Genomic DNA, 72,089 nt, shown 5'->3' with positions numbered 1-72,089 from the left:
TTCGGCTAGACTCTTTGTTTATACCATGGAGGGTTAAATGCAAATATCAAATTGCATTTATTTTAATGTGGTTCTATGTCTCTTCATCTGCAATTTGTTCAGTACCCAAGTGTTTCATTTCTGCACACTTCCTTTTTTTATGTTAACTCAGTAGCATCATTTCCAGGCGTTATAAAATGCTATTGCATTAGACAGTGTTTTCAAAATTATTGATGCTTGTACTTTTGAATATGTTGTTCCAGATTTGACAAAGGTAATGTGCCGTTTTAATGAAACAAGCCCATGTAACATTGGAAAATAGGATAATGCATAAGCGTTGGCAAGTTAAATGTAAGAAATTGATAAGACAGGCTAAGAGAGAATTTGAAAAGAAGTTGGCCGTAGAGGCAAAAACTCAAAGTAAATTTTTTTTAAAATATGTCCGAAGCAGAAGGCCTGTGAGGGAGTCAGTTGGACTGTTAGATAATCGAGGGGTTAAAGGGGCACTTAGAGAAGATAAGGCCATCACGGAAAGATTAAATGATTTCTTTGCTTCGGTGTTTACTAAAGAGGATGTTGGGGAGATCCCCGTACTGGAGAAAGTTTTCATGGGTAATGATTCAGATGGACTGAACCAAATCAAGGTGAACCTAGAAGATGTGGTAGGCCTGATTAACAAACTGAAGAGTAGTAAATCACCTGGACCAGATGGTATACACCCCAGAGTTCTGAAGGAACTAAAAAATGAAATTTCAGACCTATTAGTAAATATTGGTAACCTATCATTAAAATCATCCATTGTACCCGAAGACTAGAGGATAGCTAATATAACCCCAATAATTAAAAAGGGCTCCAGGGGCGATCCGGGAAACTACAGACCGCTTAGCCTGACTTCAGTGCCAGGAAAAATAGTAGAAAGTGTTCTAAACATCAAAATCACAGAACATATAGAAAGACATGGTTTAATGGAACAAAGTCAGCATGGCTTTACCCAAGGCAAGTCTTGCCTCACAAATCTGCTTCACTTTTTTGAAGGCGTTAATAAACATGTGGATAAAGGTGAACCGGTAGATATAGTGTACTTGGATTTTCAGAAGGCGTTTGACAAAGTTCCTCATTAGAGGCTACTAGGAAAAGTAAAAAGTCATGGGCTAGGTGGTGATGTCCTTTCGTGGATTACAAACTTGCTAAAAGACAGGAAACAGTAGGATTAAATGGACAATTTTCTCAGTGGAAGGGAGTGGGCAGTGGAGTGCCTCAGGGATCTGTATTGGGACCCTTACTTTTCAATATATTTATAAATGATCTGGAAACAAATACGACGAGTGAGGTAATCAAATTTGCAGATGATACAAAATTGTTCAGAGTAGTTAAATCACAAGCAGATTGTGATAAATTGCAGGAAGACCTTGTGAGATTGGAAAATTGGGCATCAAAATGGCAGATGAAATTTAATGTGGATAAGTGCAAGGTGATGCATATTGGGAAAAATAACCCATGCTGTAGTTACATAATGTTAGGTTCCATATTAGGTGCTACCACCCAAGAAAGAGATCTAGGCGTCATAGTGGATAACACATTGAAATTGTCTGTTCAGTGTGCTGCAGCAGTCAAAAAAGCAAACAATGTTGGGAATTATTAGAAAGGGAATGGTGAATAAAATGGAAAATGTCATAATGCCTCTGTATCGCTCCATGGTGAGACCGCACCTTGAATACTGTGTACAATTCTGGTCACCGCAACTCAAAAAAGTTATAATTGCGATGGAGAAGGTACAGAGAAGGGTGACCAAAATGATAAGGGGAATGGAACAGCTCCCCTATGAGGAAAGACTAAAGAGGTTAGGACTTTTCAGCTTGGAGAAGAGACGGCTGAGGGGGGATATAATAGAGGTGTTTAAAATCATGGGAGGTCTAGAACGGGTAGATGTGAATCGGTTATTTACTCTTTCAGATAATAGAAAGACTAGGGGGCACTCCATGAAGTTAGCATGTGGCACATTTAAAACTAATCGGAGAAAGTTCTTTTTTACTCAACGCACAATTTATTTATTTATTTAGTATTTTTATATACCGACATTCTCGATACAAATATCAAATCAGGTCGGTTTCCATAGAACAAAACTGTCGCGGTTAAGGCATTACATTAAACAGAGTTTCTGAACATAAGAACATAAATATTAAATATTTAAATAATAGACTACAATAACTCTTCAAAGATTAATTAAACAATTAATTAATTAAACAATTAAACTCTAGAATTTGTTGCCAGCTTGTAATCCACGAAAGGACATCGCCTCATATCCCATGACTTTTTAGTTTTTGTAGAAGCCTCTCATGAGGGACTTTTTGAAAATTTATTTATTTTATTTATTTATTAACTTTTATTTACCGACATTCGTGAAACACATCATGCCGGTTTACAAAAAACTCAAACGGGGGAAAGTTACAATATAACAATAAAACAGTAAAACAGATAAATAGATAATAAAACAAAAGCACAATAGAGCAATAATACAGGGGAGGGGAGTGGGAAGCGAGGATACCGGAAGGGTGGGAGAGGGGGAGCTAGAGGGGAGGGCAAGGCTGGACTGGAGGAGTGAAAAAAAACACAAATAGATGCAACTATATACAGTTGACGATAAGTACAGTTACAATCAGATTGTAGAGCTAATGAGGAGTTGAGAGACATTTGCTTAACGGTATTCACTTAAATATGAGATAAGAGGGGTTAGAAGGATTTAACGGGCGGCATTGGAGGGAAATGTGGGGTCAAATGTTAGCAAAGGAGGGTAGAGGAGAGGCAGGGTGAGTAGGGCGGGGAAGGGGTACAGAGGCTTAAAATATACAAGGATCTCTTTAACTACGTAGAGATACGGAGGGGTTGAAGGTCGTTGGTCATTGGGAATCACAAGAAAATAAGTTTTTCTTGTGATCCAAGTACACTATATCTACTGGTTCACCTTTATCCACATGTTTATTAACCCCTTCAAAAAAATGAAGCAGATTTGTTAAGCAAGACTTCCCTTGGGTAAATCCATGTTGACTATGTTTCATTAAATCATGTCTTTCTATATGCTCTACGATTTTGATCTTGAGAATAGTTTCCACTATTTTTCCTGGCACTGAGCACCGGTAGATGTAGTGTATTTGGATTTTCAGAAGGCGTTTGACAAAGTCCCTCATGAGAGGCTTCTACGAAAACTAAAAAGGCATGGGATAGGAGGCGATGTCCTTTCGTGGATTACAAGCTGGTTAAAAGACAGGAAACAGAGAGTAGGATTAAATGGTCAATTTTCTCAGTGGAAAAGGGTAAACAGTGAAGTGCCTCAGGGATCTGTACTTGGACCGGTGCTTTTCAAGATATATATATAAATGATCTGGAAAGGAATACGTCGAGTGAGGTTATCAAATTTGCGGATGATACAAAATTATTCAGAGTAGTTAAATCACAAGCAGACTGTGATACATTACAGGAGGACCTTGCAAGACTTGAAGATTGGGCATCCAAATGGCAGATGAAATTTAATGTGGACAAGTGCAAGGTGTTGCAGATAGGGAAAAATGGATGTGGTTAGTGCAGTTAGTATAGCTGTGTTTAAAAAAGGATTGGATAAGTTCTCTTGGAGGAGAAGTCCATTACCTGCTATTAATTAAGTTGACTTAGAAAATAGCCAATGCTATTACTAGCAATGGTAACGTGGAATAGACTTAGATATGGGTACTTGCCAGGTTCTTATGGCCTGGATTGGCCACTTTTGGAAACAGGATGCAGGGCTTGATAGACCCTTGGTCTAACCCAGTATGGCATGTTTTTATGTTCACTGTTGCTGGGCCCGGGGATCGTGCACTGTTGCTGGGCCCGGGGATCGTGCACCAGCACTTGGCCGGCGCACGCAACCTACATGTACCCAGAGGCAGGCGAAAATAAAAAAATTAAGGTGGGGGGGTTTTAGGTAGAGCTGGGGGGCGGGTGGAAGGAAAGTTCCCTCCGAGGCCGCTCCGAAATCGGAGCGGCCTCGGAGGGAATGGGGAAAGCCATCGGGGATCCCCTAGGGCTTGGCACACGCAAGGCTGTACACACGTTATAAAATCGGGCATAGATTTGTGCGTACCGGGTTGTGTGCAGAAATCTACGCCAGCACGTAGGTATAACTTAGAAAATAAGTCGTACCTACGTGCCCTTGATTTATACTGCATTAATATGACCTTTCTAGGCCATACTAATGCGCCTACATTTCTTACTCTTGAAACTTTCACAAACAAAGTGGAAGTTTGATTTACAGACAAGGCCCTTCAAATGGAGACAGGCAGGTAATGAGCCATCCACATTTAATCTAATTCCAGCTGCCCATCCCTACTTTAGATAGCATGTGTGGGCAGTGACTGGATATTTGGTCTCCCTGAAGTGGCATCATTTTTTGGGCATTCTTCCCAATGTAGTTTAGGAAAGAAACGCTGCCTTACTCATGATTCATGTATACACTGAACAGTTCTAGACTGCAAAACTGTCTTTAATGATACCAATTATAAATCCAGCCCTTGTCATAACATATGTTCCTAGAAAGATTAAACTGCTATAGAAAAAGGTTTTGCACACTACTTGAGATGAGCTGGATATCTCTATCTTAACTCTTGGAACCCTATGACTGACCAGCTGAAAAGTGTTCAAGGCCCTCTTAGGAAATTCTAAAGATTTTTAAGACTCCATGCAAGGTCTACAGTGATATCATGTTTTACAGATATTGTTTAAGTGATTAGAGATTATTGTCTAGTGCCTTACAGAAAACATTTTATTTATTCATTACTTTTAGCATGGGAGAGTACGAAGTGGGATTAGAATACAAAATTCCACCCAATAGGAAGAACAGTAGTGGAACCTGTAACAAATTTAATGAGTCAGCACCTTCTCACTTGGCTGTGCCTAACTGCAGCAGCACCTCATCTCCTGTTATACTGACACCCAGTGACCATTGCTGGTATCGCAACCTCTGATTATTTATTTTATTTAAAAATATTTGTCTTCTTTGAAATTGGATTTACTTTGTACCCACTTCTGATATTACATTCTTTTGCCCCCTTCCACAGACACACACACACGATAAGAACACCAAATATACTCAGTTAAAGAAAAACTGCATTTCTATGTAATGTGCAGAACTTCACAAGCACATATAATGTTTCGGCATGCAATTCACGCCTGCTTCAGGGGACTTATCGTTGTTGCTCAGGCTGAGCGCCATCTTTTTCAACCTGTGTGAGGTTAAGCTAGGATCAGCTATAAAGAACAACGATAAGTCCCCTGAAGCAGGCGGGAATTGCACGCCGAAACATTGTCAATGTCGGGCAGGCAACAATGAGAAGCAGCAACGTAGACGGCGACATCAGAGATAGTATAAAAAAAAGAGACAAGTTGTAACAAAATATTGAGAAATTCACTTAAGGGTATTTTAAAGGGTAATATTTAGAATAGCTTTCACTCATGAATAAAAGTAAAAAAAAAACCATATCAAACGGGATGAAGTAAATGACGTTACCGTAAGTGAGTGTATATGAGATGGGCTGTAGCCCTTTGAGGCAAGAGCCCAGGAGATTGCAGCACTGAATACTCTGATACCGATTCCCGATATTTTAATAATTGACCAAGAATTTAATACTGTATTTTACAGTTTCCCTCATATGCTGAAAATATTTTATGGTAATTGCAATTGGAGGGGTATTGCCATTGAATTTTTGTAGACTGTTTATACGAATGCCATGCTATAGGCAGCAGTATTGGTGTTTTAATGGTAAGCCCCCTAGCTAAAAATGAGGCATTTAGGGGACCACTGTGCTGTGTGAGGCGCTAATCTTCTCTTGCGCATAGTATAAGATTCCATTGGCAGCTACTGGACGGGTAGCTATTTGAGGTCCAGTGTCCCAGCCCACAAGTTGCATGGTTTGTCTTACCTAAGATTCACTTAGATAAGACAGCATACTGGCATTTTCTAAAAAATTGCTGAATGAGCAGATTCAACCTATAAATCTAGGGAAAATTTGCATTAAATCTGGTCAACGTTTCCTCATATTCACTGGGGAAATTTCAAATCTGGGGCAAAAAATAATCCTACAATTCTATCGAACCAGCTACGAATTTGATTTCAACTTTTCTGCATGCCTCTATTGCTAAGCATAAGCCTAGGGTAAGATATTGGTGGCTGAAAGCAGTAGATACAGATGTCCTCCTACCTTGGTTGGGAGTAATAAAAAAAAAAAAGTATTTAGAAAACACAATGATAAAATATAGCAAGGCCTTGGTTTTCTTTTTCCCTTCTTCATGAAGGGAGTAGTAGTACTCTAGAATAAAGACATCCTACAGACACCAACATGTCTATGCATACAGGCTTTCTGTACAGTAGTATTTATCCCTCTCATCAAGTCTAGATTGCTATTATTTCTTTACTAAAGCAACCTGAGCGAGATTAACAAATAAACAAAACAATCGGCGGCATTTCTACTACCCCAAACCAAATAAGCCTGATACTTCACTTTCAATGCATATCCAGCATAGCTCTCTGCTTCAACGGCAGGGGAGAAGAAAAACTGATACTTCACGCATATCTATCCAGCATAGCTCTCTGCTTCAACGGCAGGGGAGAAGAAAAACTGATACTTCACGCATATCCAGCATAGCTCTCTGCTTCAACAGCAGGGGAGAAGAAAAAAGGATTTGCACTCACAAAGCGGGGAGTAGCTGGCTTGTTACGGCGGTTACTACCCCAAACCAAATAAGCCTGATACTTCACTTTCAATGCATATCCTGCTTCAACGGCAGGGGAGAAGAAAAACTGATACTTCACGCATATCCAGCATAGCTCTCTGCTTCAACGGCAGGGGAGAAGAAAAACTGATACTACACGCATATCCAGCATAGCTCCCTGCTTCAACGGCAGGGGAGAAGAAAAACAACCAATAAGGGCTGAATAACACAGTCTGGGTAAAACAAATAAGCATGGGTGTAGCTTGCTTATTGCGGCGGTTACTTCCCCTACTACCCATAACTAATCAAGCTTGATATTTCACTTGGTTGCAGCTCCATCACTGCTCTCTACATTAATGGTGGGGGTGGAAGGGAAATAGAACCAAAGAGCTAAGAGAAACAGATAAGTATGAGAAAAAAATGTGAAGCTTGCTGGGCAGACTGGATGGGCCGTTTGGTCTTCTTCTGCCGTCATTTCTATGTTTCTATTTCATAAATACATAGGATTTTTTAAAGTGTCACCAACAGCAAGGAAAAGATTGTGGCAACGAACATATCCACAAAACATTCCTCTAAAGGAGAACAATTTCAAAGGGATTTTTACGGGTAAGAAAAAAAAAGGTGTTTTGCCCACATAAATCAGCCATCTGAGAATTGCTCATCCTGTAGGTAGGTAAAATTATGCACAGGCTTCACAACACGCTCATTTTCACCTGCAATGCAGTGGGAGCGTTCTCAAGACAGGATTAGATCAGGGGAGAAAACTATGAGCATAGTTTGGACTGGAAATAAACAGTAGCAAGAAGAGTACATGCATACCTCGGAGAGTACTTTTTTATTTTTACTTGGGCAAAGTTTAAAAATCCACGCATACTTTTAACTCTGAAAACCAGAAAATTGGTGCAAAGACTGCATACTTTGCAGCGATGTAAGCAGTATAATAAATGCCCCCTAAAAATAATAAAAATAAAATAAACGAGGAGACTAAATGAGGGTAACCATAAACTGAATACCAAATTACTATCTTGCTTTAAGTTATGATTTATTTTTAAGTAGTAGTTAAGCCTATCCAAGGACGGTGAAATACAGTATAAATTGTAAGCCATGCAATGGAGTTGAGGTAATAGTTGTGGTTGCAGAAGTGTCTGCAGGAAAAGATCCTCCTAGGTCAGAGGAGGTGGAAGTGGACCCTCATCTGCATGCTGGCCCATGGTTTTTGCCATGCGTGCATTAAGAAAGTAGGCGCTGAAAAGTCTGTGCCCACTTTCCGCGAAGATTATTGCATCGGCCCCAGAGGGAGGAAAGGAAGAGGGAAACAGAGGATAAAGAAAGTGAATGAGAGGAAGAGAAGGAAAAAGGGATCTGAAATGGGGAGGGGGATGAGTAGATGGGAAGAAAGGGAAGATGGAGAAAGAAGGAAAAACTGGGGATGGAGAATAGAGGGAGGTCCTGAGATCTTGTGCGGGAGGAGGCAGAGATCTTGGGGAGGAGAAGTAAATGTCCCTCCTGTGGCTCCAGCCCTGCTCCCCCTCACATCCCAACTCTTGGGCACTACCCTCTCTCTCTTTCACTCACACACAGCCCTCATCATCTCTCCATTCCTAATTCTTATTTGCCCCATCCCTCCTACCCATAATCCATCTTTTCCCTGCTACTCTCACACCAATCCTGATTCTTCAATACCCAATTACATAACCCATTTCTCCTGTCCTTTACAACGCTTTTCCCTAGTCCATCACACACCCATCTCCCAGCCCCCTTTCCCATCTCTGTATCACAACCCCTCATTACCTCTTTCCCTTATTCCCTCCGGCCTCTCCACTCGCACACACCCCATAACCTCTTTTCTTTATTCCGCCCTCCTCTCCCCCCAGCCTCTCCTTGTGTCACACATTCTACACTATTTTCCCCTTGTCCCCTCCAGCCTCTCCATGTCACTTAACATCCAGACCCCCTGCCTCTTCCTGGTTCCACACAATCACCCCTTCCCATTTTTCCACTATCCCCTGCCTCTCCCTTCTTTTACACAATCACCTCCACCTTTTCTTCTTCTTTCCCCCCAGCCTCGCCCTTTCACAAACTCATCCCCATCCCCTCTTCTCCTTATTCACCCCAGCCTGTAGGTCAGAGATGGTCAACTCTATGCATTGCCTCCACTGTGTGCAAATCTATCTTATGCATATTCCTTGTGGATCCCCTGAAAATCAGGCTTGCTTGTGGCTCTCATGGACCAGAGTTGACCACCCTTTTTTTTTTAAGCTCTATAACTCCTTCCTCTGCCTCCAGCTTCTTTTTATAACTCACTCCTTCCTCTTCCAGCGCTGGTCAGTGCAAGGAGGAGCAGGATAGTGGCAGGACATCAAGCCATGACTTCTTTTTCTGTCAGCCACATCTGACTTCTGCTTTCAACTGTGGGACTGTATAATGTCCCACCGTTAAAAGCAGCAATTGTGGCTGGCCAGCAGCAGGAAAACATAGCATGATGTTCCGACATGACCCTACTCCTCGCATACGCAAGCAAGCATGGATAGGAGGGAGGCCGTGGACCATGGCCCAAGAAGAGGTTTAAGAAGGCATGAATGGGAAGGATTTTTTTTCTGCATTGTTACCCGGCAGGCAACGCTGCAACTGGTTCTCCAGTCTCCGGTTGCGATTCCATAGAGGATTACAAATTCCACAGGAAGGGGCAAATTTTGCAGCCCTTCTCATGCCCATACAATTGCAGAGACCAGGGGTCCTGTCCGGGGCTCGTTCTCTATACTTCAACAGCCTAACTTCTATGTTGCATGCGCCCAGCTGGTACCTGCACAGTTGCATATCAGTAAATCAAGTGGGGCAACTCTCTTTTTTTATTATAGTCAGAGATTTATACCAGCCTGACTTGTAGAATCCCAAAAGGAAATGTTGAATATTTTGGATTTTGTTGATATGGTAAAGATTAATGGTTATTTGCAGAGAGAAAGTCATCCAAAGTGTAAAAGGACAAGTATCAGAATACCCATCTAGATCATGCATTCAATCAATGCATGGGGTATAGTTTGTCAAAAATAAGACTGTAACAAAATCCCAATACAAAAAATTTGGAAAGTCACTAATTTGGGGCAAGAAGGAAGATAAATATTTGCTTGAGCTTTAAAAATGACCAAAAAGTCAACAGCTAAGTCAGCAAATTACAGACTGTCTAAAAAAAAATACATGATTTTATTTTTTTTTGCTTCCTCCGCAGGTACTTGTGGTTCTGCGGTAGACTGTGCACGGTTTCAGTTGTGTTTTTCTAAATTTCTCCTCAGGCCTTAAAAATGTGGCGAATGCACAGACCTATTCCTGTGCTGGTCAGCTCCACTCGTGCAAAGTTACTCCCCTCATCTCCTTCTTGGATAAAGAAAGCTGGAGAAAGCAGAAGGCAAGAGGGACAATGCCACATCATCCAGAGCCCTTGGGACTCATCCAGCTCATGAGCGGAAACTGAACAATGAGCAGGCGGCCAGCAACTCGCGCACATGGGGGGAGGGGGGGATTTTGCAATCTACGTGCGGCGATGCGATCGGGCCTTTATCTCTTCCTGCTCTGCCTCCCTTTTCTCCTCTCCTCCCTGCCCCTATCTTTTTTTTTTTTTGGTTATTTTGGAACTTACTTCACCTGAACAGATGAATGAAGTTCCACGAACCGGCAGCTGGCCGGCGCACGCTTCCCTGGGACAGGACCTAATGGCCACTGTCCTGGCTGGCCTCCGTCCCGCCCAGACCCTGCCCCTTTGATCTAGCCCGGCACTTCTACCCATATCAGGAGATATGCACATGGATGGGCCATTTTTAAAATGCACTCAGCGCACGCAAGGCCCAACCACGCGCATATCCCCCTGATTTTTACGCACCGGGCTTTTAAAATTTGGGCATACATGAATAGTTGGGCACTTAGCTATTCTAGTCAGCATAACTGGGAGGAGTTGAGTTAGCTGGCTAAGTTAACCAGCTAACTCTGATATATTAGCCGGCCAAGTCTGGTCAAGACATAGAGCTGCACTAAAGTTAGCCGGCTAATTCCTCAGGAGCTGGCTGAGCTGCAGCTCTGTTCTTGGTTGTTTGAACATTTATTTCACTTCAAATGAAAGTTATTTTTGTTCTTTTCCGTTAGAACTTAGAAACTACGTGTCTCAGAAACCTTCGGACATAGGTATGCAATTTGGCTATCTACAAAAGCTCACTAGACAAGATTTTGAGAGGAAAAACAGATGTTGGAAACTGATTGTATTCTTGTTCATTGCCTAGACCTTTTTAGAGTTAGGCAATTCACAAATGTCAATAAATGTAAATGTAAATATAGGGAACTCTGGGTAAAACAATGCTGATTTGAGAGTTTAAACAGCATAGGTGGGATCAGAAAATGTTTATGATATATTTTTGTTTCTACAAATCTGGTTAGAGTTGCAAGTGACTTTTTTATGCCTGCCCATTGATTATCACATAGAAATAACTAAGACAACTAGATGTAGGTTGAATTTGAAGTACCTCTTTTTTTCTTTCAACCCAGTTAATTATGAAACTCCTTGACCATTTCTTCTGCTCACTATTGACAAGAGTGTCCCATGGGAGGAAACTTGCCCGGCCAACATATGGTAACGCCCCCACCAGCGATAGCCAGTTGAGCTTGTACTTGGAGGGGAGAATGTGTGCTGACCAGATAAGCTTGAAACATTGTTTATATCAGTGCTTTTCAACCCAGGCCCTGGGGCACATCTAACCAGTCAGGTTTAGGATTAGTCATCCATTTTCCAAATTTGTAAAAGATAAATACGGCAAAAACTTGGAACATTTGCCACAGACAAATAAAGAAGATGGGGTTATTTAATGTTTGAGTGCATGGTGGCATCTGCTGGGTTTTGATCCCTGTATAGAAGCTGAAAGCCAAGACCAACTTGGGGGTGGTGGTGGTAAGTACCGCATGCGAGAAAGGGGCGTGTTTTATGCTAATATAGCATTTATCGCAATTTGCGCTAATTACATGTGCGAAGAGCTAAGTTAGCACAAATTGCGATACCATTTTCAGATTCTGTGATAAGTGCCAGACCTGTTGCATTTCCTTCATTCAACCACCAGGGGACCATTGTTAATGGACCTAGACACACACGGGTGGGGGGGGAGAGAGAGAGAGACTGGCCATAATGTCATGGCTCATAGGTAGGTATTTGTATCCCTATGGTAGGCCCACCTAGTAACTCGAGGTGGGGTTTAGGTAAGAGTGTAGGGGGTTAGGGGCCACTTTGACATTCTACATGACACCTATGAACAGAACAGTGGTTTCTTGTGAAGATTTGCTGGCCTTCGGAGTGAGGAAACTCACTCCAAGATGAGATTTGGGCAAGGTTCTCTCAACCTAGCTTGATGGACTCTCTACCTGGGTAACATCAAGCTAGGTTGAGAGAACATTGCCCAAATCTCTCTCTCTCTCTCTTTCCCCAAGGCTCTGGACCCGTCAATTCACCTGAAATAGGACTTACGGGAGACATCGCAAATGACGATGAAACCTTACCGCATGGTCACGGCAGCTATCGCACAGCCTAACGCAATCCAAAGAGGTGTAGTTAAAATCGGTGTTACGGCTGTGCGATAGCTCTTCACAGACAGGCTAACCCAGCCCACTCTCCGCCCCTAACTCCTATTTTCTGAATTTGCATCGCACCATACGATATGGTGCGATCGCATGCGTTAAACACATTTTTGCATGCGTTAAGGGCCTATCGGATGCGTTAATGGGGCTTTTCGCATGCGATAAGCCCTTAACACATGCGAAAACGTCTTATCGCATTTTGATAAATGACCCCCTTGGTTATTAATGAATAGAGTCAGATATGCTTGAGTTAGGAGATTATCATTGTCAATTTATTTTTCTCTCTTTATTAATTTTTTAATATGTTGTCCCACCCTCTGTCATTACAAATTGTTCCACTAAATTAAATAGGAGCTAAACAAGAGACACTAGCTAACATACTCCAAAGATGTTCTTCTATTTGCCTAATGGAAAATGCTTCTCAGAATAGGGACCCAAGTTTGATTTTATTTTGATACGAAGAATTTGTAGATTGTTGAATGCAGTGGTTATCCCCTGACCATTTTCTGTTGTGCTCAGTCAATGAGGACTCCCACTGCCAGCATTCTAATTCCTAACATTTTAGATTTAAAGAAATGCATCCAAAAATCTGCCACAAACCCTTATTAATACCCAGGACTCTATGTCAAGGTAAAAAAAAATCAGGCTGGAGCTCACATGCAATAAAATACAGTAGCAACCTGACTTGGAGTATTTATTTTTTCATACACAGAGGAGGGTTGTAATTCTAAGACAGATGTGATGGTTTTCCCTCTTCCCAGCAGTGACAAATACATGGCATCCAAACTATTTTTAAAAGTGACTGCTGTAAAGATTGACTTTTTTTTTTTTTTTAAAGGGCACTGCCAGTAAAGACATGTCTATAAGAAATGAGATTTTTCCATGAAAAGGTTCTTTTTCTTACAGCAGGAGGATGAATCATTGCAGAAGGATCTCTCAAAAGTTCACCATTTGGAGAGAGAAGTTTGCAATGCAAGGCCTCCAGCCTCATCAACAGCCACATTACTTGCACGGCACAGTTTTGATAATAGAGTTGTCAGTCATAATCACAAATGATCATGGAAGACTCCCCTTTTTCATTTGGGCCTGTATTTCATTCTTGCGCCGAAAGCAGCTTTGAATGTTTCTGGAGAGTTCTTCCACCCAACTCCTCCCATCATTTACACATCTATGTAAAGTGGGGGATGGATGCTGTCAACGCTGGTCTTTGCCACAATCCGATGCAGGCAGGTTGGAAATCAGAATGCGACAGAGATGACTCCAAATTGTCTTTAAAAAAAAAAGTCATTTTCAAGAGTAGAAACCAGTTTTAGATAAAGGTTAGGAAAAAGGTTTAAAGTAAACAGTTTTATCCTTCCCGAAAACTCCTAAAACTCATTCTTTAATCCTCAACGAGAAGAAAGCTGTACAGATTTTCATCTGTTTTTCCTGTGGATGGAAGACGAGTGGGGTTTCTCTAGAATGCACAAAGACTGACAGCGCCTCATATTTTTATATCATGTCTTGATGCTTAAGAAAAATATTATATTCATTACCCTAAGCATAAAGGAATAGGTTACAGATCAAACTGCTCTAAGTGGAAATTCATAATTTAAAACATGATCTAATCAAAGCTTTCTAACTTACAAGTGTAATCTTAAATTCACATACTGACCAAAAAGAGCCCCATTTTCTAAAGTTTGCTAGATACGAGTGAAAATTCTTTGATAATAGGGCTCTGATTTAAGACAATGGTTGTTTCATTCCATATAACCATTTTACTCTGTATGATGGAATTTGTTTCATTCAGACGTGTAAGGTCAATGTGTAAGGTCAATGCTTGATTATAAAATATTTGCTGATCACGGCAAATCATCAAGAACATGCTCACAATGATAGATAAATCACCTGGACCTGTTACTGAGTTGATAAACATGTTCCCATGGTACACTATTTCGCTATTTCTGCATTTTTCTACAACAGTGGCCGAGTCTGATCATCTTCTTAACTCTGGAGTCCTACGACTATTTCACTCCCAACATTTTTCCCAAATACCTTCTACTTGTCATCTACTTCTGCAGCTCTTCTTGCACTGTTGCACAGACTGACTAGTAGAGGAGCTCCAAAAAAAACCATATCTACTTAACATGTTTCATTTCTAGTGAGGGGGAGAAGTCAAGGACTGCCAAGTCACTTCTATGCCCAGGTATTCCGTAAGATAGTGCCACCAGGTGCAGTAACTTTTCATCCGACAAGTCAGACCACTGCTAGGAGCTCTTCAAAGGCTTACTCCAGCTAGCTCAGCCACTTCTTTAAGCACACATTTGGCCTCTTCTTCATATAGTCTGGATAGCTTCTTGACCTGGTTTAGTTTCTGAAAATTGTCCTCCAGGTTTCCTTCCAGTCGCACTTGGTCCAGATACTCTGGATTTGCCTGCTTTACCCTCTCGCTCATCTGGCTCTTATTCTGAAGTACAGAGTACATCATTTCTTGAAGCTTTGTCTCAGTAGCTATGATCAGTTTGGTAGCCCGGCTCATCTTTTTCACCTGCTCCCTGGCTTGTTCAAGTTTATCAGGTACCTCGTCCTCTTTCTCTTCCTTTATCCAAAGGGAAAAATTATAGCCTTCCATACACACTTTAACATCCCAGTCACCTGCAAGATAGAAAAGCATATATAACTAAATTTTAGTCTGGTTGGATTCCAAGTTTTTGTCTTTTCAGAAACTAGCATCTCACTGCAGTAAAAGGCACTAATACTGACTGGCTGTCAACTGTATTATCAGGAACAAAATTTACACATAAATCAGAGTCCTCCCAACTTTCCCATGTTAATTGTTTTTTGTATATGTCTACTGACACAGGAGAAAAAGAACAAATGCTAACGGCACAGAAGAATCCTATAAGGCTTAAACACTTACCTAAATAATATAGTCTTCCATTTATTAAGTTTTTGAAATATAACTTGGGAGAAACAGGTTCCTCATCCTTTTAATTCCACACACACACACTGATGATTTATTGTCTTTGAAAGTCTCCCCATTTTTAAATGGTCTGCTTTTAAGACCCCTTTTTCATTCTCTCTGTGCAGAGCTGGAGAGATTTATGATTCATATGAAGGTGTAATTGGCTTAAAACAATCTGAAATCCTAATACAAGGATGGCGAAAGACAAAAATAAGAGGAAAGAAAGATTAAGAGGATCCTTGGGACTGACACAGGAAGATTTTTTTTTTTTTTGCCCCCAGTCAATGTGCAAAGAATCTCCTGCTTGGAAAAAAATACATCTCATGACCGGAATTTTGAAACTGGGTCTGAGAATAGAAACCAGGCAGCACACAAGGACATTTTTCTTTTGGTGACATTTTGAGACCATCATAAGTAGACTGTGGTTTCTCTGGCATGAGAAACTCCCCCACTCCTGCCCCATGACCCAGTGACCGACTAATGAGTTCAGGTGATGATATATAATGCCTATATAATATCCAGACTCGCTGGTGCCTTTCATAATATTTAATATTAAAAATTGTGAAATAAACAAAAGGACTGAACTGGTTACACTAAAAGACTCATTTGTACTAGAAATACAAAATATTAAAAAGGATAGCATTTTAATAAGCGAGCATTCAAGAATCCCTACAATTGAATTATATGTGTGCACTAAGACTCAGAGATGAGTCCGATCTCTGGAGGCTAGGGTGGCAGACAAAGGTATATAGGGAAGACCCTTTAGGGACATAGTAAAACAGATCCACCTCCAGTCTGGCAGCCCCTGTTCTGCCATGGAGGAGAAGGGTTATCTGGAAGGAGAGCATCACCTGGCAGGAAGTGATCTTGTAATTATGACCTACCCGCCTGGTGATGGACTAATCTCATACCGAGGATGTGTTTCCAAGGGCATGTGCCTAGGTGGGAAGGGTTAGGATGACCGCCGTTGTAGTTGGTGATGCGATCCTTAGGAATATAGATGGCTAGATGACTGGTGGCTATGAGGATCGCTTGGTAACTAGCCTGCTTGGTGCAAAGGTGGCAGACCTCATGTAAGAACATAAGAAAATGCCATACTGGGTCAGACCAAGGGTCCATCAAGCCCAGCATTCTGCTTCCAACAGTGGCCAATTCAGGTCACAAGAACCTGGCAAGTACCCAAAAACTAAGTCTATTTCATGTTACCATTGCTAATGGCAGTGGCTAGTCTCTAGGTGAACTTAATAGCAGGTAATGGACTTCTCCCTCCATGGAGATAGGATTTTTAGACAGTGCTGGGAAGACGCCGACTGGTTTTACATGTGGGGAAGTTGGTTCTGGAAGCCAGAATTAGGATTTTTAAAAGTAGAAAGCTGAAATCCTGAACCTTCAGGGTAAAAATGCTCCCTGTTCCACACACAGGACCATCAGGCACAGGCCGTGCTCCAGAGTCTCGATGCATGAATGAGGCAATTGTGTAGGGAAGAGGTCTTTAGGTTTGTTAGGAACTGGGCAACATTCTGGGGAAGGGGGAGCCTATCCTAACTGGGGTTCAACTAGGCTGCTGGTGCTAACATTTAAAATAGAGAGAGAGTAGCTTTTAAACTAAATTATGGGGGAAAGCCAGTCGTCACTCAAGAGGATACGGTTTGGAGTGAGGTATTTTCAAAAGGATACTGGCATAATGGGGAAGTTAGAATATCTCAAAAGAGAAATTGTGATAAAGGCAAAAGTATCTCAGGTGCATTTAAATAAAGAGCAGAGAACGAAAAATGATTCTAAACTATCCATTTCAACTATTAGGCAGATTGTGAATACAATTAAAAACTATACTTTAAATGTCGATATGCAAATATCAGAAGTCTAAAGAATAAGATTGGATAATTAGAATATATGTCGCTGAACCAGAGAACTGGTGGCAACTGTGATACAAGGGTACAAACAACACTGAAATGATAAGCCAGGTCAAATTGGTGGCGGGGTAGCACTCTATGTTACAGATGGTATAATATCAAATAGGATAAAAGCCCAACAGACAACAAAATGCAGTGTGGAATCTCTATGCATAGAAACTCTCTATGCGATAGGGAAAAGCATAGCTGTGGGGATATGCTACTGTCTACCTGGCTAAGATGAAGAGAAAACCAGTGAAATGCTAATAGAAATTAGGAAAAGATTAGGCAATAGGGATGTGCATTCAGATAAACTGAATCTGAAAAACAAAACGAATAAGGCCAATTTGTTTCTTTCATGGGGACCCAAAACAAAGTTAAGGGACACCCTGAATTAAAAGAATTCTATTTGTTTCGTTCGTGAAAAACAAACAAAAAGTCTCCATTCGGACTTACATCTAGGTCCGAGGCCAAAGCCTTGTCTAAGCATAGGCCACAGCCCGATGCAGGGGCTGAGGCTTACTCCAAAGCACAAAACTGGGGCCTTGGCTGAGACCCAAGCAAACGCCCAGGCCCAAAACATTTCACCGGGGGTTGGGATATTTCCAGACAGCCACTTACATGATCTGTCAGGGGATCGGATGATGAAGACTGTATCCCGATGCCTGGGTCTCGGCCAAGAGCAGAACCCAGACCCAAGCCAGATACCAGGGTCTGGTCCGGACACCAGGTCCTAATGCCTCAGCCTAGACCAAAACCTGGACCCACACCAGATACAGGGGCCCGGTATGGAGACTTTGTTGTGATGCCTTGGCTCAGGCCCAGGACCAATGCTGGGGCCCAGCCCGGAGGCAGGGTTCTCAACACCTGGGCCTCAGCCTATGCCAGAGACTGGGTCCTGACGCCCAGGCCCTGGCCTAAGAATGGGCCGGACACCTGGGCCCGGCCCCTAACACCTCAGCCCAGGGGCAGGTCCAGGTCCAGAGGTCCCCTGAGTCTTCCTGTTTGTCTTCTTTCTTCTTGAAATGTCACTGTTTGCTGAGGAGGGTGCACCAGAGTTTATTTACGCCGACGCATCCACAGCAGATGACATCATTTGAAGAAAGAAGAAAGGAGGAGGAGGAAGACTCTGAGGCCTGGTCTCTGACCTCTGGGCCTGCACCTGACCCAAGGCCCCGGCATCAGGACCTAGCTTCCAGACCTGGACTGAGGTCCAGGCATTGGGATCCAGCCTCTGGACCAGGCCCTGGCGTCTGGCCTGGGTCTGGGCTATGGCCTAGGCTGAGGCCCAGGCATTGGGACCCTTCCTCGTCCTTGCATAGAGCCTAGTCCTAGCCCTACGCAAGACAAAGGCTTCGGCTTGGGCCTAGATCTTGCTAGTGGATCCCCCCCCCCCCCCCCCAGACCTGGTGAGTGTGGTCAGGGAGGATCCTGGCCCTGACATTTTTCCAGGTGGGAGGAATCGGAGGTTTTGGGAGGCCTTTGTTTTGTCTCTTTAGTTAAAAAAAAAAAAATTAAACAAAATGAAATTTGTGGGGAGAAAATACCCAAAAACACAAAACAAAAAAAGGAAACATTTTTTTACCCTGCACAACACTATGATAAGGAGAGATTTCAATTATCTCAATACACGCCCCCGGACTGCCCCGGGCCGAAACCACGCCCCCAGGCCCGCCCCTGAAACGCCGCGTCCCGCCCCGAAAATGGCACGCCGCTCGGCCCCGCCCCCGACACGCCCCCCTCGGAAAACCCCGGGACTTACGCGAGTCCCGGGGCTCTGCGCGCGCCCCTCCATGGACATGTGGTATAGGACATGATAGGCATGCTCAATATGCAGAGTCAAAGTTCTAGAAACTTTGACATCAGTTTTCTGCATCGGGGCTCCATTTGATGATGTTACCCATGTGTGAGGACTACCATCGTGCTTGTCCTCTGAGAAAAGTACTATCTGCCTAACTTTAGACCTGCTACAGAGCAGGTTTAACTTACTGATTAACTTAACCAGATAGGTCCGAATATCTGCACTTCTCTGGCTAAGTTAACCAGATAAGTGCTCCTCCCCGATCCACCCATTTCCTGCCCACCACTTATCTGGATGCTTATCCAGATAAGTGGTGGCTGCTGAATGGAGCCAGATATTCAGCAACCAGCACTTAGCCGGATAAGTCCTGAATTTCGGCCTTGGAATGATTAGCTAATCCAGTTATTTAGGAGTAGCTGTGTAACATTGTACATAAATTATCTGGCAAATATGCTCTTAAATTACACCAATTTTCAAAGCATGCATAAGCCCACTTTAAAGTTAAGCCAGCAAAACCACATTCACCCAATTAAAACTGCTATTTGGTGTGCATAGTTTTGCCGAGAGAATTTATGCTTTTTAAAAATCAGAAAGTATGCACTTAAGTCCCAGTCCCACCCAGACTCCACCCCCTGCAATACCTCTTCTTTATGGGGGTAATTTTCAAAAAGGATTTACAGGCATAAAAATACCATATATTGTAGCAATTTTCAAAAGCCCATTTACGTGCATAAAACCCAGTCTAAGTGTGTAAATCCTTTTGAAAATTACCCACTATGTGCATAGAAATATGCATATACATTGTACATGCCCATAATTTTAGGTGTGCTATCGGTCACACAGTTATCTGAAGGGCCATTTCTGCAAGTGAAGCACTACTTTTACCTGCCCCCACTGTATGCAAATCTCTTTCACAGCTCTTCATTGTGAATACCTTGAAAAGCAAACTGACCAGGCGGGACCTGAGGAGTGGGATGAGAACCAATGGATTAGATGTAAATTACACCTCATGCTACCTTCTTCTATGACTGCTGAAATATACTCCCCATTCTCCTTCCCCACACCGTCGATCTGCACCCAGCATTGGTGAGACAGCCCCTCGTCAGATGTTCAACAGACACAGCAGGAAACAAAAATTGCCAACCGGGCTAAAAGGTAGTGATTTTGCCAAAAGACATATAGCTGCCATTCTGAAAGACTTCTAGTGGTATATCTCAGGTAGGAGAGCACTGTAAATGCGCTCTGCGTTCTTATTTTCTGTTATTGCTAAGAAAAAAAAAAAGAAAAGAAAATGTTTAAGACATTGCACTGCTGGATGGTGGCCAGAATCAACTTTGGGTCTGTGCCTACTTCTCTTGGTTTAAACAAGAACACTAACAGAAGTGTCTGCCATATCTACGAGGTACAAGCTGTTCAAGTTGTACCGTATGAAATATATAAACACTGTTTAAATGTGTTAAGTTTGCATTGTATCGCAAATTATAGGTTGTGTTGAAGGTCAATATTCAGTAAGAAGCCTTTATCGCTAGGTGTGTAAAGCCCTATGGTCTCTACCAGAGGGTTTCAGGTTCAAATCTGTGCATCCCCACTCCCACCCTGTGACCTACAATCAATGAATCTCTGCTCTGTTTTGAAGGGCTAACACAAAAACAGTGTGGGAAACCAATCTTATAGTCCTATTTTTATAAGAGTGGTACTGGTAGGCCCTTTAGAACATTAAAAGTTTATTAGCAAAAGTAAAAAACTAAATTCTAGGTTTAGAAATCCCCCCCCCCCCCCATATTTAGGAAAACCAGGCAGGAGAGAACAGGGCTGGAGGCCAAGGTGGGCAGTTCTGGTGAAATTTGCCCATTTATCCAGAAGTAATTTTAAATTATTTTTCTAAAACTAAATTGTACTCCTGAAACAATGTCAAACAATGCATTTTTGTCAGAGCAAACAAAAAAAAATACATTAAATGAGCTTCTCATATTAGTATCTATTTATTTTTTTTGGTAATAGAAATGCTTGAAAACTCTGCCTCCTTTGCTCTGATCATCTTGCAGAACCTGCTCTATGAGAAACCTGCCCTATGGCCCCACATTAAGAATGCCATACGAGGAGCCAAAAAGACTTGGAATAACAATGCCATAGTATGCTTGGCCATCGTTACAAAAAAAAAAAAAAAAAATCCTGAGAAATAAACAGCGTTGGATAAAAGCTAAGAAAGAGGGAATACAGAACAAGATCAGTAAGAGGAGAAAATAACCAAAATCTTGGCAGATACTGCAGTAGATGAATTTTTGAGACCCCACAGGCCTCCTTCATAACTCTACTTTAAAGGAGAAGATGAAATTACTTACCTAATAATTTATTTTCCTTAAATACAGTCAGATCAGTCCAGACATGTGGGTTAGACCAGTAGATGGAAACTGAGTTCAGCAGGCTTGATAAGGTCACCTTTTATATACATCCATGATGGTACCAGCCTACCAGTATTCCTGTAACAAGCTAACTGAGATCACTATTAGTTTACACCAACCATATCACCACCTACAATTTTGTTTTTTTACCAGTAGACTTCCAGAAGAATAAGGAAGCAGCCATGAAAGAAGGTTCCAACAAATAACTTGAAAAATTACCACTCACCTGCACCAAAAAATAGAAATACATCTTCTTCAGTTATGTCCCTAATCGAGCTGTAGAATATCAGGAGCAAGGCAGACAGTGAATGAAAAGATACGGATGCTAAGGAAGCAATGGGAGGGTCCTAGCCTGGTCTGACTGTATTCAAGGAAAGGAAATTATCAAGTAAGAAGTAATTTCTCCTTCCTCTTTGTTCAGTCAGACCAGTCCAGAGCTACTCCCTAATAGGGCAGGACACTGCCCCAGCCTCATCACATGCCCAGACATCTACGCAGTCAAGCTAGAAAGAGTATGCAATGAAGTTCAATTTGCTGCCTAACAAATCTCCAAAGAAGATATTAAATGCAATTTTGCCCAGGATGTAACCTGAACTCATGTGGAATGAGCCTGAACCTGTCTAGCAAAGAATACTGGAGCCCACATAAGCTGCTGTAATTACTTCTTTAAACCAAGTGCCACCATAGCTATGGTAGCTGCCTCATCTTTCTGCACTTTATGTACAGAACAAATAACCTGACTTCCTGAAAGAACTAGTGGCCTTAAGATATTGCAAAGGAAGTATCAGGACATTCAAAGGACGAAAAAGTTTGCACTCCTCGCAATCTAGCTACTTACTGAACAAGAGTAAGAAAATCCGAAACCACCTTTGGCAAAATGCTAGCGAAGGGATTTGGACTCTATCCTTCATAATCAAAAAGAAAGGCTTTCTGCAAGACAGCACTAGCAACTCCCAAATCGACCAAACAGAACAATAGACTCTAGGAAGACAGTCTTTAAAGCAAGCAGTCTAAAGAACAGGAACTAACTATATTCTCACCAAGGAGGACAAACCAATTCAGATCCCAAGATGGAGCCAGAAAACCTGAGCGGAGATCTAAGATGCTACATATGCCTCACCAGAATGAGAGACTCAGAATGGGAAGACAATTGTATACAAAACAAGCCCCAATAACTCAGTAGTCTGGGGAAAAAACAAGACTCCATAATACACCACAATATTCCCCAGTAGTACCGTAATTTTTTTCAATTTGCAATTAGGATCACTATAAGGTTTGTTGGACCTTCATGGATACAACTTGGTAAAGTGAACAAGCTGCGTTGTCCTTTTGGTCCACTTTTAATTTTTTAATAATTTCAATACTTCATTTTTTTTATTTTTATAATTTCTTTAAAAAATTAAGTCCCATCACCATGAAGGTCTCCTGTCGGGTTGTTACCACAAATTCTTAATTTCAAGCAACATCAAGAGAGCCAGAAAACTTTCACAACTTATCTCAAGTGTCCATATTGATCACGACCCCGACACGGCCATGTTTCGATCACCACTCTGCTTCAGTGGGTTCTCCAAAAACTTTCAAAAACGCTCTCCAACCCAGGTAACGTCAACTTCCCGAACACATCCTTTTGCTAGTACCTCTTTGATAGACCTTTAAACATGGCGTCTCAGACCCTTCCTTTTAAACGTACAGCAGATGTAATCAGAATATTGAGATTAGATTAGGGAGTACCATTTAATCATCTCATTCAGACCATTAGGGGCTACAGCTTTCAATCGGAAAATCCAAACATGTTCCCGTCTGTTTAAGACTGACTGATGATCTCCACCTCTCGTAGAGACAACAATTGTTTCCAAAATAGTCCACCTAAAATCACAAAATTGATTACCTTTTTCCACACAATGTGTCACCAATGGAACTGTCAATTTCTGAGTCTTGATACAACTTTTGTGTTCAAGCAACAGTGTTCGAATTTTTCGTTTAGTGCGTCCAACATAAATCATATCACATGGGCCCTTACTACTTTGTCTCGTATGTTTGAATTCCTCGCCAATGCTATTAAAGGTGCTCTTTCAAAGTCTGTGTGGAGGGAAAACATATCCCAATGTCTACGTAGGATCTCAATTATGTTCCATAATTTATTACTGTAGTGTAACACATGTCAAATCATTATTTGCACGGGAGGTTTTGTACCCCAACAAAAGATCTCTGTTTGCAAATAGTGCCCGTTTATAGGAATTCAAACATACGAGACAAAGTAGTAAGGGCTTGTTTGAAACCAATAATAGAAGAAGGGTTCCAGGAACAAGTTCCAGGGAACAGCCCTTGTGGCGCCTGTGATATGTGCGAGTTGGGTCTGAGGGGATCGGTCTGGCTGCATCTGGGTTCGAAACAAAGAATTATTTTAAAGAAATTCACAAATTGCAATTCCAGCAATGTAGTATATATGTTTTACAGTGCCCGTGTGATATAATTTACGTTGGACGCACTAAACGAAAAATTCAAACACGGTTGCTTGATACACAAAAGTTGTATCAAGACTCATGGTGACTAGGTGGACTATTTTGGAAACAATTGATGTCTCTACGAGAGGTGGAGCTCATCAGTCGGTCTTAAACAGACGGGAACATTTTTGGATTTTCCGATTGAAAGCTGTAGCCCCTAATGGTCTGAATGAGATGATTAATTGGTACTCCCTAATCTAATTGCAACATTCTGATGACATCATGACGCTGCTGTACGTTTAAAAGGAAGGGTCTGAGACGCCATGTTTAAAGGTCTACCAAAGAGGTACTAGCAAAAGGATGTGTTCGGGAAGCTGACGTTACCTGGGTTGGAGAGCGTTTTGAAAGTTTTTATAGAACCCCCTGAAGCAGAGTGGTGATCGAAACATGGCCGTGTCGGGGTCGTGATCAATATGGACATTTGAGATAAGTTGTGAAAGTTTTCTGGCTCTCTTGATGTAGCTTGAAATTAAGTTTTTGTGGTAACAACCCGACAGGAGACCTTCATGGTGATGGGACTTAATTTTTTAAAGAAATTATAAAAATCAAAAAAATGAAGTTTTGAAATTATTAAAAAATTAAAAGTGGACCAAAAGGACAACACAGCTTGTTCACTTTACCAAGTTGTATCCATGAAGGTTCAACAAACCTTATAGTGATCCTGATTGCAAATTGAAGACAATTGTAAGCCTTTCCAATCCCTAACTGAGTCCTTCACCAGACATCTTAACCACACCATCCAAACTCCGACTGAGACCTACACCCCACATCTCAACCACACTATTTAAAAAAAAATGGTTTTAAACAACAAACTTTGTCATTCGCTGCCATCACCTGCTCAGTGTTAACACTATCATTTACTATTCAAATCACATTTAATCGGATTCAATCTTGTAACCTTGTAAATAATTTTCTGTAAGTTATATCCCCCTCTTCTCACCTCTAACTCCCAGTTATTTATTTCCTTGTTTTATTGTAACTGTCACTCTTCTTACAATGCTCTTGTTTCAGTTGTTTTGAGTTATCACGTTTCTTGCACACTTTGTTAAATGTAAACCGGTTTGATGTGATCCATGTCATGAAAGCCGGTATAGTAAAAATAATAAATAAATAAATAAATAAATAAATAAATAAAATAAATAAATTTGACTTCTAGAGCAAAAGAATTGCACCCTGCACTCAAGGTTGCAGAGCCAAGCCCTTAGAGGACTTCCTGCAAACAATCCAAATCTACGAAAACATTGCCTTATCAGAAACACAGTGATGCCCAGAGCACCAACTCTCAAAAACCCTCCAGACTATCATATAACCTAGTGACGTGGAGAATTTCCTAGCCTTCAAGAGCATAGCTATTACAGTTTGTGAATAAGCCTTTTTCACTAATTGTGATCTCTCAAAGTCCACATAAATGCCAAAGAGGTGGGAATGCAGGTAAATCATCACCAGGCACGAAGGACCGTGATGTTAAAGGCAGTCTTTTAATAATTCAAACATCATAATTGTCAGGCAGACGTACAATCCTTTTATATATCAGTGAAGCAGGTTTTTGCAAATTTCTTAGTCCCCCCGACACGGCCGTGTTTTGCTTGGGCTGCATCGGGAGGGACAAGTCGGGAGCAAATCTTAACCAAAATATCTTACAAAGAATCTTATTGACAAATGTACAGTGCTAAAGGAGTCGTGAAAAGGCAAGGCAGGAGCATAATCTCATGTGAAGATTTGCTCTTGACTTGTCCCTCCCGATTCAGCCCAAGTAAAACACGGCCGTATTGGGGGACTAAGAAATTTGCAAAAACCTGCTTCACTGATATATGAAAGGATAGTACATCTGCCAGACAATTATGATGTTTGAATTATTAAGAACATAAGAAAATGCCATACTGGGTCAGAGCAAGGGTCCATCAAGCCCAGCATCCTGTTTCCAACAGTGGCCAATCCAGGCTATAAGAACCTGGCAAGTACCCAAAAACTAAGTCTATTCCATGTTACCATTGCTAATGGCAGTGGCTATTCTCTAAGTGAACTTAATAGCAGGTAATGGACTTCTCCTCCAAGAACTTATCCAATCCTTTTTTAAACACAGCTATACTAACTGCACTAACCACATCCTCTGGCAACAAATTCCAGAGTTTAATTGTGCGTTGAGTGAAAAAGAAAACTTTCTCTGATTAGTTTTAAATGTGCCACATGCTAACTTCATGGAGTGCCCCCTAGTCTTTCTACTATCTGAACGAGTAAATAATCGATTCACATCTACCCATTCTAGACCTCTTATGATTTTAAACACCTCTATCATATCCCCCCTCAACCGTTTCTTCTCCAAGCTGAAAAGCCCTAACCTCTTTAGTCTTTCCTCATAGGGGAGCTGTTCCATTCCCCTTATCATTTTGGTCACCCTTCTAGAGCAAAGGCAGTCTTTTTTATATTAAAAGACTGCCTTTAACCTATCTCGGTCCTTTGAGCCTGGTGATGATTTACCTGCATTGACACACTTTTGCATTTATTTGGACTTTCCATTGGTGTGTTCTTGTTCTCCATTTATTTTGTGGGGTGTATCTCAAGGTACACGCCAGAAGAAAAAAATCAATCCAGATCTTTGTGTAACACCAGACTCTGCAAGAGCAACTCCTTGAAACAGATAGACTCAAAGGACTGTCTAGATGACTGAGATCCACATAATAAGGCTGACACGGTCAATCCAGAGCTTCGAGCACCACTAGATTTGGGTGTCCCATGAACTATGCACCCTGCCTCTATCATGGGCCAAGGAGGAAACATGTATAGTACTACCTTCGTTGCCCAGACCTGAACCACAGCATTGTCCTTGGAGAAAGGAGAATCCCTCTTCTATCTAAAAAGTCTGCAAAATTCTGCCTTCTTGCTGGACAGCATAAGATCCCAGCATAGCAGTCCACACTTGCAACAGTTCGATCGAAAGCCACCTGAAAGAAAGAACATTCTCCCATGTCAACCGCATTGTAACTACACTCATTTTGTGGAATGCTGAGATATCAATAGGACCTACTTGAGGACTTTTGGTTCCTCATTGATGTTTTATGTATGTTATCACTATGACTTTTGTCAGACATTACTCTATCTGCATGACCTATTGTTTGAGACTTAAACTGCTCCGATCTCCAGTTTGTTGATAGACCAACACACTTCATCGGGAATCAAATGCCCCATGAGCTTCCCAATTTGTTAAGGCTGGCAACCAACTCCACTACCCAGGTGGAGTCTCCAGGTCCACTCTCCATTCCAAGTAATTGGAATCCAACCATTATTGCCAGAGGGGGAGGAGAGTGGGGCTCAACAACTAAAGAACTACCTGCTTGAAGGCGCTTGTGAGTGATGAAATTGGTTCCCGGCCAAAGAGGTGACCATTGAGCTATTTCCTGACTGTGATGTCATCAGTGGAGCGACGCTACAAACTATAAAAATCGGACCTCCTTGTGGTGCACCGTTGACGCTGGCGAGCCACCAAAGGGGCGCACGGCTTTGCCCCAGATTTATTGCCTGTTAATAATCTTTGGGAAAAGCAGAAAAGTGAGTAATACTTTTTCTTTATATTTTTATAACTCTCCTCCAAAGCCTCCACCCAGGAAGGTCCAAATAGAAATTGAGATTTGGATCTGAAAAGAGCAATCAGAGATTTTTCAATTACTTTAAGGAACATGCCTCATAGCAAATGGAAGGCTAGGGTCAGGGAGATGGCAGCATCTTCTCCTTTGTCCGAAACTTCCCAAACTCGGATTTTGACTTTTTTCGCTCCCACAACTGAAAAAAGTCCGGTAGAGCTGGCCACTGAAGGATTTGGAACAGAGCGGGTCCCGACCTTCCAGGCTGAAATATCTCTAAGTCCCAAAGCCCTGATTTTTTACAATTGCAAGTAAATAATGAGGAGAAAGGAGATAGAAGCCAGTTAACAGAGGAAGTATTGGAAGCCGGATTATTGGGCAATAGATTTACACTCACTGATAAGCCAACTGAAAATCACTTTGGATTCTCTCTGGCAGGCAATAAAGGCTTTAGAGTTAGCAACCATCATTGCCAGCTCATCTTCACTGACTCCAGTAGTGTAAGCCACATTGAATAGCCTTAAGATTGGGAATTGTATCTGGAAAAAGCTGTTTGGACACATTTGAGTCCAGTTTTCTCTCTCTCTTTTCCTTTTTTTTTTTTTTTAGAAGGCGGCTTCCTACTTTAACCCTGCATGAAGATACCATGCACGCAGGGAATAAAAAAATAAGATTGTGAACTCCTCCTTAAAAGGAAGAGATATGCTACAAGCCCTACTCACCAAAGATATAAAATTGCAGGCAGGGTCCTGAGGCACTGCTTGCAAAACCAAAAGACCAGCCTGCGTAAAGCAAACTTGCAAGTGCCACACAAGCCCAAAACCAATCCAGCACTACATACATCAAGCAATGCTATAGAACTGCCGAACAGTACAGGTAGCAGCAGGAACAAAAGCTAGCAATAAACTAGCAATAAACAATTTCTACTTTAAAGTAGCTCAAACACTCAACCCCGCAATTCCTTGGCATCCTACCCCCTTCTCCATAGGAATGGCAGCCCGTATGGCCACAGAGTCCAGAGCTTGCCATTAGCTAATCCCAGCTGCATCAAATGATAAAAACAGGACCCCCACTCCTGGACACTCTCACTCAGGGAGAAACAGAGGCCAAAAAGCTAAGTGCTGAGGCTAAGGGTTCCAAAAATAAATTACTACCACCGAAGACCAGTGGTAAGAACCAAAAGGAGCGTGTACTCAGAGGAAGCAGGACTCCCAGGGTATGAGAGCATGGTTTTAGTCTGTCTGAACTTGGGGTTTGTTATTTATTCACAGAGCCACCGACTGGCTTCAATTGTACTAGCCTTCAAGTAGCCCCCAGGCGCATGCCATCAAGAAGGAAAAACCCAGCGCAGAGCATGGGAATGAACTACAGCCCCAAGGAAAACACCGAACACTCCCCTTTTTCTTTTCTTTTTTTTTTTTAAGTGACAGAACAGACCCCAATTCTTTAAAAAACTGTTGCCGTAAGCTGACAAACTAGACTCCTGCGGCGCAGGCTAAAAGAGAAACTCTGGTTCCTTATCAGCTCCTGTGCTCACAAAATAGCCACTGCGGGCATCTTCAGCGGGAACCATGTCTGTGTAACCTGTTCACAGAGAAACACCCCCCCCCCCCCTAGTATAGAGCCACTTAAAGTGTGCCTTTCAAGACTCAGAGGAGGAAAAATGTGTTCCCTTGCACGTCTTCTTGGCCAAAACATGTCTGCATCTCTCATTCCAGAAGCCGTGACTGAAGCAGGAGGTGGGGCAGGAACAAACGATCCCGCTATGTGGACTCCACCCTTTCCAGAGGCTCCCAATTGCCTCTTGGCACGAAGCTGGTTCAGCCCGTGATCGTTGCAGAGTGTGATTTCATTGCCCTGCACTCTGCCAACACCATTATGGCTCCCCCTCACATTGCTTCCAGCATGATCGCTGCTGTGACCAGGAAAAAGGGAAGATAAGGCCTCACCGTTGCTACCAAAAAACAGGGCTGCCCATTCACTGCACTGCTCGATCTCCTGGTCTGTGCTGTATATTTAGGGGGGGGGTTTCCAACTTTATTCCTCAGGACTATAAATAAGTAAAATAAAAAGTGGGTCCTCTAACAGCTGAATAACAGAGAGAGATTTGGGGTAAGGAGGGAAGGGGAAACAGGAGGGAGACAGCAAAAAAAAAAAAAAAAAAGACTTCCCAACAAAAATACTTCTGGAAGCCTCCCATGACCTACATACTGCTCAACTTGACGGAGGGAGTTGCTACTGTCACCTCAGGATCTACTCCCAAAACAACAGGGCTATATGTCCTAAGGGACTGCTCAAATGGGAGAATGAGAACATATCCTTCACTGCAAGAGCTGCCCATCCACAATTCCTCTTCATCCAGCCTAACCAGTCCTTAATTTACAGCACAGCATGCTCGCTTGTCATCTGCTGGAGACAGAATTCTGACAGACTGACGTCAGCATGGCTGCAAATGAAGGGTGACATTATCGAGCCTGCTGATCTCGGTCTCCATTTGCTGGTCAGGATGCATAACGCACTTGTCTGGACTGTTCTGACTGGATGAAGAGAATTAAGAAATTAAGAATTTCATGTCTGGAGAGCAATAGATGGTGCTTTAGATTAAAAAAAAATAAAATAAAAATTCTTTTAGGTCCAGCCCCATAGCTTAGTCCATGTAGAAGATCCCCAGTTCAATTTCTAGGTCAGCTCGGGCTGGGGATGCCATGGAAACACATTTTCGTGTGGGAGGGTGGGGACGGGGGCAAGAGAGGAAGCCATGGTCATCAAATTGGTTGACAGACAGGAGACAATGTGCAAAGGTAAACGGCACCTCCTCTGAAGAGAGAACAGTGTTAAGGATTGGTTTAGGGACCAGTTCTGTTCAATACCTTCGTGAGAGACATTGCAGAAGGGTTAGAACGAAGAGTTTGTCTTTTTTCAAATGGTACTAAGATCCGTAAGAGTGGACATACCTGAAACCGCAGTGAGATTCAATGCCGAGAAGTGCAAAGTCATGCACCTGAGGTGCCATAATCCAAAACAGCTGTATGTGATAGAGGTGGGGGGGGGGGGGGGGGGGGGCAAAAAGACTACTGTGCACGGACCAGGAGAGGGACCTTGGGGTGATTGTGTTTGGCGATCTGAAGGCAGCAAAGCAACGTGACAAGGCAGTAGCTAAAGCCAGAAGGATGCTGGGCTGCATAGAGAGAGAGGAAAAACCAACAGCAAAAAGGTGATTTTGGCCTTGTACAGGTCCTTGGTGAGGCCTCACCTGAAGTTCTGTGTTCAGTTCTGGAGACCGTATCTCAAAGGGGATAGAGACAGGATGGAAAAGGTCCAGAGGAAGGCGACCAAAATGGTGTGCGGTCTGTATCAGAAGACCAAGAAAAGGCTGAAGGACTTAACTATATATGGAGGAGAGGAGATGCAGGGGAGATAATACAGACATTCAGACACCTGAAAGGTAATAATGTGCACAAACATCAAATGTTTTCTGTTGGAAAGGAAATTGTACATCTAGGGGTCACAATATGAAACTCCAGGGGGACGACTTGGAACCAGCATCAGGAAATATTTTTTCACAGAGAGGATAGTGGATGTCTGGAATGCCCTCCCAAAAGAGGTGGTGAGGATGAGAACAGTAAATGAATTTAAAAGGGCTTTGCATATTCCTAAAAGCTTGAGGTTGGTAATGAAGAAAAGGGGTAACCTATGATAAGTTCAGGTATAACATTTCTGCATGGGGGTAACCTGCACAGAATGGCAGATGCTACCTTTAACAGAACGCATGGCACAGCAGTTACTACCATAAGCAAATTGCTGGGCAGACTGGATGGACACTTTGCTTTGTATCTGCCGTCATTGCTATTTTACTATGTATGTGTTACTATGTTATCAATAAGGCAATACCTGCTGGCTGTATATACAGCCCATAGCATAGGGTTCCAGTGTCCTGGCGCCTGACTCCCAGTCTCAGGTATGTTCCTGCAATGAGCAGTGGAAGGGTGGGGGTCTATCAAAATAGAGGAAAAATCCCTGGGTTGAAGTGAATGAAGACTTATGACTTCAGATCCCAGCTGGAAGACAAATTAGAAGGGAAGAGCTACTGGGCAATTTTTTTTTTTTTAAACCTTCTGGGCTGTACTACCAAGGTGCAATACTACCAGTCAATAATATCTGTCCTCTCTCTTTCTCAAAGAGTAGGAAAGCACCATGGAAGCAGAGGACAATTCAAGAGATGCCTACTGGGGTCTACCCTTGCACTGGTGCGACAAAGTGTGATGTTTAACAGCACAGCGGAAGAATTGCTCCCATGTTAACATCCCCATTCAATTACCTACTGTTATTTTTTCACACCTTTATTTATAGAAAGAGAAAGTTTAAAAAAAGGATTAGCCTCTTGAAGACTTACATTCAGCCATTTGAGTAAATTCTTATGTGATGCTCTGGACCTGCTTATTGATAAGAAATTATGGGCCACCAGCAGAACTATGAAAATTCACCGTGCGGGCAGAACTTGATGATTAAATGAGGGGACACCATAACATGACCATACACTTCGGATTTTCAGACCATTTTCCCCAATATTTCTTATTAGTAGCATTTTCACCTTTGAGCCAGATCAGGGATTTAAATCTTTTAACAGAAGCTGGCTCTAAGTTTAGTGCTGACACAGTACTGGGTGGCAGAGTAAGAGAAGAATGAGGCAAGCCAGTTGCATGGTTCGATTATCCAGGCCTAAAGATGAATGCTCCTATGGATAAGCAGTATGTCTGGCCAACATCGCCATGGCAAGTTCTCAGATAGTTATTTATCCAACATTGCTAATTTCACAATGGCCTTGTGGTTTGTCTGTTCATAGTAACTGCTCTCCTAAATATCTCATTATTTCCAAATATGAACCTATCATAGGGTATTTATAGGCCAGAAATAAGTAAGTAGGCTAAAGTGCTTTATGTATCATACTACTGCAGTCTAGTAGAGCAGTCAGTTCATTTAGCTTGCTGGTATAGGCTTCGGTTTAAATATGAGAACAGTTCTCAACTCTGTTCTATTGACACACTGAACATGCATGAGATATAGCTGCATACACTGGAGCAGAGTTTCCCCAACCCTCTCCTGGAGGTACATCTAACTGTTCAGGTTTTCAGGATATCCATAATAAATGTGCAAGAGATAGATCTGCATGCCTTGGAGACCCAGGGTATGCAAATCTTATGTCTATTCATTGCGGTAATCCTGAAAACCTGACCAGCCAGGTGTGCTTCCAGGAGAGGGTTGGGAAACAATGCACTGGAGACCCAGCACATACAGGTTTCTCTTATTCATATTCCATGTGGAAATAATACAATTAAAAAAAACCCAAAAAACCCTAAAGGCTATCAATAGCACAGGTTTGGGAACTACTGGAATAGGCGATGGGAAGTAGATTTCTTGAGATTATGTTACCAGATGGCTCCAAATCCTCAGCAGTCACCTGAGCCAGTCATTTTTTAATCACTGCCATTCGCATTTCTGAGACATACGAATAAATCTTAGTACAGTGGAGCTACCTCTTCTTCTACTGTTCAATAGGATGAGCATTTAAAAAAAAAAAAAAGCACAACCAACTCAGCCTGTCCCTTTCACCCCAGACTCACATGAGTATTGGGTAGCTTTTGCCTTTATGGTCTACATCAGTGGCTCTCAACTCAGTCCTTGGGGACCACTTGGCCAGGTTTTCCAGTCAACCACAATGAATATGCGTAACGTACATTTGCATGCTCTGCCTCCATTGCATGCAAATCTCTCTCAAGCATATTCATTGTGGATATCATGAAAATCTGGCTGGTTGGATATTGTGTTTAAAATGACATGAAAAACAGCATCAACATTTTCATGGTTCTTTTTTTTGAAAATACAATCTAAAATGACAGAAAAAAAAAAAGTTTTGTTTCGGTTTTGCATTTTAGCAGAAACGAAACAAATATGGCAAAGAAACAAAGCGAAACAAACTTTTATCCCATGCAAACTTATAGCTGGGTGGTCCCTGAGAACCAGGTTTAGGGGGGTGGGGGGGGGCCTTTTTTTCTTTCGACTCACCATGCTCTTCCTTTATGGCTTCTATGCAGCCCACAAGACTGCAGGTGGAGGCACAGCCATAGGCTGCCTTCAGCTGTCGGATAGACTCCTCCATTGTTAAATGATGTTCTCGCTGCCCATTGAAAGCATCAGCGATATCGGACAACTGCTTGTCGATGGTAGGCACATTCACCAGTCTCATGCTGATCTCCCCATCCTTCTTTACATCTCCTGGGGAGGGAATACAGGACAGACCAGCATTACACCTGGATGGGCGTCGGAGGGCAAGTAAGACTCACTTCTGCTTCAAATCACAGAAACCTGCAACGCTGGGACGTGAGAACAACCTACGAAAAGGCACCAAACACATTATACGGCTATCTAGCTGCCGCTGAATATCTGGTTATGTTCATCGGCTGCTAGATAGCTGGCTAAATCACTTCACCGGCTATTTGGTTAGCTGGATAAGTTGTCGGCTAAGTAGCGACATTCAGCATTAGGCGGATAACTTATCCGGCAAGTTAGACCTGCTCAATAGGAGTGATCCAGTAAATAACTTGGTTTTATATTTACTCCATGGTTTGTAATTCCCAGGGTATAAGAAGAAAAAGGTTTATATTACAAGTTCAGCATCTGTATACAACCCAAAACCAGGTGATACTATCCAGAAAATTACATACAGGTACAATTCCAGTGCCAGAGAACTTACAGTCTAAGTGGGCATCTGAGGCAATGGGAGATAAAGCGACTTGCTCAAGCTCAGAGCCAGTGTCAAAAGCAGTATTTGAACCTATCTGACTACTTGTAGAGGAAGAGGTTTGAGCAATGGACTGCAAACAGAGAAACCAGTATTCAGAACCTACTTCTTCCATAAGCATTCCCCTGTGACCTTGGGCAAGTATCCTCTTAGACTATAAGCTCTTTGGGGAAAAATAAATATATTATTCTAACCACCACGCCACCCATTTTCTTTTTGTGAAAGCACTATAGTCCTAAAGCAGAAAACTCCTCTGGTCACAGAGCTTACAAATTAACAGGCCTATAAGCTAGATATGTTTTCTCCACAGACACAAAATGGGGAAAACCCTTTAGTACATCAGGTACCAAGTTTGAGCAAAGGTAGGTGATCTGGTCAAAGTTATGCAGCGAATGGATAAATGAATCAAATCAGATTCTCAAGGATTCACTGTTTACAAGTTTAAAATTACTCCTCCACAAGCCTTGCTCTCTTTGGTAGATTTACCAATTGGCTTTGTGCTAGTGGATTGGCATAACCTGGTTTGATTTTACCCCACTGCATCTACAGGCTTGTAGGCCTGTTTTTCTCAGGAAAAATAAAAAAGAAATACCACATTCACAGACACAGTAGGACATGGAATCAGCTAATAATCTTACGCTACTGCAATCCTACAACGTCCCAAACCTTTCTGTGGGACCCCATAACCAGTTGAGTTTTCAGGATTTCCACAATAAATATGCATAACCTATATTCATATACAGTGAAGGCTGTGCTGCAAATACATCTCATGTATATCCATTGCTGAAATCCTGAAAACCAAGACAGGTTTGCAGCTCTGGAGGCCTGGGTGTGGAGACTCTTGCCCTAGAGCCCACCAGAGAGCTCCATTGTCTTGTGATAACTCTCTAGTTGGTAGAATCAGTGGCAATGGTGTTTGTAAGAAATTAAAATGGCAGGACTTGGGCCCTAATCCTGAAATAATATTTCTATACTGGATTATTTCTTTCTTAAAAACGGAAGCAAGTTTAAAATGTTATTGATGGCAGATTAGCTTCCTTGTTTTCGTTGTAACTAGCTTAGGCGACATCTCCATTTTGTTTTGCTTTGAAAAGTTGTATACAGGATAACAATTTACCAATCTAATCAAATCTTGCTCTTAAAATGGTTCCAAGTAACTAAAAAGATAACAGTAGCCAGTTGCAGAAATATGGAAGGACAATTAGCGGAATTAAATTATCAAGGCAAATTCAAAAGAATACTTTTGAAAATTTTGACTTCTTAAATTATAACAACTTTAACAGAAGCTTTGGTCAGAAAGTAGCTTTTGGAGGGAGAATCTTACCGTGGTCAAGGTTCTGCTGTTGCAGTGTCGTATTTGGCCTGGCAAAAGGCTGTCTCTGTGAAGTGAAAAGCAGATAATTTCCTTCATTACTGGGACACAATGAAAGGGAGAAGAGAAAACAGTGTGGTAAACATTCTCTTCCAGGTGGCCTAGGAAACGGAAGAAAAGCTCTCTGGTCTGACACTAGAGATGCTCAGCGATGGAAAATATTTTCACATCCCTTCATGGAATGCGTACACCAGGATCTAAAGCTAGGCATACACATGACTGAACAGGTGAATCAAGTCCTGTTATTTTTCCCCCTCACCCCAATTTCTCTTACAAAGCATTCCAGGGAATCATGTGGAAAATCTTTAAAACAAGGATGGGAAAAATCCAGGTCAACCAACCTGTTTTTTATCACTTGGAATCGGATGGTCTTCTCAATTGCATTTCGCATCACTAAGCCTTGACGAGGACAATCCTTTGCATTATTAAACCACTAAAAAATCCAATATCAGTATTTTCAAATAGAAGCAAGCTGAGTTAGTCAACTGTCTTGCAATTGGAGAAAAGGTGTGAAGCATGACCAATGTTTCTTTCCTGCCCTGAAAATAAACATTCATCCTGTCCACAGAGTTTTCAATGGGCCTTGACAAAATGGTCATCGCTCCCACCCCAGGGCCCAAAATATCTTTGGAAAGTTAAGTTACTCATCAGTATAGAAGCAGAGAATATTAAAAGCCTGAAAAATCATAACAAGGGACATGCCAATCTGTTTGACCTCAAACCCAGGCTGTTCCGGGCCTTTTTAAGTTTGAAGAAAGTTCTACAGATTTCCCCATGATACACATGGGAAATCCTTGGCTTTATTTTTTTTTCTTTTAAGTGTAGATACCATTACAATCCGCCAGCAATATGCAAAAATCATCAGCGGTATCTACATATCAGCAGAGTTTTTATGCAGCCACATTTTATAAGACAAAATCCCTCCACTCACAAACTCCAAAAAACCCCCAAACCCCATAATAAATGAATTTACAAAAAAGCTTGTTTTCAAACTTCCTTTGGGACAGTCCCACATCCCTATTAATAACCAATTTAATTTCCCCTGCAGCACATGAGGACCAAAATGACACTACAGTTGAGTTATAAACTGCTGCAAAGATAAGACTGTATCTGTAATATGTACCATAGTTTGCTGATCCTAGCAGACACCACCAGACCTCCATGTCAAAAGATTGAAGGAAGGGGAGGCGTGGCCTACTGGTTAGAGCAATGGGCCGAGAATTAGGAAAACCCGGGCTCAAATCGTACTTCCCCGCACCTGACTCTCCCTGTAACTTCAAGGAAGTTATTTTATTTCCTGTTGTCTCAGATACACACACTTGTGACTGTAAGCTCTACTGGGCAGGAACTTATTGAACCTACTAATGCTTTAAACGGCCTGGAACTTTTATTTTTAATCACCACCTTTGCAGAAGGGCAAGTTGGTGTTAAAAAGAAGTTTTTCGATAAACTTTATTTTGCCTTCAAGACGCCAATCATGTTACACTTAATCATTAACTAAAGCAGAGCTGAAATGGCGCAACACAAGAAAGCTTAAGTTACAGATCTGTGAAACACGGTGAATTCCTCGCAGAAATACACTTTCCCCGGGAAGCACTTTTACCCTCGCCTCTAAACATTCCCTCCCACTCCGAGCCCTTTTAACTGGGCACTTGCACGCAAAAGTATCTGTCGGCTCCAAACCAGTTCTCGGGATCTCCAACCTGACCCCCCACCTCCAGAACACAACAGCCACGCCCTCTCTCTATCGAACCCCCCCCTTTTTTTTTTTCCTTCCTTCATTTCACTGCCTGCGTCCTCTCTACCCTGGGGCTGCGTGCTGTTCTGGGCTTATCATGACCCTTACCTCTTCTGCGCTGGAAGCCGTGAAACAGTGACAGCAGCAAGTGAAACACGACATCACGGCTTCAAGGAAACTCCAGGCACAGACACACAGAGAACTCTTTTTCTCTGAATCTTCAGAACTAAGCAAGGAAAAAGGAACCTTGCAGGGCCACTAATGAGGCTTTTAAAACTGCCACTGCTTTCCTGGCTATAAGCTGATATTATTCGTTCTTCAAAGAAAAAAAAAATCCAGACAGGAAAGGCCTCTGCTAGGAACAATCAACTTTATCTTTACTAACAAATCAACCAACACTTTGCATTCGAACAGTTACTTCCTGCTTGCGGTCACCTCTAGAATGTACCATTTTTCCCTGGTGCATGGGGTGGGGAGGGGCAGTGGGAAGGGGGGAATGGTGGAAGGAAATGGTATAAGCCAGCAAAGAAAAGGCAGTCGAGAGCAAACAGTTGAAAACGCTGCAGCTTCTGACGCAGGAATCTCTCCACTTTTACTCATACATAAACCCTTCAAACTAGCACAGTTCTTGAAAGACGGTTTGCTTATCAGGGAAAAGATATTTGTCTCGGGGAAGTTTCCTAATGACTGCGAATAAAAATCTCAGATTAATTCCATAAAAACACATAGGAATAAGAACTTTACTCCCCCCCCCCCCTCGATGTAATACAATATATATGACACCTCTCATACTAAATCACAGGTAATAATTTTTGCCTGAGGAATTTTTTGGTGGTGTTTTATTGAAGGAGGGGCTTTGTAACATACTCATTTCTCCTTCACACTTCTCCCTCTGCATCAATAGGCTAACACAAGGGTGAACAAACCTTTTGAGCCTTGGCTGCCCTTCCATACATACAATTTTTTGGGCCCCCTACCCACTAAAGTTAGGTTACATCACTTATATAATATATTTATGTGTGTATATATACATATATATCCAATCAGGTGTTGAACCATTTGCCAAATAATCACACTGCCAGCCAGAAGCTCAAAATTCCAGTTCTGATTCTCTTCAGGTTGCTGATAGTTGCAATCAGATATACACAAACACAAAGAGAAGCAGATACCACAGCACATCCAGACAGTCACCTCATAATAACAGCAGCACAAACTCCTTCCACTGCCAGACACATTGTAAAAAAGACACTCAAAATCTATACTGCAAACTTATCATAACGTACAGTAGTAACACCAAAATATCAAACATGAAGCCTACCTGTGAAAAAGCATCAATGATTATATTACACTGAGTCCCAGAATACCAATGCAGCACCTACTTGGGAAAAGAAACAAACCCAATTGCTATAGATCCCTACACAGACACTGCACGCTAGCAAAATCTCTCCCCTGGTCCCACGCACAGAGCAGAGACAGATCTTGACCAAATATAGAAAAAAGGATAACAAATTAGAACCAGCAATATGCAGACAAAAACTGAAATGGAAACTCCATCTACAGTGTAACAATATGAGAACTCAGAACCACCATTCCTCATAAAAGAAATCATGAAACAAAGCATCAATTATAATAGTCGAATCATTCTAATAAAAAAATAAATATTTCAAAACTACTAACAAATAGAACATCTATTAGTCATATACATTTATTTTAAATGTAGTGCAGGAGATTGCTCCTGGACCCCCGCTGGACCACCAGGGGCTTTTGGCAAGTCTTGGGGGACCCTCCTGACCCCCACAAGACTTGCCAAAAGTCCAGCAGGGGTCCGGGAGCGACCTCCTGCATGCGGACCGTCGGCTGCCAGTATTCAAAATGGTGCCGATAGCCTTTGCCCTTACTATGTCACAGGGGCTACCATTGCCATTGGTCAGCCCCTGTCACATGGTAGGAGCACAAGATGGCGCGGGCCATCCAGTGCTCCTACCATGTGACAGGGTCCGGCCAATGGCACGGATACCCTGTCACATGGTAAGGGCAAAGGGCCATCGGCGTCATTTTGATTAGTGGCAGCCAATGGCCCGGGAGCGGGAGATCGCTCCAGGGACCCCCACTGGACCACCAGGTACCTGTAAAAAGTTTTTTGGGGGGGTTGGGAGGGTGGGAGAAGCTAAGGGATTTGTTTTAAAGGGTCGGGGTGGGTTTAGGGGTTATTTTTGTGTGCTGTTTTTCCCGCCCTCCCCCAAAATGATAAGAGAACCCCATGATCAATATCGTGGGGTTTTCATATCGTTTTGGGGGAGCCCCGATTTCTGACGATTTTGAAAATATCGTCCGATATTTTCAATCGTCCGAAGCCCGATTCACATCCCTATTATCTAATATTTGCATAGTCCTTTTCAATGTTTTAGAGTTGGATGTTAAAAGGATAGACCATATGACCTCTAAGGGGTTATTTTCAGATAGCCCATGTTTTTGCAAAATACAGGGGCACTGTCCTTTATGCTCCCAGGTCATTTCTCTTTGACAATTAGCATAAAGTGCAGATGCAGGAAGTCTGGAGTACGTTTTACTTGCTATTTTGTATGGGCATCCAAAGAGGGTGAAAAAGCATCCATACTTTTGAAAATTTCACATACCCAGACTGTTTTCCTCCCAGACCCAAATGTGACTGCAGGAATGCCTCCTCACAAACCGGCTCAATGTACATTCACTGTGGAAGCCCATGTGTCCTAGCTAGGTTAAGCTGGGCCATTTTCCGACAGGGATAATGTAGGGGTGTTGATTTGTTTCAGTGTGGCTAGATTGCCTTGGAGATGGTCCTCCCTATCAACAATTCAAATCCAGAATGGTATCACATGAATGCAATGTTGAAGATTAAGACCCTCTGGATGATACATTTCTTGTTGACGCATGGGTTTTAAATTTAAAACATAGACAATCGATGGTCTTGGTTTCTTGGTTTTCTTAACCAGTAGCAAAAGAATGGATTCCAGATTAGGCCTGTGAAAATATCTCACACTTCGTTGTTTCAAACTATTCTCTAGATTTAAAAAAATGTGAACATCTTGCTGATGGGCTAGTAATGCATCCCACCCACCCAGAAGGTCTGGCATTGTTCAGAATTTCTGAGTCACAAACAACACTCGTCTGACATGGCTTGGACTGAATCTCAACCATCTTGGTTGGGGCTCACCAAAGTGAGTGAACTCTTAGCTGTGATTCCCACTTTTTACCCAGCTTGCTGGAGCAATATTGGGATGGCTCACAATGTTGATGCTCTTATAATAAATCAGCTAGTTTATTAAATACAGACTATATTGAACTGGAAAAAATCCAAAATGGTCTAGAAAATTCTGATTTCAATTCAAGCCTGGTTGGAGTCAGCTTGGACATTTATTTATTTATTTTTAGTTTTTATATACCGACATTCTTGTAAAATATACAAATCATAGGCAACAAATAGAACCATCACAGTCTAGACGAACTAAAATCCAAGCACTTTCTCATCCAAATTTTGACGAGCGAGAATGCACGTGATCCCTAGTTATAATAAAAAGAACTGGGAGTCAGAAAATCTGGAATATGACTTTTGCAAACCATAGCAATATTTATTTGAATGAGTTTGCATTTGTACGGTTTGCACAGTACTGTAGAACAGCTTCAGACATGAATATTTTTCTGAGTCTGCAGGAACAAACTGTTACGGTAGTATACAGAAGACATTTACATAAAATAAGGCTGCAAAACCAGCACTGGGCTCATAGCTTGTTAAAAATTGGCAGTAGTGTGCAGATCATAAAAAGATGCAGATTTCTGTGGGAAGCTGGGAATAATCTGGGGATGGCTATGGCTGGCCAATCTTGTGGCATTGACAAAGGATGCCTGTGGGTCCCTATGGATTCCCTTTAGGAATCGGTGCTTTGTGTAACATGACACTGCATCTGGCAAGACCTTTCTCTTCTAGCTAGTTTATCCAGATTACTGTCTAGCTTGATTGAAACATTGCAAACAGTTTACGGGAATCAAACTGAATAACAATCGATTATATCCAGGAAGACAGGCTCAAATATGCTGGACAAATATACAGTACTATATCTTTACTTATCCCAAGAGAGAGATTCATTACCCAGCTTTTAGGAATCCAATTTGCGTCAAGTAGAAGAAAAGGATGCAGGAGGTCTGCCTGATTAAGCGAACCAGTTCTGTTAATGTTTGTGGTAGACCCTTGGTAGGAATGAGGTTTATTATTTGCCAGACCCTTTGCATGACTTTGAACAATTGAAGTGTATAGATTGACTGCAGTTTATTTTTGTGGTTTTACTCTGAATTGATATCATCTGGGTAATGGCTTAGGTTAGCAGTTCCCTCTCTAGTGTTGGCGTTGAAGTGAATTGACTGGGCATTGTGCCAGTGTGTCAAACATGGTACATCTTTACCAAACCCATACTATAGAGGGTTGTAGTGATGCATATTCCTCTGATATACAGTTAGTTTCCTCTTTCCTCTATATTCTTGTTGTATAGAAAGAGCACATGCTTGATAAACTGACTTGTACAGGGCTGGATTTCCCATTAGGCAGAGTAGGCATGTGCCTATGGGCACCTGTCCTGTGGTGGGTGCTGCCATTCTGAAGGCCCGCTGCCAAACTGATGTGGCTCCTGTTGCTCCTCTACAGCCCTCTGTCCACTGCTGCTAGTCTATTCCTCCTTGTACATTTTCTGAAATTCGGACACTCTTCTCCTCCTCCTCCCCCACCAGCATATACTCTGAAGTTCCGACCTAGAGACAGGTGACTTGTAAATACTGTCTTGGAGTTAGGAGATTATTATAACTTTCAGTACTCTACTTGTAGGTAAAGACCAACTATATATGTTAAAAAAATTACAGACAAATAGGTATTCTGTGAATTTTGAATCTGAAAAGGTAACTTAATGGTCTGCCAAACCATAAGGCATGAACAACTTGCACACAGGTTATAACACAAAATAAAACATCATTAAACATATTTAAATAAGAAAGTCAAGTAAACAATAGAGCACAGCCATACTGCATTTTAATGGTGTGGTTTAGTATGATAATGAAATATTTTGGCTGTCTTCTTCTGTAATCATTATATAATCTTTACCAGCTCAAGCCTAGCTGAACCTTTTATTTGGCCCCACCAGAGGGTTTTTTTATACAAATGTTTTGTCCCTACAAGGTGTCTGCATTCTTTGCCTTCCAAGTAAAACCTGAAGAATAATGTAATTTGAAAAATATTGTCAGCCCTTTTTTAATTTCTCAACATTGTGTAATATGTATATATATCTATATACACATATTTGTGAGCACATAATTCCTGTAACTTTTAAAATGTTTTCTCCCTTATTAATTTATTATGGTAATTAACTAATCAGGGCTGAAACACATTGAGAAGTAACATATATCCAATTTCAATCCATAGGGTTTTTTTTACATTAGAAACAACGGATGAAGTTTTGACAAAAACGCCAAAGCTGGTTCCGTGGCTTCCGAAGAAGGCAGAAAGTATGCGTACTTTCACACGTAGGACCTTAGAAGGCCTTTACTGCCTACTGACTGTTCACCAGTTATGGAACAGCAGTTGCAACTGGAACTTCACAGCCCTAGCGTCTGCCAATCGGTGTGTCCAAGACTAATATGATCATGCCATCAGTACCATATTTGGCAATAATTCTTCTTAAAATGATTCTGAAGTATTGGAAATGATGACTGATTAATGAAAGAAATGTCATGTCTGTCATGACCACTGTCCTAAAGACTGTTCCAGGTATAAGGTAAGCATGCTGGTTAAACCTTGTGTATTGAAAAGCAGCTTTTATTTTAATTTCTGGCCTGCTGTACTCTAATTTTTTGGTCATTTGGTATGTTGAAACCACTATATGTCGTCTCACCAATAGCTGTGTAGTCTAGAGTATAGATACAAACCTGGACTGTCCCACCGGTATTAATTGCCTATGAAAAAATACCATCACTTTCCCAGACTCTCATAAAAATATAGCTTACTAGTAAAGTGCCACAGCCCAAAAGTGTGCAATTTGCCAGTAGATGTTGAATATGTGCCCTTCTGGCACTGTTCTTATTTACCACAATGGCATTGACTTAATGCGTTGAAGCATATTATGTTTAGGTTGTACCTGCCAAGGTCATCATTGCATCAAGCAGGAGCCCACAAATAGCATTTCGTGCTATTACAGTGGAGAATTACCAGTCTGTGTGCACATCAGAGGAGGAGAGAAGGAATTCCTCCTTCGTTTGAGACGTGGCAGGTTAGTGTTAGTCAGAGTTTCTTGGATGGGAAAGCTGTAAGAAATCAGCAAAAAGATGAGTCATCATTGAATGAAAACGTTCTCTGTACCTTCCAGTAGAAGTCACACGTTATTAAAACAAAGAATAATTGCCGTGTGGCGTACAGAATAATATCTTGGTCAATTGAGCTTTTCAAAGGGGTCTCACTTAATTTCAAGTATATGTCGCGTGCCACATTATGTTGTAGTAATCGTATTTCTTTCCCCCCGCCCCCCCTAATGTTTTTCAGAGTATGTGGTGAATCTGAGAGCATAAAGAATTAGCTGAATGTTCTGGTTTGAATGAGGAGCAGGTAGGAACACATGTTTAGAATAAATGTCCTCATACAGATCTACCAGTGCCCTCTAATCCTATCGCTGGCTCCTCCTCTGATAGTATTCAACCATTCTTGAGTAGGAGATTGTGCTAATCACCTTCGTAGGAGATAGATATATAATCTCGGCAGGTCTGGAGGTTAAGACTTTCAAACTCGTTTAAATGAAGGTCCTATGCAGATTTGAACCCGATTATCTAACATAGAGTAGTTGGAACCTACGTTGGTAAAAAAAAGTTACACGTGTAGATTAGCACTTAAGAGGAATTTTTCAGCCACCTAGAAACTACACCTGTAAATTCATCCCTCACATAAATTTGGTTGCATAAAAAGAAGGATTGCGGGGATGTGAAAAATACATTCATGAATAATCGGCATGCCAGTAATGCACATAAATTCTGAAATGTTTTTTTGAAACAAGTACATCTACTTATGCACATTTAGCCACTTAACTCAAGATTCAAACCCAATTTATGTGGGTACCTTGTGTTTTAAAATTGAGTTGATTTGTGTGTGCTTAAAAGTTTGCACTTTACTATTCGAATAGGCGTGCTACTGAAAATGTATCTATGATGGCAATAGTGTTCTGCTTAGTCTTTGATTAAATCAGCAGGGATGTTTGGATTAGATTTAAATGCTTTGTGCCTGAATGTGGCAAGGGAATTTGTTTCAGCTCAGCAGAACCAAACCAGTATAGTTATAATCAGAACTTCTTCAGTCCAAAATACAGCTCAACCCATTACAATACCCAGCTTCTAAGAGGAGTCTGGATTTGCTTCTGAATATGTGTATCTGTCTCCTAGTAGATTTATTTTATTTTAATAAACTTTCTAAGCATACTGGGGAAAATTTTGGCTCAAGTGGCTACAAAGTCACTTTTGGATCTTGTAGCTAAAGTGAAACTATCTGGTTAGTTTACCTGTAAAAATTGTCCATATCCACATAATGCACACCTGCAGATTCAGTGGACAGTGCAACAGAGGCAAGATCCCACACATAGATCTGAAAATTTAATTCTATGCATGATTTTTTTTTCCCCATCATGGTTAAACCACACCCCTGGGAACACCTCTTTCTAATCTGGCTAAATGTGCACACACTGTGAAGGCACTTGTGGAAATTTTATCCACTGCGAGGGGCAAAATTTTCCTGCTTAGTTATCTGGATAAAACCCTTTGAAAATTCTCTTCATAATATAACTTCAGTTATCCCATAATAGGAATATGCACAAAAAAGAAATGTAGGCCTAGATTCATCAAGATGCTATAAACTTCGCATGAATAACGCCTGCGCTAAGGAAAAGGGGTGTGTATCTCTGATAATTTTAGAGTTACCACACCATTTGGACTGGGAGAGAAAACACTGAAGAAATCTCATCTTTGTGTATCTTTCCTCATTCCAAATCACATCCAAACTTCACTGATGTGTACTGTGCTGTTCGTACGTCTGGCTGCGCATATAAAACTGGCCCCAATACCCTAGTCCACCACCAAAACCTCATCTCGAGTTACTAGATGACCCTCCTATAGTGGTATAAATAGATGACAGTTATGCGTGCCACCCCAGAGTCTCTCTCTCTCACACAGCATTCATGCAAACTCTTCCTTTTTGACAAAAATTTGAATTGCCCTAATGGTCTTAGCGCATTTTGATTAATGAACCTGTTAGTTTGTTTTGGGGTTTTTTCAAGGGGGGGGGGGGGGTTATTCAGATTTTGGTTTATTTAATGGTTATTCAAGTTTTCTTTGTTTGCTGAACCAAAATAAAGATTACATTAAAAAAAAAAAAGAAATGAAAGAAATAGTTCCACCCCTGCCCACCTCATGGACTATGCTTACCCATTCTGTCTCTGATTTAGAAAGAGGCAGTGCTGGTTTGAAAATAGCACCAGCTGACCCTGGGATTGGTACCATTTTGTTTTGCAGCCATATAGCGCACAGCCATACAACAAAATGGTGTTGACCTGAGGTTTGACCAGAGCCATTTTGAAAATGGCAACCAGTGAAGCATAAGCAGCTGAGAATTGCTTCTGCCCCTTTCTATATCAGACCTCTGAGGAAGGGGCAAGCATGGTCTGGAGAAATGGGGAGGATTAGGAAGTGCTGGGGGCAGGGGGAATTCTGTGTGTGCGCTAATTTTATTTTGCATTGACTTTCTTAAAGGAAAGTCAACAAAAAACCCCACAATTTTTTTTTTTTTTTTGGGGGGGGAGGGTTTTGTTTTAAACAAAAAATGCAAATGTTTTGTTGTGCTTTTTATTCTGTTTAAGCACACCCCTCTCTCATAATGCTTGTTCTGGGATATGACACAAAAGGTTGTTAAGCTACAGATAACCTATTGTTACCTGCTATTACTCTTATGTTTTCCCAATAGTTTATGTAGAATTTTCCATGAATTTCCTGCATCTGTCCCCCAATTGCACAGCTATCTGCAGCAGTTGACTTCTGATACCTTCTTGCATTTCGGCAGTTATTTGTTGCAAGTTGGTGAACAGTTGATTGGCATACAGGTTGGTAACATGAGGACAAATTTGTATCCTGCCAAAGAAAATTTAATTTTCATGAATTACTTTGACGGTAGTGAACAGAGTACCATTCAGTTGACTGTAGGGCATATAAGTCAGCCTAGAATTACATACTCTATGATTTGTATTCACATTAAAAAAAAACTGAGCTTGTGGAGGGCAAGTAAGTACCCATTTGTTTCTGAAGATCTAGAAAAGGGATGAGGTCTATGGTATTGCACCAAGAATGAAAGTGGCCATACAAGATGGGTCTTACGGTCCCTGTCTGCCATCATATTCTGTTTCTATGGATTGTAAACTCCAGTCCTCTGGTTTTTCCACAGTTAGTATTTCTGAGGTTTATTTGCACATGGTTGGTCCAATAATCAAGTTAATGTGCATAATTTGGCTACGCTGAAAAATCAGACATGCTTGTGGCACTTGAGAAACAGAATCTGTCACCCCTGATCTAGAATTAAGACCAGCCAGAGTCATATGTGAAGCATACTGTTTCCTGGTCAGAACTGGCAGAACTGTGTGTGGGAACCCTGAACCAGAACAAGGAGACACTCAGGTCAAGAGAAGAGCATTGGAGGGGGCTGCATAGAGGCTAGGGGCTGTATAGAGGGGCTGTATAGAGGCTGCATAGAGGCTAGGGACTGTATAGAGGCTAGGAATGTGGCTAGGGGCTGTATAGGGGCTAGGAATGTGCATTCATTTTTAAATGAGAAAAATGCAAGGAAATACTCCTCTTTTGCTTTATTTAAAAATGAAATAAAAATAGCATCCCCATTTTTTTTCCATCGACTTTCATTTGATAAAAGTCAATTAAAAAAAAATGAAGGCACAAAATGTCTTTCCCCAACCCCACTCCAAACCACAATTACCGTATTTCCACGACAATAACCCGCCCACGTATATAACCCGCCCACACACATAACCCGCAGGTTTTCAAGATTTATGAAAAAAAGTTTTAATATACCCCGCCTCCTCATATAACCCGCAATTCAAAAAAAAAATAAATTTTTAAATACCTGTCGGAGGGCCGCGTGGGTCCAGGCGGGCGGCGGGAGCCGGGTGGTCGCGTGTTAAATCTAGGCCGCGGGCGGGTGGGCGCTTGTTCCAGGCGGGGGCGGGTGGACGCGCGTTAGTTCGAGACGGCCGGCGGGTGGTCGCGTGTTAAATCTAGGCCGGGTCGCACAGGCGCGCATTCATTCACTGCCGGTGGGGGCAGCCCCCACCGGCAGTGAATGAATGCGCGCCGAAAGCAGCTTGTTCCAGGCGGCGGTGGCGGGTGGACGCGCGTTAGTTCGAGGCGGGTGGTCGCGTGTTAAATCTAGGCCGGGTCGCTCAAGGCAATCTAGGCCGGGTCGCTCAAGGCAGTCACATGCCGTGACGTCACGGCATGTGACTGCCTTGAGCATCGAATCGCAGGGGTCGCATTCATTCATCCAGGCGGAGGAGCCGGCTGCTTTCGCCGCTACTGCCTTGAGCGCCGAAAGCAGCCGGCAGCGGCAGCTGAAAGCAGCCGGCTCCTCCGCCTGGATGAATGAATTCATTCACTGCCGGTGGGGGCTGCCCCAGCCCCCACCGGCAGTGAATGAATGCGACCCCTGCGATTCGATGCTCAAGGCAGTCACATGCCGTGACGTCACGGCATGTGACTGCCTTGAGCGACCCGGCCTAGATTGCCTTGAGCGACCCGGCCTAGATTTAACACGCGACCACCCGCCTCGAACTAACGCGCGTCCACCCGCCACCGCCGCCTGGAACAAGCTGCTTTCGGCGCGCATTCATTCACTGCCGGTGGGGGCTGCCCCCACCGGCAGTGAATGAATGCGCGCCTGTGCGACCCGGCCTAGATTTAACACGCGACCACCCGCCGGCCGTCTCGAACTAACGCGCGTCCACCCGCCCCCGCCGCCGCCTGGAACAAGCGCCCACCCGCCTGCGGCCTAGATTTAACACGCGACCAATCAGGAAGCGGCCGGGCGCAGGGATAGGACGGACTCCTCTCAGCTGCAGCCTATTCAGAGTCGGGAAACTTTATTGGTTGTAAAATTTTTTCTGGATAACCCGCCCACGTTTATACCCCGCGGGGGGCATGCGGGGTAGGTAAAAACGCACATTACCCGCGGGTTATATGCGTGGAAATACGGTACTCCTTCCGCGAAGTTTCTGTGATATAGAAAGGATCAAGAATGATCCTCCCTCCTCCCGCCCTGCCAGCTCCAGTACGATAATGGTGCTGCTGACTGGTCCCAAAACCACGTTATTTTGTTTTATGGCCAAACAGCATATGACCAGCTGGTAAAACTGGCACTGGCCAGGGCCTGCCTCGTACCATTTTGCACAGCAAAAATTAGCAACGGCACTGGCCTAAGTCTGCCAGTGCCAGCTTCAATAGCAGTAGGAGCGACTGGGGATCGCTTCTGCCCCACGAAGACATTTTCAACAAAAGTTTAAGAGGGATCTGGGATGAGGGGTGGGGCTGGGGAGCAGCAATGACATCCTTTTTTTTTTTTTTAAACAAAAACATTTTTATTTTTCTTTCATTTTGTTTCTCTGTTTGTGTTACCCTGTCTATTATAGACTTAAGTGATCATGGCCCACCCTATGAGAGTGAGATTCTTGGCAGAAAATTTGTAGTGATTTGCTATCACCATCTGTCACCCCAGGACCCAGTATTTCCTGGTAGTCTCCACGTATGAACCAGGCCTGATACTGCTTGACAGTCAAGATCTGCCAGGTTGTATTTTCTTTGAGCGATCTATCAAATACAATAAATAATAATCATAGTAATTCGACTTGGGCAGTGTTGGCAGGGTCTTTGTTGTGCAGAAGTGTAAAAAGCTGCTGGTAGCCCAGTTTTCTGATGCCAATCCAGTGTAATCAAGGGTGTGCCGCCACATCTATGGCAGCTCCAGTTTAGTTTTGCAATCGCCCTCTCCCTTGCGTCTTTACAGTTATATCCATGTTTTGAGACATGACAAAACAGTGCAGAAGCACCCGGATCAGGCAGCTCCATAATTTGATGAAAGTGCCGTTTTGGAGGAGCTCTCACATACTAGATCTGTTTCAGAAATAAAATAAATCAGAAAGAAACTTGGAAATTTTTAGTGCTTATATTTATTCTACCAAATGAATGAGTTATCTAAAATAATGCAACAATGCTTGTGCTGCTTTCAAAGGGGTTTGTTTGGTCTTTGGTATCTTAATATTATAAAACCAAAAGTTCGCATCTTGGAAACATAGACCCTCAAGCATATAAATGATGTACTGTTTTTTAGAGAGACAAATAATCATGATTTTGTTACAGAATTTAAAGAATAGAACATTTTCAAATATAAAATAAGAGCCAGACAATACTATATACATATATATTGGCCAAGGAAATATAAGAGTTAAGCTAAAAGATGATCTATGATAACAGCTGGGTTTTTAGTTGTTGGGTTATATTTTGTACTGTTTAATGTCAGACAAATTATTGTCCAAGGGAACAGTGTATATTTGTAGAGAATGAGTACATGTATACTCTCATAATCCCTGATAAAATATCTGATCAATTAAGCCTTCTATGCATTACCCTTCTGAAAGCTCTGTGGACTTTAATGTGGATTCTGGCTGACTGCCTTGGACTGGATGGGATTTCCATTTAGGGCAGGTTCAGTCATTTCAAATTATATTTCTTGTTTGGTCTCAAATAATTGTTATAGCTATTTCTGTTGGGTATGATCTAATTCATACATTTTTTAATCTTTTATTCTATTTTTGGGGGGAGAATGGGGGATGTTAAACATTTGTCCCCTTCCTGAACTAAAAAAGTAAAACTCTGTAATTTTAAGACAGCATTAAAATGATAGGACACAATTCCATTATCTTAATCAACTCTACCCAGGTGTTGTGTTCCGCGCCTGTGGACGGCCATGGGCGCGGCCCCCTACCTCTACTGCGGCGGCGAACTGCCACGGTAACTCCTGATTAATTCCCCTGGGCCGGTGCCCGTCACTCCAGTGCTGGTCCACAGTCTGGCCGCCGGGTAGGGAGCCGTCCCTGCTCCTCCCTCGTGGCATTCTGCTGGCTTTCCTCCGCGGAGGAAATCCAAGATGGCCGCCGCCATCTTTAGGTGCGAGGCTGCACCCCCTTGCTTGATTTAAAGGGACCTGATCCCTTTAATGATACTCACCTGCTTCCAATGATCCAGAGCAGAGGAAGTATTTAAGGAGGCTTCCTCTGCTCATTCCTTGACTTGGCAATGTCCTACGTTGGTCAGGTCTGCTTGCTTCGGTGAGTTCCAGTGTCTTGATTCCTTGTTCCTGTTTCATCTTGGTTTTCCTGCTTCCTGACTTCAGATTGGCTAGCGGTGATTCCTGGTATTGACCGGATTGGCTAGCGGTGATTCCTGGTATTGACTTCGGATTGGCAAGTGGTGATTCTCTGGTGTGTGACTTCGGACTGGCAAGTGGTGATCCCTCGGTGTGTGACCTCGGACTGGTAAGCGACGATCCTCTGGCACTTGACTTTGGACTTCTTCCTCATCATCGCCTCCAAGGGCCCACCTAAGTCCCAGCAGCCCGGGTCCCTACGGGCTCCTCCCGGGGGGGACCGCGGGCTTCCAGGGGTGAAGCATCAGCTAGCCCTTGCACCGAATGTCTGTGTCCTTGACATCTCAAAGGTCCACCTAAGTCCCAGCGGTCTGGGTCCCTACAGGCTCCACCTGGGGGGACCCCGGACTTCCAGTGGCGAAGACACACTTCTGCTCCTTGACGTCACAACTCTTCGTCCGCCTCCACAGACGTCTCTGTCTACAGTGCTGAGGGTCAGCTGGTCACACTTTCTGTTCCTGCCTCGCCTCCAGACGGGAGAACCTACAGATCTTTCTCCAAAGGTATACCATCCTCCCATCGGCCCATGGGTTCACAAGCCTGAGCATAACAGATTGCCAAGTCCATGGACCCAGTGGAGGCATCCGCCCACCAGGCCATTCCGGGAATGGCCCAGCGCATGGTGGAGCAGCAAAAGACCCTGGACGCCCTTATCTCTGCTGTGGAGAGTCTGAACCAGCACCTCGAGGCGTAAGGGCCCTCGAACCCCACGCTGCCATCTCCGTCCGTAGCTCAAGGAGGCCGCCCTACTCAGCAAGGCGCTGTCCAGGCCTCCATGGGCGACTTTGGACATGGAGTTCCCCCGCAACTCCCGGCACCCTCTCGATATGCCGGAGATGCAAAGTTCTGTTGGGGGATTCCTTAGTCAGTGCCAGGTCCGTTTTTCCTTGCTGCCTGCGCAGTTCCCCAGCGACCTGGTTAAAACCAGTTACATTATGTCCTTGCTCAACGGGAAGCCCCTGATCTGGGCCTCTCATCTATGGGAAAGAAGAGACCCGGTGTTTGAAAACTTGAATCAGTTTCTAGCCGCTTTCAGACAGATATTTGATGAGCCGGTCCGTAAACCCACTGCCGTTTCGGAATTGCTTCAGTTGCGACAAGGTACTCGGACAGTGGCCGAATACGCTACAGAATTCCGCACTCTAGCCGCAGAGCTAAATTGGAGAGAAGATTGCCTCCACGGGATCTTCTTGGAAGGGCTATCCTCACGCCTGCAAAATGAACTAGCTGCGAAGGAACTGCTGGACGACCTCAACGGCATAATAGAATTAGCCAACCGAGTGGACCGTCGCATGCGGTTTCGCCTTCCCGAGGTAAAGGCAGCGAGAAGGCCCTCGTCCTCCCCTAGGAGCGCTTCAAGCGTCCTGCGAGCACCCGCCGAGGAACCCATGGAGTTGGGTCACGGGAGAGTCTCTTCACAGGAGCACCGACGGCGAATGAGGGAGGGACTCTGTTTTTACTGTGGAGCAGCGGGCCATCAGATTGCCATTTGCCCCACGCGGTTGGGAAACTCTCGGGCCTAGGACCTGAAGGAGGTCTCTTCCTGGGCCGTACCTCTCCTGCACCTCCACTAATGCTGCCAGTGGTGTTAACCGCGGCGGATGGGGAGTTCCACACGCTAGCCCTGGTGGACTCCGGCGCCGGCGGTAATTTTATCATGAAAGGCCAGGTAGAACACTTAAAAATTCCTCAAGTTCCGCTGTCTCGCCCCTTGGTCATCTCCTAAATCCAAGGGAAGCCTCTTCCGGAACGGGTGACACACACACCACTATTCCTGTCCAGCTGAGGGCTGGGGTCCTGCATCAAGAACAGATGTCATTCTATGTCCTGGAGTACTCCATCCATCCAATCGTCCTAGGTCTTCCCTGGCTCCAGGAGCACGAGCCCCAGTTCGATTGGAAGACCTTGCAGCTGGCTCGTTGGGGGCTGAATTGCCACGGCAATTGCCTCCAATCTGTGGTTCCAGTAAACAGCCCCATAGCTTCCACCAGCCTTCCAGGCCTGCCAGCTCCATATGCCTCATACGCGGATATGTTCTCGAAACAAAAGGCCGAAATACTTCCACCGCATCGATCCTTCGATTGTGCCATCAATCTTCTCCCAGGGACGGAGCCTCCTCGAGGGCGTACCTATGCCCTCTCTCCGGCCGAGATGCAGGCCATGAAAGAATATATCGAGGAAATCCTGGAGAGAGGATTCATCCGGAAATCAAAGTCCCCCGCAGGGGCTGGGTTCTTCTTCGTCGCAAAGAAGGACGGAAGCCTCTGCCCTTGCATTGACTACAGGGGCCTGAATGCTATAACAATCAAGGACCGTTATCCTTTGCCCCTCATCTCCGAGCTCTTCGACCGGTTTCAAGGAGCACAGATCTTCTCCAACTTGGATCTCCGAGGAGCTTACAACTTGATCCGTATCAAGGAGGGTGATGAGTGGAAGACGGCCTTCAATACCCGAGACGGCCACTACGAGTATCTAGTAATGCCGTTCGGGCTCTGTAGTGCCCCCGCGGTGTTCCAGAACACCATGAATGAAATACTCTGCGACCTCCTGTATCAGTGCGTGGTCGTTTACTTGGACGATATACTGATATTTTCAGATACCCTAACCGCTCACCACCAGCACATCATCCAAGTGTTACAGCGCCTCAGAGAGCACAAAGAATATGCGAAGCTTGAAAAATGCCTTTTTGAGCAGGAGTTCCTTCCCTTCCTGGGATACATAGTGTCCAGAGAAGGTTTTCGTATGGACCCCCAGAAGCTGAAAGCCATTCGGGAATGGCCGCAGCCATCAGGACTAAAGGCACTCCAGAGGTTTCTGGGTTTTGCAAACTACTATCGATCTTTTATCCCTCATTATGCGTCCATCGTTGCCCTGATGACAGCCCTGACCCGGAAAGGCACGGACCCCAAGAAGTGGCCTCCTGGAGCAGAGGCTGCCTTCCGTCGTCTCAAGGAGGCGTTCCTGTTACAGCTGTGCCTTTGGCATCCGGGTCCACAGTGGCCGTTTGTCATCGAAGTGGATGCGTCCTCAGAAGGCGTAGGCGCCGTTCTGAGCCAAACCTCCGAAAGTCACAAGCTACGACCGTGTGCCTTCCTCTCAGGTCAGTTCTCCCCGGCAGAACGGAACTACGAAATAGGTGATAAGGAACTCTTGGCTATAAAGATAGCCTTAGAAGAGTGGCATCTGTGGCTAGAGGGGGCACAACACCAGTTTACGGTCTACACAGACCATAAAAACTTAGAGTACCTGCAGTGGGCACAACGACTCAATCCACAGCAGGCATGTTGGGCCCTATTCTTCACCAGGTTGAACTTCGTCCTTCGTTACAGACCCGCCGGGAAGAATATCAAGGCAGACGCCCTATCATGTGTCTTTGAGTCTACAGAAGGTACTGAGGAACCACGGTTCATCATTGAGCCATCCCGCATCCTCCTCTCTGCTACCACGACCATCCCTCCCGGGAAAACCCTGGTTCCGCCGCACTTGCGGAAACAGGTCCTGGCCTGGGCTCACGACTCCCGCTGTTCTGGGCACCCTGGACAATCCTGGACCTTACAAACCCTGTGCCGATATTATTGGTGGCGCCAGTCATGTGCCCACCACAAGAGAATCCCTGGTTCGACCCCAGGCTTACTCCAGCCTTTACCAGCACCTGCAGAACCTTGGACTCATGTGGCAACTGACGTTGTGGTCGACCTGCCACTATCTAATGGCAACACGATCATATGGGTGGTCGTTGACCGGTTTAGTAAAATGGCACACTTCGTGCCACTCCCAGGGTTGCCATCTGCTCCCCAGCTTGCCTAGCTGTTCGTTCAGCAAATCTTTCACCTGCATGGCCTACCTAGAAGCATCCTTTCCGATAGAGAGCCTCAAATTACCGCCAAGTTTTGGAGGGCCCTCTGCCAAAAGTTTGATGTTACCTTAGACTATACGTTGGCGTACCATCCCCAGTCTAATGATCTTGCGGAAAGAACAAACCAGACGCTGAAACAATTCCTCCGACTCTACGTCAACGAGAAACAGGATGATTGGGCCAGCCTGCTCCCCTGGGCAGAGTTCGCACATAATTCACACCTCTCCAATGCTACCGGGTCCTCGCCGTTTCAGATAGTGTATGGGAAGCAGCCACGCCCACCGCTGCCAGTTCCCATCTCAGTTACGTCCCCGGTACCTCAACTCTCGGCAGACGAGTTACACCGCCTGTGGACCTCCACACGATGTGCACTGGTCCAGGCCAATCAAGCCGCTAAAAAGTACGCAGACCGGAGAAGAAGGCCTTATCCTCCGTTCAGGCCAGGCCAAAAGTTATGGCTAACTACTCAATTCATCCGCCTGAAACTGCCATCAGCACGACTGGCCCCACATTTTATTGGACCTTTTCCTATCATTCGTCAGGTTGGTGCCTTCGTATCAGCTTCGTCTGCCGCCTTCCCTCAAGATACACATCACGTTCCATGTGTCCCTCCTGAAGCCCTTGGTGTTGTCATGGCCCTCCAGCATGCCTCCGACTCCCCAACCTATTGCCTCCGAGGATGACCTCACTTATCAAGTCCGCGAGGTCTTGGACATAAGAAAGCATGGGAAGAAATGGGAGTACCTGCCAGCGTGGGAGTGGTTCGGCCCCGAGGAAAACACCTGGGAGCCGTTGGCCAACATCCTGGACCGGGGCTTGCTTGAGCAATTCCACAGAGACCACCCATCTAAGCCAAGGCCTCCGGGAAGGCGCCCTAAAGAGGGGGGTACTGTTGTGTTCCGCGCCCGTGGCCAGCCACGGGCGCAGCCCCCTACCTCCACCTCAGCGGCGACCCACTGCAGTAACTCCTGATTAATTCCCCTGGGCCGGTGCCCGTCACTCCGGTGCTGGTCCGCAGTCTGGCCGCCGTATAGGGAGCCGTCCCTGCTCCTCCCTCGTGGCGTTCTGCTGGCTTTCCTCCGCAGAGGAAATCCAAGATGGCCACCACCATCTTTAGGCATGAGGCCACGCCCCCTTGCTTGATTTAAAGGGACCTGATCCCTTTAATGATACTCACCTGCTTCCAATGATCCAGACCAGAGGAAGTATTTAAGGAGGCTTCCTCTACTCATTCCTTGACTTGGCAACGTCCTACGTTGGTCAGGTCTGCTTGCTTCGGTGAGTTCCAGTGTCTTGATTCCTTGTTCCTGTTTCGTCTTGGTGTTCCTGGTTCCTGACTTCAGATTGGCAAGCAGTGATTCTCTGATGTGTGACTTCGGACTGGCAAGTGGTGATCCCTCGGTGTGTGACCTCAGACTGGTAAGCGACGATCCTCTGGTACTTGACCTTGGACTTCTTCCTCACCATCGTCTCCAAGGGCCCACCTAAGTCCCAGTGGCCCGGGTCCCTATGGGCTCCTCCCGGGGGGGACCACGGGCTTCCAGGGGTGAAGCTCCAGCCAGCCCTTGCACCGAATGTCTGTGTCCTTGACCTCTCAAAGGTCCACCTAAGTCCCAGTGGTCTGGGTCCCTACGGGCTCCTCCTGGGGGGACCGCGGACTTCCAGTGGCGAAGACACACTTCCGCTCCTCGACGTCACGACTCTTCATCCACCTCCACAGTCGTCTCTGTCTACAGTGCAGAGGGTCAGCTGGTCACACCTTCTGTTCCTGCCTCGCCTCTTGACGGGAGAACCTACGGATCTTTCTCCAAAGTTATACCATCCTCCCGTCGGCCCAAGGGTTCACAAGCCTGAGCATAACACCAGGTGGATATGATCTCTGAATCTGGGACGTTACTATACTACAGTGTTGGCAATGAGCAGAGCTCTAGGAGTCATGCTGGAGCTGGAAATATCTTGAATTTTAGTAGACAGTTAGTGGCGCAGCTAGAAGTGAATGGACTCCTGGCAGAAAAATAATACCATGTTGCCCTGAAAACACAACAGTATGTAATGCTGTTAGTTTCCCTGGGGTCAGTGCTGATTGGACAGAACATTGTAGTGAGTATGATAAGACATGAATAAAATGTACACCGAGCATCAGTATACATTAGGCCGAATTTTAAAATGGCCACGCACGTAAAAATCGGTACTTGTGCGCGTGGCTGGACCCTGTGCATGCCGCACGCATTTTCAAAAGGGCTCGGCCACGCGCCTAAGTGCTGATACTCGCACAAGTGCCGAGCCCTGAAAAAGGGGTGGGCCGAGGGGCGTAGTCTGGAGGGGAGGGTTGAGGTGGGACCTAGGCCAGCTAATGGCCGCTGTCCCAGGGAAGCATGTGACCGCAGCTGGCCGGCGAGCACAAACTACTTCTGCTCTGGAGGAGCAGTAAGTCGTAAAATAAAACATTTTCGGGTAGGTAGGTAGGAGTTAGGGGTCGCGGTGGAGAGGGGAAAGGGAAAGGGAAAGAAGGTTAGGCAAGGGGGTAGGGAAGTTCCCTCCCAGTCTTTAATGGGAGCGGACTGGGAGGGAATTGGGGAAGGCCCAATTGCATCGCCCTGCATAATTTAGTAAAATCCGGCTTGCATGTGCGTACAGCCAATGGATTTTATAAAATCGGCGTGTCCGTGTACACTCAACGGGAACCACGCATGCATGGACGCGCGCACGCGGTCCTTTTAAAATCTAACCCATTTTCTTTACTCGCGTTAAAAAAAGCTAAATCCCAATTCAGTAAGCTAATGGCACACTAACCCAAAACTACACATAGAAAAATATGCTTAGTATGCATAAAACATGATTTATGCTTTAAAACTATTGCAGATAGTGCGCACTAAATGGAAATAGTGCCCACTAAAATCAATAGTGTGGTCTAAAATGTTACAGTCAATCAGCTTAAAATAAAAGCAATGGGTGAAGCGGTTTGTTTGCTTCTCCATCCCCACCAACTCTCTTTATACTGTAACATTTTGTGGCTGTCAAGGTTTCAAGGTGGACTGTGAGAAAAGATGCCACCTGGTAACTAAGCAAGTGCATATTTTGAATTTCCCAATCCATGTTTTTTTTTGGGAAGGTGCCTGGCATTTTGGGATAGGCATAGTTTGAGTCTTCTAATCCTGCTTTCTTTTCTTATAAGTGTCATGGTAAGTGGCAAAAGTATACTTGGAATCTACCATTCATGTCATGGTTGTTTTTTTCAAATATTTTCAATAATTTGAGACCATATATATATGTATTTAATTTGAATTCATATTGTCTGCATTTTGTAATGTTTTAGGTTTAGGTTTGCTTTTATTATGCATGTAATGATGTAATCCACTCTGAATGCAATGTAGGAAGAAGTGGAATATAAGAACAGTTAAATAAAAAAGTAATTATCTGGGGCTCTGGCTTTCTGCTACTTTGGAGGAATTGAGGAGTTGATAGCATTATTGCGTCGTTCTTTTGAGAGAGAGTTTTTATGATTTCAAATTAATCATTGCATTCATTGGTGATTGATTTGATGCTGTGTCAGTCTTGTAAGACACCAGGACATGTTGGGCGGTGCGCATTTAGGGGTAGATTTTAAGACCTGCGCGCGCCTGTGTTTGCGTAGGTGGACACTTGAATTTTGCATAGCGTGTGCATTTGTGCGCGCGCTATGCAATATCCGAGTAAGTTTCGGCCCAAAGATGTTCGCGTGGCACCAGTACCTACGCGTGCAAATACACTTGCGCGCCCCATGCAATGGGCGCGGCCGCCCTGTGCGTACGTTACCGTATGGGTGCGCCAGAACGTGCGAAACACTCGATAACATGGCGGTCAGGGGAAGCAGGCAGCCCAACTTCACCACCAGGGACATCGAGCTGTTGGGGTCCCTGGTGGTGGCTCGGGAACAGCGCCTTTCCCCCAAAGGGGGCAACGGACAAACTTCCCAGTGCTGCGGAGGGCCTGGAGGAAATTCCAGGCCATATATAATGGCAGGGCCTCCCACCCACGTGGGGTAAGTGTTACCCACTGTACTACAGCACTTTGGGACAGGGAGGAGGGAACAAACTGACAAACAGAGTGTAGCAGGAGAATGTTTTGGGGTGGAGGGTGCAAAGGAAAATCTAACGGGCCATTGAGTAGGACCTCTATCTCATTCAATACTCTTCTATGGTCCAAAATGTTTATCTAACAGTCATTGTCACGTTCATGAGTGCTGGACCTGCACAGTCAGATCATGGTATTCTCTCCATTTATTGTCAGAGGATCTGAAGAAGAAGGCCTGCGCCTCAAGAAGAGGAGGTGGCTGGAGCGGCTGCGTGCGGCGGGTGCTGGGGCTGGTGGTAAGTAGACATCCCTTATACTGTACGATGGGTGACCTACCTGGCACAGACAGGGACACATGCATGTGCCTATTATGAAATGCTGGGGTATGGAACAGCTCCCATATATGAGTAGCCTCTGAGGTAATGTCCTACCCCTCCAAACCACCTTCCCCTAACTTCATGGCACCCCCAGGCCTAAACTTAAGTCAGCAACTATAGTTACCACCAGCTGTGGCTGCTGGCTCCCAGCAAGCAAACCATTTCCACCACAGCACCAACTGGGTGGCATGGTAGGAGCCATTGAGCTGTCTCCAGGTCCTAGAGCACCCTGTGCCCAGTCCATTCCCACACCGCCGCTACACAGCGTGTGTAGAAAAGGTGGGCCATGCAGCACCCATAGAAGATCATGTCCTAAAGACATGTGCTTGGAGTTACATGCTTAGTCTGAACAGTTTGTTTCTTTTCCAGCACATGAGGAAGAGGAGGTGGGACCAGCTCCAGCACCCCGACCAGCAGCAGCAGCTGCTCCAGGGTGGGGGGAGTGGCATTCTCCCCCCCCCCCCCGGCGCCAGATGACACCGCAGGAGCCTTCCCAAACCCCCTCCCCCCCGTAGGTTCTCCTCCCCATTCTGGCTGGGAAGTTAGGGACACGGGGGCACCCCGGGGCCAGCCTTTCATGGCCCTGGTAGGCCGTGGTGGTCCTCTGGTTTCTCTACGGCCCCCCTCACATGGGCCGGGCAGAGGGAGTTCCGGGCCTATGTGAGGGGTGGTGCGTGGGGCACTAGGGACCCTCACGGCCCACCTGGAGAGGTTGGAGCGCCGGACAGACCAGATCCTCAGGGCGATACAGTTGCTGGGCGCAGCTGTATCGATCCTGGGGAATCTGGTCCTTCAGGCATGACCATCCTCTCCTGTCCCTGCCTCCCTAACTTTCCGGGGTTTTTTATTTTTGTAAATATGTTTAGTCCCTAGCAGTTCCCATCCCCTCAATTTTTTTTTTTTACAATATCTGTACATAGGTTTTATAATTGCAAATACAAACTTATTTCCCTAACAACCTGGTGTGTTCATTCTAAGTGAGGGCATGCTGTAGGGAGTGAGGGGGGAGGGAGGGTGTATGGCCGTATGGGCAAGGCAAATGAATGCCCAACCTTGAAGGAGCAGCAAAACTGGTGTGAGAGAAGGACCTCGGGCACCGTCACCATCATGGAGGAAGACTCACACCCTGTACAGCTATACATACATACAACAAATATAGAAAGGCAGCAGAATAGCAGAACCCCATGCTGTCTACTCATTTCTGAACAGCTGGGGGAAGCAGGGAGGCACCGATGCTAGTGAAGATGCAGCACTGCCTCCCAAGTTTGTATAACAAGGGAAAAATATGTATTTAGGTCATATAGGTTAGGTACCGATGTGAAGAGCTTACCACATACCACAAAGTAAGCTGCCTTCTGGATGGGTGATGATCTGCAGAGGCCAGACAGTGCCAATACAAAGAAGTTTACTACTACCAACCCTTGATGTCCACACTTACATAGGCAGGTGAAAAGCAGAGGATAAACACAGGAAAATTCAAGGATTGCAGGTAGGCCCTTAAAAGACACACACCAGCTACACAGAGGAACCTACTTTTCATACATGCTCTCCAGCCCAAAAATAAAACATGCCACCTTTCAGTAGGTGATTCTCCATTCTTACCTACACAGTTCAATTAGCTTTCTCTATTAGCAGCATTCAACACACCAGTATGTGGACATAGGTCTGAGCATAGCAGGAGCTTGATTGCAGGGTCATACAGAATGGCAGCGCAATCCAGGCCAGGTGCTAATCAGCACCCTTCCCACACCCAACAGCCAAATCAACCCCTCTCCATGGCTTTAAACTGCAGGGCTAACTGATTAACTCTCTAGGTGAATTGTCCTAATTACCCAAGTGGAAGTGTAACATTGAGGAGACTTGTGAAGCCCAAGCAGGTCAGGTGCCTTGCAGAGTGAGAACGAAGCCACATCACCTTCTCTCCCTCGGAGCTGCTGATACTTGGGACCATCTCTGAGGCAGCTGTGGGTGGAGTTGGCTAGCTTGACCCCATGCGCCGTGTAGGGCAGGAAGGTAAGCAGAACTACAACTTTTTCTACCCCCCCTCCCCCCTGTAATCCTATCCATGTAGCTTCTCATATTATAGCAGCATATGTCTTCATATATCTCTACTACCTGTGCTGATGTACTGTTTGAGACCTAACATACCTTACTTCTCTGACTATATGTAAGTACAGATTACTGTTAACCCGTATAACCAACACAGTGGCCTTTGTATGTAGAGTAATCAGTATCCAGGTTTCCAGGCGGGGCTGATATACAGATGTATGTACCAAGCCAGCACAGAAGGTTGCACTGCTCCAGCTTTGCTAATAGATGTGCACTGCTCTTGTAGGTGTGTATAAGGCAAGACTTTATATATGTGGTCATACAGCAGGCCAAATAAGGCATTACAGTATAGGAACTGTCTTACAATCTCTTGGGGATGTTATTTCTTAGGGGCAAGGTAGGCTGTCTGAGTATCTGCTGGTCCACATGGGACAGCAGTGACATAATGCTAGCTTTCCACGCTGTCTGCAATGACAGTGTCCAGTTTTTGTAAGGGAAATGATGAGAGTATTAAGAACAGTTTGTCCCTTACAGTTGGTAGTGTCACCTGCTCATTATTGGATGTTCCACCTTGCTAAGGAGTGCTTTGCTCTCCTTCCCCTTCCCCTATGATTTCCCTTCCCCCTTCCTCTAGCAGGCATGCCCAATTCACTGGTCATGTGTCCCTGCAATGCAGACAACATTGGGGCTTGATAAGGTTTTTGGTTAAGGTGCTGTTCCTACGACAGGGCTTTTGGTCCTAACTCGGCCTGGTAACTGACCACATTCCATGCAGCACACTGACAACCCTCTGTGTCCAGAAGGTGTTGTCAGGCACTTGCTGGATGGTGTGGATGAAAGCCTCACTATGTCACACATGATATCCCCAGGAGTGTAAAGCAGGATGCGGGCCTACTTAGAATGCAGAGTCCTTTGTTATTACCACTGGATTAGTAGTCTGGCTACTGTACCATGTATTGCATATGGAGCCAACTACATAACACCCCTATTGCCAGTGGGCTAACTTCTATATGCTATTTTTTTAGGGGAGCCAGATGATGAGCAACCTGGACCTGCTCATCAAAGGTTCTACCAGCGTCTGCAGGTGATCTCTGACTCTTCGGAAGAGGAAGTGGGAGCCCATGAACACATGGAACAGCCTGTGGAGGAGGAGCAGCAGTGGCAGGGAGAGAAGCCGGAGGACCCACTGCCTGAACTGCTATGTGATCAGCGGCAGGGCAGCAGTGCAGCGGACCAGCCCGAACCCGACCTGGATGCCAGTCAAGCTGAGAGACTGTTGTTTCAGCAGAGCGCCAGCCTCTTGGACGCTATCTCTGGCCTGTCTGATGTGGTGCGGCAGGAAGCGAGCTCCCTCCGTGATACCATCAGGGAGGAGTTTCAGGGGATTGAGGCGTGCCTCCGAGACCTTTGCCGGGCTACTGAGGAAAAAACTGAGGTGTTGAGGGAGATGCTGCAGCGGCTGCCTCCTGTGCAGCCACAGCCACCAGCAGCTCCATGGGCTTTCATGGGGCCCTGGATGCATAACCCTCCACCTTATGGGCCTCCATACCCATGGATGGCACCGCCACCTGTGCCTCAGCCTGTTCCAGGCTATCCATGGATGGCACCACCACCCCTGCCTGCGCCTGCTGTGATGCTTCCCCCCCCACCACCAGAACCGCTGTTGCCCCTGGCTGCACCTTCCTGCAGCCATGACCTGGAACTGCCCCAACCTCCTCTGCACTCTGACGGTAGCGTGAGCAGTGGGAGGCGTCCACTGTGCCGGAGCGCCCGCTTGAGGCACTCTAAGCTTCCTAACGGCCGAAAGAGAGGACGGCCAAGGAAGTGAACTGTTGGTATATTTATTTCTGTTATTATTTTTTTTACTTTTCTTTTATTTGCACTTTTTGTGACACACTTGTAAGTAAATGCACTATCACCTACTGAAATGGCTTTCTACGAGAGCGTTCCTTTGTTGTACTGCCCGCCTTTGACTCAAGCGATGGATTTCTGCCAATTCCTCCTGAGTCAACTACACGGCCTCATCCTTCTCATTCTCTTCAGGGGCCTCCTCTGGTAAAGGGATGTCTTTTTTTTAAATTATTTCTTTATTTCTCTATTAATTTTTTCAAAACTTTACAAAGTATCCCCTTTGAAACAGAAATATGGTATTTATCATACACAGACAGAAATAAATTAAAATCCAAGAAATTTTTCTTTAGGAAATAAACTCTTTCCCATGATGGTAATACCCATTAGACCCATATACATGAGGGGGGGAGAGTATCTGCACATTAAGGAGATTACAAGGAAACATCAAAACTTATTTAGAAACAAATCATATACAATCTATGAATCAGACATATTATTGCTCAGGTGTAACAGAGCTTTCTTCCCCTCTGCAAAGCTCATTAGGTGTTCTGGCTGGTAAAAAAAAATTGTGTTTATACTTTAGGAGACACTTACATGGGAAGCGTAAAAAAAAAAAAAAAAGACACTCCCAGTGCTGGTACCTCTTAAATCAAGGAATGCCTTTTGAGTTATCTGCTTTTTGTGAGCTTTTCGTATTGGGAGAAAGTATACTTTATCCAGAGGTGGAGTTTTTTCAGAAGCAATTTCAAGTACTTCAGTGAAGTATCTTTTTATAGTTAAATGAGGTAATTCTCCTACTACTCTGGGAAAGTTTAAGATTCTCAGATTTAAGTGTCTCATTGCATTCTCCAGATTTTCTATTTATAACTCCATAGTTCTGTACCATAGTTGACTGCACCATCTTAACTTGCTTTATTTCTTTTATTTGTTGACATTTTCCCACTGTTTCCTTTTTAGATTTTTCAAAGTTCTTATTCAGCAGGCACATCTGAGAAGATAGTATCAGATTGTACTGCAAATATAAGTATACTAACTTCTACCCTTGCAAAGGCAAAGACCACAGAGATTCTAAAGTAATTATCTCTGGTTTTATCAAACTTATAAGCTTCACCATGTTTAATAGGGGTAATGGAATCTAGGTTCTCACCACATCCACTCGCTTGACCCTCTATGATTTCCAGCTCAAGGCCTCTGGCAGCAGTGTTTCTTTCTGGCACGGCCCCCTCTACCCAAACAGTTCAAAGGTCCACATCTGAGCTTCCTGTCGGGCATGACGTCTAAGTTCTCCGTTCAGACGGAGGTAGCCTCTGATCCAAGGGGCTGAGGGAAAACACTTCAGAGGTTGGGTCGAGGTCTCCTTACAACGGCGCGACAGCCGGACTACTCAAGCCCAAGGGATGTGTCTGTTAAGTGCAAGATTATGTAGCATACAGAAGGCTAGGAAGATCTCACACACACTTTAGGGGGGAGTACAAAAGGCATCCTCCAGATCTTTCCAGACAGCGGAAGCGGGATTTCAGAATGCCAAATGTTCTCTCTGACAGCCCTGGTCTTACGGTGTGCCCTGTTGTAGCGAATCTCAGCTGCAGTGTTGGGGATGGCCATGGGAATCATGAGCCAGGTTTTCAGTGGATAGTAGGGATGTGAATCGTGTCCTCGATCGTCTTAACGATCGATTTCGGCTGGGAGGGGGAGGGAATCGTATTGTTGCCGTTTGGGGGGGTAAAATATCGTGAAAAATCGTTAAAAATCGAAAAACCGGCACATTAAAATCCCCCACCCTCCCGAACCCCCCCCCAAATAACTTAAATAACCTGCGGGTCCAGCGGTGGTCCGGAACGGCAGCGGTCCGGAACGGGCTCCTGCTCTGAATCTTGTCGTCTTCAGCCGGCGCCATTTTCCAAAATGGCGCCGAAAAATGGCGGCGGCCATAGACGAAAAAGATTGGACGGCAGGAGGTCCTTCCGGACCCCCGCTGGACTTTTGGCAAGTCTCGTGGGGGTCAGGAGGCCCCCCACAAGCTGGCCAAAAGTTCCTGGAGGTCCAGCGGGGGTCAGGGAGCGATTTCCCGCCGCGAATCGTTTTCGTACGGAAAATGGCGCCGGCAGGAGATCGACTGCAGGAGGTCGTTCAGCGAGGGTTCCGGCGCCTCGTATTGTAATCCGGAAGTGGATCCTTGGGCCGACCGACGATGGAGGACGGTCGGGAGGCAGACACACGCTGCTGGAGCTGAATCTTCACCTGGAAACCCGTGACACCCCCCCCCCCAGAGGAGCTGTTGGGGTCCGGATCGCAAGGACTTAGGCGGCTTCGCCCTGGAAGTCCACGGTCCCCCCAGGAGGAGCCTGTAGGGACCCGGACCGCTGGGACTTAGGAGATAAGGCGCTGTGGAAGAAGACCAGGAGCGGAGTAGAAGCTGGACGGGCCACCAGAGGCAGCGAAGACAGACGGACCGAGGTCTGGGCAGGCAGCAGAATACAGAGCGATGAGACAAGTCGGAGTCAGTTCAGGTAAGCAGGCAGGCTGGCAGGCAGGCAGGCAAACTGGCAGGCAGGCAGGTAGACTGGCAGGCAGGCAGACTGAGCAGGAACAGCAACTTTCTAGGTGACCGCGTTGCAAGGCAAGGGAACCTAGCAGATGCCGATTTACAACCCCCTAGCATCTGAGGTAACAGAAGGGGTCTGACGTCACAGAAGGAGGCGTGTCCGGCTGACGTCACAACAGCTGGTGCCACAAGGATTAACTGTGCCCCATCCTGCATGCACCTTTGTAACATCTTTGTGATGGGGGGAATTGGAGGAAATGCATACATTAGTGGTTCCGTCCATGGAATGAGAAAAGCATCCTGGGTGACTCTGTGTGGGGTCGGCCATATGGAGCAGAAGTGAGTCACCTTCCTGTTGAATTCTGTGGCGAAATGGTCTATGGATGGCCATCCCCACCGTTGGAAGATGGCCTCTGCTATGTAGTGGTTGAGGGACTATTCGTGGGGATGGAATATCCGACTTAGTTTGTTTGAGTATTGGCGATGCCCGGCAGGTAAGTGGCTTGCAACTGAATGGAGTGGCAGTTTTCCCACTGCAGAAAAGTGAGGGTTTTGTGACACAGACTCCATGAGCCCGAGCCCCCTTGTTTGTTGATATAAAACCTGGCCACTTGGTTGTCCGTGTAAACCATGACCCAGAGACCTTGAAGGTGAGATACAAAAGTTCGCAGCACGTAACGGATTGCTCTCAATTCTAGGAAATTGATGTGCAGGAACTGCTCTCGCCGGGTCCGGAGGCCTTGCGTCTGGAGGTGATTGAGATGCGCCCCCCCCCCCCCCCCATCCTTTGCGGAAGGCATCTGTGGTAAGGACTGCATTGTGTGGCAGAAGAGTAAAAGGAGCTCCCTTGGTGAGTGTCTGTTTGCGTAACCACCAATCTAAGTCTGCCATATGGTCTTTGTCAAGGACACTCTCCATTGTAGTGGTTGAGAATGTTGCTTCCATTGTCGCTTGAGACCCCATTGTATGTGTCTTATGTGAAGCCTTGTATTGGAGACCGTGTGAATTGAGGCCACCATATGTCCCAACATTGTCAAGATTTGATGTGCTGATGGCGATATGGTCGATTTTTAGTTGTCTGAAGAGGAGCCTCATGGTGTGTCTCCGGTCTGTCGGCAGAAAAACCCTGCATCTGATGGTATCCAGATGAGCTCCTATCAACTGTAACGTTTGTGTAGGATGTAAGTTGGACTTTGGATAATTGATGATCAACCCCAATTTGCCGAGGCAATTGATTGTATCCAGGAGATGTTGTTGCAGAGTGTCCGGACTAGATGCCACAAACAGCCAGTCTTTGAGGTAGGGAAAAATCATGATCCCTCGCTGACGGAGGATTGCCACCACCACTGTCATATACTTGGTGAAAACCCTGGGCGCTGTTGACAGGCCGAAGGGAAGGACTTTGTATTGAAAGTGTTGGCCATGCACTTGAAAAGACAGGTATTGACAGGAGGAAGGATGCATAGGAATGTGAGTGTAGGTATCCTTGAGATCTATGGAGCACATCCAAGCTTTGGGCTGGATCAGGGGTAGCAGAGATTTGAGAGAGATCATTTTGAATTTCTCCTTGACTATGAATTTGTTCAGATCTAAGACTGGACGAAGATCCCCCGACTTCTTGGGAATGGGGGAGTAGAACCCCGTAAGACGGTCGGTTGGGAGGATGCGGCAAATCACTTGTTGTTTATTTATTTGTTTATTTTTTATTTTTATATACCGATCTTCTTGCATTGGATACAAATCAAACCGGTTTACAGTGAAACAATAAAACTTGCCTGAGAGCATTACATAGAACAAGAAACATCTAAAAAAATTTAAGTAACATGGTATTAAAGTTAACATCTTATACTGGTTGTTGTCGTAATAAGGCAATCATCCTCCTCCTCCAATCAGGTTTGATGGGGTCTGGACCCCCATTGTGCTAAGTGAGGGAGCGGTGGTGGGCAATGGAAATTAATTTTGTAACCGTGACAAACTATGTCAAGTACCCACTGGTCGGTTGTGATCTCCTCCCATTTCTGGATGTGCTCTGTGACTCCCCTCACTAGCACCATCTGCGGTGGTGGCAGGGTGATGTTCAAAAAGACGGATTAGGCTTGGCAGGAGCAGTAGGTTTTTGAGCCTGTAGGCGCTGGCCCCACTGTCACCCCCTGCGGTTTTGGTTTGGCTGATTTTGCGGACAGGGAGTCGTTTGATAGGACGGGGGACGATAGGACGCATATGGTCGATAAGGCCGGCGTTGGAAGATTTGTCTCCGGGGCTGTGTAGAATATCGGTGTGAAGTAGAGTAGGTTTGAGGAGTGGCTAGCGATTGTACGGCTACTGACTGCGCCTTCAGTTGAGCCACTGTTTCCTGAAACCGAGTTCCGGTTGTTGAGTGTGTTTTGGTGGATCCTTGGGTGCTTTGGGAGATGACCACGCCTACAGGGAGGATCCACAGCACTGGGCTAGACTCGTAATGCACAAAACACAGTTAGTTCTTTATTAAACAGCTTGAAGAGAGCCACCAGAGGTGGCAGTAGTGAGGCAGTCTGGTAGTTGCAGTCTCAGGGACCTCGGCAGAGGGAGCCCTTCTCTCCTTGATGATGATAGGAGGTTCCGCAGCAATTCCCAGCTAGGAGATACTGTGGATGAGATAGACTTGAGAGTTAGAGTACTCACTAGGTGTTTGCTGTTGGTATGCGATTCCACTGGGTATGTTGAAGAAGGTACAGGCACCGAGGCAGGGAGAGCAGGACCTTGAGGAGCGAGTGCCTGTTCCCTGTAAGGCACCTGAAATAAAGCAGAGGGCCCCAAGGAGCGGGTACCCAGGTTAGCAGCTACCCCGAAGAGCAGAGAGAGAGCTTCCAGCGGCAGCACGGAAGCAGCAGAGTAGCATAGACAAGAACGAATTTGAGTCCTTGCTAACTCAATGAGCTAGCAAACTAGTGAAGGTAATATACCCGGATGGCGTGACGTCAGCATGAGGGAATGCCCTCGAGGTTTGCACCAAGGGTGGTATAAAGACGTGGGATGTGTGTGTGCGCATGCGCACCCTAGTAGGTACCTGGGAGGAGCAATGGCGGGAGCTGCACTATAGCCATTCCGGAGACGCTGGAGAGGTCGGCTTGTAGACGCTGCGGTAGCCATCTTTCCTAGGTAAGTGGGAGGAGCCGTGAATAAGGTGAGGCAAACGAGGCGGAGCCGTCTAGCACCAACGGACGCAACAGTTGTCACCTTTACAGGGCAAGTTGGCCAATTGTCCTGGACGTCTTCTCTAATGGAACTGGCTCTCAGCCAGGCCATCTGCCGTGATGCAATGGCAGCTGCCGACGCACGGGAGGAGGTCTCAAAACCTTCATATACCGTGCGTGACAGATGTCGAATGCCTTCTTCCAGGTCCTGAATGGTGTGAGCGTCCCCAGAAGATGGGTGGGCGAGCTGAGTTGTCCTTCAGCCATTGCACACAATCGTAGAGGTATTGAACAATGTAAAATTGATGGTGGTTAATGCAGGTGGCTAGCATAGAAGCCTGGAATGTGTGCTTCGCAAATTCATCCAATGACCGAAGGTCCCTGCCCGGAGGGGGTCACTGAATGTAACCTGGATTTCCTTGCTCTCACCATTGCTGATTCAACGATCAGCGAAGCATGAGGTAGTTGTGGCGACATGTAGTAAGGTGAGTTTTGCATCTTGTAGTTTAGGTCGGTCTTCCTGGAGACCGCTGGAAGTGTAAAGGGGGTGTCCCAAAAGCATTCCAGAACTGTGCCCAGTACTGCATGGGGAGGCAGAGAGGTCGGCTCTGCCGGAAGGTCAAAGATTTTCAATAAAGCTAATGTTTCAGATCTCGGATCAGGTACCTTCTGAATGTTTAGGTTGAGGATGGAACCCATCTTTTCTAAAAATTTTGGATAGGTTAGATCTTCTGGCGGAGAGTAGGGTTCCGCTGGTTCTTCCCCTGGCTCTGAAGGGTACCCGGTCAAATTGTCTGGTGATGTTGTCTGGAGATCGGAAACATGGGGCTAAGTGGCTGTTCCTGAGGTTGTTGCGATGGCATTGGGATTGAAGAAGGTGCACGTGGCAACGGAGGCTGTGGGCGCTGTGGAGACGAATGCACCGATGGTTGCAGAGATTCCGGTCCAGTACTGGGTGAGGAGTCTGCTAGCTGATAGGATGATTGCATGACCTCAAAAAAACCCAGATAGTGCTAGTGAGAGGTTAACGAAAGCATCTTTGGTGGTATGGGTGGCTGAGATGGTGCTTGTGGGTGCCCTGCCGGAATTGCCGCCAGCAGAATGTCAGTATCTGGTGATTTGGCATTGTGGTTATGCATGCGCAGCACCTCCAGTCCCTTTTGCTTCTTCACCAGCGGTTCCTGCAGCACGTCACCCCGGGAGCGGCGTTTAGAAGCCGAGGATAAGTCCAAGACTACTGGAAATGAGGAAGCAGAGAAAGCAGAAGAAGAAAGGAGTATCTGGCCCTCTTCCCCTTCTGATTTGGATGAAGAGGCCGGGGAAGAATGTCCTAGTGAGAGTGGTTCACATCTAGAGGCCCTTGAGATTGTGTGGGTAGCAGACGGTGGCAACAAATGAGACCCCTCTCTTGTCTCCTTATTGGGTTCTTGAAGATGCGTCTATGTTTGGACGATTTTCTCCTTTTTGCGTGTTCTGGCACCGTTGGCGTAGTTACGTGCTCAGACTGCGCCGTAATATGTGCCAGTTTGCTTTGGTGTGCTGTCACTTCATGTATCGGCGGTGTTTCCACTTGCGTCGACAGAGTGTGTGTTGGCCGACGCACCTGCGTCGCAGTCGACACATGGGGTTTTTGCGTCAATATGGATGGCCTCGACTTGTGTGTCGGATATTCAGGCACTGTGGTCCAAGGCCTTTGCATCACGTTGTTACGGCGCCTCATCAGTGTATCTTGCGTTGATGGCTTTGACGCATGAGACGCTCCATGGGCGGGCTTTCCCTTCTGCCCCAACTCATGCGACTCTTCCCATCTTCAGCTCTTGGTGCGGGAGGGATCCCGACATCTGGAGGTCTGCGCCTTACTCCCTCGATGCTCCATGGAAGCTGCCCGGCGTTGCGGAGGTGGCGCAGCTGTGGCAGGCCCCAGGGAGGAGTGGGCTTCCGACGGCAGGGCATAGGAGCCGGCTCTCGCTAATTTAAGGCACTCAATTTTTTTCCCCCTCTGGCGTCTCACCTTCGGGGACATCTGGCCACAGTGTGGGCACGACTCTAGCGGGTGGTCTGGGCCCAGACATCTATAACAACGGTCATGTCCATCCGTGATGGACATGACCTTCCCGCAGAGGCAGGATTTGAACCCTGAGGGCCAGAGGTCATCTTTCCTACCATGCCCTTTCATTACGATCGATTTCTAGCTGCACTTCCCTTTTTCTGAACAAGTTTAGCTGAGGAGGTCTGAAGCTCCGCTTGTGATCCCGCGCTTAGAAAAACAGACTGAGGAAAGTCGTTATCAGCGTGGGAAGCCACGCGCAGCCTCAAAGCAAATCTCTGCCATCACTTAGGAAGCTCTGCCTCCCAGGTCTGATGGACAGTTCCCATGACAGCATGGCTAATTCAGCCCTGCTATCGACGGGAAATAGCCTATTTATCACAATGTGTGTTATCTTAGCCCAGGCATTATTGCAAAGTGTGTTACCACCACAATTATTGCATTTCCTACCTGTAAACACTGGAGAGAGAGAGGCTATCTATAAGGCCCTTGTAGTAGTTAGCTATTTATGCTACTATAGAAGGCCCACCTAGTAACTCGAGGTGAGGTTTAGGTAGTAGTGTAGGGGTTAGGGGCCACTTTGACATGCAGAGTGAGACATATGAACAGAACACTCTTATGAAGATTTGATGTCCTTCAGAATGAGGAAACTCACACAACGATGAGATCTGTACAATGTTCTCTCAACCTAGCTTGATAACATATGCTCCTATAGTAGCATAAATAGCTATCAAGCTAGGTTGAGAGAACATTGTACAGATCTCATCGTTGTGTGAGTTTCCTCATTCTGAAGGACATCAAATCTTCATAAGAGTGTTCTGTTCATATGTCTCACTCTGCATGTCAAAGTGGCCCCTAACCCCTACACTACTACCTAAACCTCACCTCGAGTTACTAGGTGGGCCTTCTATAGTAGCATAAATAGCTAACTACTACAAGGGCCTTATAGATAGTCTCTGTATCTCTGTCTCTCTCTCTTGAAAAAGATATAGTTATTTTTGGCATTAAAACTGTGTAATGTTATGACTTTGCAAAGCCAGCCCACTTCTACAAAAATCCCGCCCCAACTCCTCCTTTTTTAAAAATTTGCATCACACCATGCATTAAGGCATTTCCGCATGTGAAAACGCCATAATGCGAGTTGGAAAATAACCCCCATAGTCTCTCTCATACACACACATGCTTGCTTTCTCCCATTCTCTCTCTGTCATACATACACACATCGCTTTCTCTCACACTCTTATACACACAAAAAC

At 44.8% G+C, this 72,089-nt stretch overlaps 1 protein-coding gene across 8 annotated transcripts; it reads right to left on the bottom strand.

Moving 5' to 3' along the window:
- Nucleotides 1–13,001: 13,001 nt before the first annotated feature.
- LOC115090335 lies at nt 13,002–60,886 on the bottom strand. Of its 8 annotated transcripts, none has more exons than XM_029599274.1 (5): nt 44,095–44,208; nt 43,510–43,675; nt 35,569–35,623; nt 33,509–33,718; nt 13,002–14,958 (listed from the first exon to the last, which is right to left on the bottom strand). In XM_029599274.1, exons 4-5 carry the CDS (start codon nt 33,687–33,689, stop codon nt 14,582–14,584), a joined length of 558 nt encoding a protein of 185 aa, XP_029455134.1. In that variant the 5' UTR covers nt 33,690–33,718; nt 35,569–35,623; nt 43,510–43,675; nt 44,095–44,208; the 3' UTR covers nt 13,002–14,581. The 8 variants fall into 8 exon arrangements, with proteins under 8 accessions (XP_029455134.1, XP_029455137.1, XP_029455133.1 ...); XM_029599277.1 differs by having other exon boundaries at nt 43,581–43,675; XM_029599273.1 differs by lacking the exons at nt 43,510–43,675; nt 44,095–44,208 and adding exons at nt 35,958–36,049; nt 36,740–37,244.
- Nucleotides 60,887–72,089: the final 11,203 nt, after the last annotated feature.

The sequence above is a fragment of the Rhinatrema bivittatum genome, chromosome 4 (assembly GCF_901001135.1).
Source record: "Rhinatrema bivittatum chromosome 4, aRhiBiv1.1, whole genome shotgun sequence".
Classification (NCBI taxonomy): domain Eukaryota; kingdom Metazoa; phylum Chordata; class Amphibia; order Gymnophiona; family Rhinatrematidae; genus Rhinatrema; species Rhinatrema bivittatum.
The sequence above is the reverse complement of the archived record's forward strand: the minus strand, read 5'-3'. Positions and strand labels throughout refer to the sequence as shown.

Coding starts and splice junctions, on each gene's coding strand:
- LOC115090335 (XM_029599270.1), bottom strand. CDS start 37,516: ATGTCGTGTTTCACTTGCTGCTGTCACTGTTTCACGGCTTCCAGCGCA. Junction 35,624..37,462: donor CGGCTTCCAGCGCAGAAGAG/GTAAGGGTCATG, acceptor TTCACTTCACAG/AGACAGCCTTTTGCCAGGCC. Junction 33,719..35,568: donor ACAGCAGAACCTTGACCACG/GTAAGATTCTCC, acceptor TTCCCTCCCCAG/GAGATGTAAAGAAGGATGGG.